At 45.6% G+C, this 72,089-nt stretch overlaps 2 protein-coding genes across 2 annotated transcripts; both read left to right on the top strand.

Moving 5' to 3' along the window:
* The first annotated feature begins 27,750 nt into the window (after positions 1-27,750).
* On the top strand, positions 27,751-50,842 carry KATNBL1 (katanin regulatory subunit B1 like 1). The gene is made up of 10 exons (XM_075283082.1): positions 27,751-27,915; positions 36,162-36,283; positions 38,035-38,075; positions 42,349-42,634; positions 42,966-43,084; positions 43,922-43,972; positions 45,057-45,146; positions 46,341-46,430; positions 47,847-47,940; positions 50,294-50,842. Exons 2-10 carry the CDS (start codon positions 36,176-36,178, stop codon positions 50,324-50,326), a joined length of 912 nt encoding a protein of 303 aa, XP_075139183.1. The 5' UTR covers positions 27,751-27,915; positions 36,162-36,175; the 3' UTR covers positions 50,327-50,842.
* A 3,905-nt stretch (positions 50,843-54,747) lies between these two features.
* EMC7 (ER membrane protein complex subunit 7) lies at positions 54,748-59,816 on the top strand. The gene is made up of 5 exons (XM_075283031.1): positions 54,748-55,008; positions 56,269-56,388; positions 56,994-57,132; positions 58,092-58,172; positions 58,289-59,816. The coding sequence occupies exons 1-5, from the start codon at positions 54,794-54,796 to the stop codon at positions 58,436-58,438; spliced, it is 705 nt and encodes a 234-aa protein (XP_075139132.1). The 5' UTR covers positions 54,748-54,793; the 3' UTR covers positions 58,439-59,816.
* The last annotated feature ends 12,273 nt before the right edge of the window (positions 59,817-72,089 follow it).

Below are 72,089 nucleotides of genomic sequence, written 5' to 3'. Positions count from 1 at the left end.
GTCACCTGACACCAGTGACCAATAGGATTGCAGGATATGACTGTGAAATGACAGTTGGCCGCCGTCAGTTACCAGTCAGGATGGAGGAGATGGACGGGGACGTGATCGGCTCTGCTCAGTGGCGACATCTACAGTGAGAAACTGGGATTTAGTGATAGGACTGAATACCTGAAGATATGTCTGATCATTCCAGCAAACATGTGGCAGGACCAGAGAAGGGGCAACTGGTAGTCCAGTATTAGCCCTGAATCACATGGTCAAAAACCCTGTTATTCAATGTTTTGCTTGTGAAATAGATTTACATCAGTTATAGTGATGGACTTTACATGGCGGAGAGATCTGGTTAGTAATACAAGGCATGGCTGTATATAGTTATTGGGCCGCTGCACTAGTATGGCAGAAATTCTGTTACTACAAATAACTGTCATGGCGGCCACCTACAGACACCACCTATTATATACAGGATTAGATTATTACACCCTATATAGTACAGTCTTATTTCTATAGCGGAAAATACCAAGGTGTGATATGTCTGTGTGTGATATATGTATAGAACATCCATGTCTGATATTGTTCTATGTATCTAATGTTCATGTTATCTCTTTATCTGTATCTATATTATAGATAAATATACTATATATACATACATAGCACTATATGCAGTATGTGTAAGGTGTGTGCATTCTGTACTTGTCCATATATACAGTAATATATATATATATATATATATATATATATATATAGATATATATATAGAAATATGTATGTATATATATCTGATAGTAAAGTTGTGGTACTGGACGAACTTACTACAGTCCACATTTTCTTCAATTAAAAAAATATAAAGAGGATGAGCGGCGTCCTCGCCATAATGTGCAGGTTGTGTAGATTGGGCTTCTCTATAGCACTGAGCTCTATGTATCTGCTTCTCATACTATAAGTACATGATAGAGCTGTCAGTGCCAGTGATGGGGGAGGGGAGCTCATGTAAGATATCTATATTATGGATGGGGAAAGTCACTGATGAATGAATGAATATATAAAGCAGTCTCTCCATTGTTATCATGAATCCAGGATAATAACATTATTGGCCGGGATCTGCAGGCATGTATAGATGAAGAGAGACATATACAATATAAATAGATATATTTTCATTATAATTTTTTGGAATTGTTTTATTTCTTTGCCAGAACTGTGTGTAAGTAGTTCCATGTAATAACTATCTCTATATACATGTACAGTATGTGTGGAGTGTACTGTATGTATAATACATATAATACATACACTCAGCGGCCACTTTATTAGGTACACCATGCTAGTAACGGGTTGGACCCCCTTTTGCCTTCAGAACTGCCTCAATTCTTCGTGGCATAGATACAACAAGGTGCTGGAAGCATTCCTCAGAGATTTTGGTCCATATTGACATGATGGCATCACACAGTTGCCGCAGATTTGTCGGCTGCACATCCATGATGCGAATCTCCCATTCCACCACATCCCAAAGATGCTCTATTGGATTGAGATCTGGTGACTGTGGAGGCCATTGGAGTACAGTGAACTCATTGTCATGTACAAGAAACCAGTCTGAGATGATTCCAGCTTTATGACATGGCGCATTATCCTGCTGAAAGTAGCCATCAGATGTTGGATACATTGTGGTCATAAAGGGATGGACATGGTCAGCAACAATACTCAGGTAGGCTTTGGCGTTGCAACGATGCTCAATTGGTACCAAGGGGCCCAAAGAGTGCCAAGAAAATATTCCCCACACCATGACACCACCACCACCAGCCTGAACCGTTGATACAAGGCAGGATGGATCCATGCTTTCATGTTGTTGACGCCAAATTCTGACCCTACCATCCGAATGTCGCAGCAGAAATCGAGACTCATCAGACCAGGCAACGTTTTTCCAATCTTCAATTGTCCAATTTCGATGAGCTTGTGCAAATTGTAGCCTCAGTTTCCTGTTCTTAGCTGAAAGGAGTGGCACCCGGTGTGGTCTTCTGCTGCTGTAGCCCATCTGCCTCAAAGTTGGACGTACTGTGCGTTCAGAGATGCTCTTCTGGCTACCTTGGTTGTAACGGGTGGCTATTTGAGTCACTGTTGCCTTTCTATCAGCTCGAACCAGTCTGGCCATTCTCCTCTGACCTCTGGCATCAACAACGCATTTCCGCCCACAGAACTGCCGCTCACTGGCTGTTTTTTCTTTTTTGGACCATTCTCTGTAAACCCTAGAGATGGTTGTGCGTGAAAATCCCAGTAGATCAGCAGTTTCTGAAATACTCAGACCAGCCCTTCTGGCACCAACAACCATGCCACGTTCAAAGGCACTCAAATCACCTTTCTTCCCCATACTGATGCTCGGTTTGAACTGCAGGAGATTGTCTTGACCATGTCTACATGCCTAAATGCACTGAGTTGCCGCCATGTGATTGGCTGATTAGAAATTAAGTGTTAACGAGCAGTTGGACAGGTGTACCTAATAAAGTGGCCGGTGAGTGTATATATGGTTAGGTATTTAGTTCTGTAAGTAGTTTCATCTTATATAGTAACAAATAATCAGCCAATATATACCAGTCATCAGATGTGTGTGTATATATATATATATATATATATATATATATATATACACACACACACAAATGTACATATTTAGGCATGTCTGTAAGTAGTATCCACATATCTAATATGTATCTCTATACACAGCATCTGTAAGGTTTGCCTCTCCCTCTATATATAGAATTAATGAATTAGATATTAATAAGTGCCACATATTCAATAAGTATTTGTAAGGTGTCTGTACTGTAAATGTATATATATAAGTACAGTGAAGCCTCTCCAAACCACCTTTTTGGGAAGATCACCCCCTTGCCCAGGCTACATGTGACGGGTTTTCAGTTTTCCATGTTAATCATTGTCTTTGAGAAATGATTGTACCCCTCTACAAGAACACTTTTTATGCAGTTTGGGTGGTTGTCTCAAAGAGGTTTCACGATAGATAGATAGATAGATAGATAGATAGATAGATAGGAGATCGATAGAAAGATAGATAGATAGATAGATAGATAGATAGATAGGAGATCGATAGAAAGATAGATAGATAGATAGATAGATAGATAGATAGATAGATAGATAGGAGATCGATAGATAGATAGATAGATAGATAGATAGATAGATAGATAGGAGATCGATAGAAAGATAGATAGATAGATAGATAGATAGATAGATAGATAGTAGATAGATAGATAGATAGATAGATAGATAGGAGATAGATAGATAGATAGATAGATAGATAGATAGATAGATAGGAGATAGATTGATAGATAGATAGATAGATAGATAGATAGATAGGAGATAGATAGATAGATAGATAGATAGATAGATAGATAGATAGATAGCAGATAGATAGAAGATAGATAGATAGATAGATAGATAGATAGATAGGAGATAGATAGATAGATAGATAGATAGATGATAGATAGATAGATAGATAGATAGATAGATAGATAGATAGGAGATGATAGATAGATAGATAGATAGATAGATAGATAGATAGATAGATAGATAGGAGATAGATAGATAGATAGATAGAAGATCGATAGATAAATAGATAGATAGATAGATAGACACCTTAAGACAACCATCCAAAACTGCATTGCAACAATGATCTTCAAGAAGGGTCGCTCTCTCCAACAAAATGGCCAGTATATATTGTACAGTATATGGAATTCTAGTCTAGATAATGGGGTGGTCTTCTCAATACAATGATCATGTGGGGAGGTGTTACAATATAAACATGTCATAACTATCTATATTCATGGTATATAGTCATGTCTGTAAGTACTGTCCTATGATGTATTAGAGGTATCTCTGTATACAGTATATGTAAGGCAATAGATAGATAAGAGATAGATAGATAGATAGATAGATAGATAGATAGATAGATAGATAGATTTAGATGTCTGAAAGAAGTTCCTCTTATATAATAAGTATCTCAGTACTTCCCTGACTTGATAGATAACACGTTACATAACATTCAATTCAATTGTGTGTAATGTGTTCAATGTCACATTAATTGTAAGTGACATATTTGATCCCATCGAGCACTTAGTGTTTGGATGGGTCCCTATACTAACACTTTATACAGGACAGGAGATCTTCTTCTTATATAGTCACTGTTACAGCGCAGTCTATAAGTACTCGCTCTCTGGGGTCTTCCCTATAGGGGGCAGTACAGCAGTTATTATAGAGATAGATTAGTCTTAGTGTAGGGACCCATCTGAATGAGGTCGCCGTGACGGGGCAGATGGGCTCGTACAATTCATAGAACTGTGCGCTAAGAACCTCACATCTATAACTGGAGTTAGTGACAGAGGAAACTGAAGACGAAGAATTTTCTCATCTAATTCTCTGTAGAAGAAGTATAACCTGACTTGTCAGACCTACCTGTAGCCTCTGGTCCATCTAATAAGTATTCTGGGTGTATCAGTCCTCACCAAATTTACTGAAAGTGTTATTTCCGCAAGAAACTTCTATGAACTGCCCCCTGGGCTATCCACAAGACTGCGACCCCCAACATTTTACACTCCAATTCTACACAATGCTGAATTTTTTTCCATCTTCCCAGTGCCGACACTTGGGAATAATTTAGTTTCATAAATAATGTCATACTCAATGTGTCCACTAGGCGGTAGCATTGCTATTCTCATGTTACTTTTGTTCCCAATAATGTCATTACAAAAATTTTCTCAAAAATTGTTTTGAACTAATTGCTAATCAAATATGTGTAAAAAAATTATTTTAAAAAATGAGAGTTTTTACCTGGCCAGCCCAATGTCTGTATTACCAGCACATGGGCAGAATAGGTTTATATCCTTTAAATAAAGATAAGATTTATATTAATTCGTTGACCACAAACATATAAGACTAGTATTATACAAGGATTGAGATGGACACAAAATGTGATGACGGGTGTGAGCAGGAAAAAGATCAGATGTGATAGAGACCAGGTCTGGGATGGAGATACCAGGAGCAGAGGCCAGGGACAGAGGAACCCAGTGTTCAGGGTCAATAAAGTTATTTGATTTAATGGTATGAGCCTTACCTGGATTCTGCAACCCCCCCCCCACACACACACACACACACACACACACACACACTAGCGGGGGCGTGGCCATTAATGGTACAGCCCGATGCCTTATACATGAGTCCCCCTTTGACAACAATAACAAAGGATTAAGTCCCGCCCTTCCTATTTCCGGTCGAAGATCTCTTTCCGGTTTTGAGAGTTTGCCATGTCTAGCAGGGGTATAGGCATACTGTTTTGTGGTTACGACGAGCCTGCTGCAGAACCTCATTTGCTAAATGCTATACAGTATATATATTCATTTGCCGAATGCTATATATATGTATAGCATTCGGCAAATGAACACTGATTCTGCAGCAGGCACGTCCTTGCTACGGGCAGGCAAGAGTTTTTCTCATTGGAATGAATAGTCCGATGTTAGACTCCGCCTCCTCAGACGAGCCTCTGGCAGAACCAGCGTTGATTGGCCAAATCACTGGCAACTGGCCAATCAACGCTGGTCTATTCATTTCAATGAGAAAAAGTCAACTGGTAACAGCATACTTACCTGCTCGTAGCAAGGACGAGCCTGCTACACAATCAGCCTTCATTTGCCGAATGCTATACACTGTATAGCATTCAGAAAATGAGGTTCTGCAGCAGGCTCGTCGTAACCCGAGGACCATACCCTGAAGTACATACCCAGCCCTGGTTAATTCACTAAGGAACAGGAAGTCTTCTTGCCGCCCTTCCATTGCGCATGTGCCAACCGGAAGTTCGCAGGGGGACTCATGTATAGGTTTATCTCTGGCAGCCATCTTTCTCTTCGTCTGCCATCGCTCAAGCGTTTCCCACCCGCCCTCCCCTTTGGTTATATAAAAAAAGAAAAGTGGACATTTTCTTTTGCAGGCTGATCTGTGTGTCGATTTGGTTTGTGTTCTCCTCTGCGGGCGAGCATTCGCTTAGGTTTGGTTTGGTTTTCACTGTCTTTCTCTTTTCCAGTGAATCCCTGTTTGTTTTTGGCCAGTCAAAAGTTCGCGAGCGTACTGCAAAAGCTCCAGCGCCATTTTTGTCGTAGTTCTACGTTCCCCTTAGAACTACGCGAGCGTACTGCACATTCGCAGTACTCTCCCGAAGTTCTTCATTCCAGAAGAAAAGAAGATGAAGGCGGGGAAGAGCGAGCCCAGGAGGACGTCGCTGGAAGAAGACACAGAGGAAGGCGTGCCAGCAAGATGGCGTCCACCAGTGCATGAGTAAGTCTGATTAGAATAAGATTAGCGGTTAGAATAAGATTAGCGGTGCCTGAATAGCCTTTCTAAAGGCTATTCAGACATATGTGGGGCTCATACGGCATAATTCTGCTGATAGCGCCCCTTTAATGCATAGACCCTTAGGATACATTTCCACAATGGAAGTGGGCGAGGAATCTGAGCCAGGCTTTGCCTTGAGTTCCTCTCCCATTTCTGCTCCTCTGGCTTCCCACTGTGGCTTTCACTTGCTGAATAGACTTGGGGACTGGTCACAGTAGATTATTTTTCAGCCTCCTGCTTCCATCTCTGCCTCCCATTGAAAATAAATGAAGGTAGACGGATTCTGAGGCAGAATGCACCTTAAACTCAACGTGAATTCCTGCTGTGTGAACACACCCTAAGGCTGAGGCCCCACATTATGGACACGCGGCTTTTTTGTTGCAGATTTTGCTGCAGTTTTTGAGCCAAAGCCAGGAGTGGATTGAGCAGAATGCTGTGTTCTGTGTATAGCGGCTCCTGGTTGCTGGTGATTGGCCGGGGTCCGGGATCCCGCACCGATCTGACATTGATGAGTTCTCCTAAGCTTAGGTCATTTATATCATTTCCCCATACAAACCCTTTTCAGGGATCCAGAGTTGTGCAAGTAAACAGCAGTTTTACCTAACCATGCTAGTATTGGTACTTAAAGGGTTAACTCCTCCGCTGCCTATGTCACCTGACACCAGCGACCAATAGGATTGCAGGATATGACTGTGAAATGACAGTTGGCCGCCGTCAGTTACCAGTCAGGATGGAGGAGATGGACGGGGACGTGATCGGCTCTGCTCAGTGGCGACATCTACAGTGAGAAACTGGGATTTAGTGATAGGACTGAACACCTGAAGATATGTCAGATAGATAGATAGATAGATAGATAGATAGATAGATAGATAGATAGATAGATAGATAGATAGATAGATAGATATGGAGAGATAGATAGGAGATAGATAGATAGATAGATAGATAGATAGATAGATAGATAGATAGATAGATAGATAGATATGGAGAGATAGATAGATAGATAGATAGGAGATAGATAGATAGATAGGATATAGATTAGATAGATAGATAGATAGATAGATAGATAGATAGATAGATTAGGAGATAGATAGATAGATAGATAGATAGATAGATAGATTAGGAGATAGATAGATAGATAGATAGATAGATAGATAGATAGATAGATAGGAGATAAGGAGATAGATAGATAGATAGATAGATAGATAGATAGATAGATAGATAGATAGATAGATAGGGAGATAGATAGATAGATAGATAGATAGATAGATAGGAGATAGATAGATAGATAGATAGATAGATAGATAGATAGATAGATAGATAGGGAGATAGATAGATAGATAGATAGATAGATAGATAGATAGATAGATAGATAGATAGATAGATAGGAGATAGATAGATAGATAGATAGATTAGGAGATAGATAGATAAGAGATAGAGAGATAGATAGATAGATAGATAGATAGATAGATAGATAGATTTAGATGTCTGAAAGAAGTTCCTCTTATATAATAAGTATCTCAGTACTTCCCTGACTTGATAGATAACACGTTACATAACATTCAATTCAATTGTGTGTAATGTGTTCAATGTCACATTAATTGTAAGTGACATATTTGATCCCATCGAGCACTTAGTGTTTGGATGGGTCCCTATACTAACACTTTATACAGGACAGGAGATCTTCTTCTTATATAGTCACTGTTACAGCGCAGTCTATAAGTACTCGCTCTCTGGGGTCTTCCCTATAGGGGGCAGTACAGCAGTTATTATAGAGATAGATTAGTCTTAGTGTAGGGACCCATCTGAATGAGGTCGCCGTGACGGGGCAGATGGGCTCGTACAATTCATAGAACTGTGCGCTAAGAACCTCACATCTATAACTGGAGTTAGTGACAGAGGAAACTGAAGACGAAGAATTTTCTCATCTAATTCTCTGTAGAAGAAGTATAACCTGACTTGTCAGACCTACCTGTAGCCTCTGGTCCATCTAATAAGTATTCTGGGTGTATCAGTCCTCACCAAATTTACTGAAAGTGTTATTTCCGCAAGAAACTTCTATGAACTGCCCCCTGGGCTATCCACAAGACTGCGACCCCCAACATTTTACACTCCAATTCTACACAATGCTGAATTTTTTTCCATCTTCCCAGTGCCGACACTTGGGAATAATTTAGTTTCATAAATAATGTCATACTCAATGTGTCCACTAGGCGGTAGCATTGCTATTCTCATGTTACTTTTGTTCCCAATAATGTCATTACAAAAATTTTCTCAAAAATAGTTTTGAACTAATTGCTAATCAAATATGTGTAAAAAAAAATTCAAAAAAATGAGAGTTTTTCCTTGGCCAGCCCTCTGTCTGTATTACCAGCACATGGGCAGAATAGGTTTTTAGCCTTTAAATAAAGATAAGATTTATATTAATTCGTTGACCACAAACATATAAGACTAGTATTATACAAGGATTGAGATGGACACAAAATGTGATGACGAGTGTGAGCAGGAAAAAGATCAGATGTGATAGAGACCAGGTCTGGGATGGAGATACCAGGAGCAGAGGCCAGGGACAGAGGAACCCAGTGTTCAGGGTCAATAAAGTTATTTGATTTAATGGTATGAGCCTTACCTGGATTCTGCAACCCCCCCCCCCCCCACACACACACACACACACACACACACACACTAGCGGGGGCGTGGCCATTAATGGTACAGCCCGATGCCTTATACATGAGTCCCCCTTTGACAACAATAACAAAGGATTAAGTCCCGCCCTTCCTATTTCCGGTCGAAGATCTCTTTCCGGTTTTGAGAGTTTGCCATGTCTAGCAGGGGTATAGGCATACTGTTTTGTGGTTACGACGAGCCTGCTGCAGAACCTCATTTGCTAAATGCTATACAGTATATATATTCATTTGCCGAATGCTATATATATGTATAGCATTCGGCAAATGAACACTGATTCTGCAGCAGGCACGTCCTTGCTACGGGCAGGCAAGAGTTTTTCTCATTGGAATGAATAGTCCGATGTTAGACTCCGCCTCCTCAGACGAGCCTCTGGCAGAACCAGCGTTGATTGGCCAAATCACTGGCAACTGGCCAATCAACGCTGGTCTATTCATTTCAATGAGAAAAAGTCAACTGGTAACAGCATACTTACCTGCTCGTAGCAAGGACGAGCCTGCTACACAATCAGCCTTCATTTGCCGAATGCTATACACTGTATAGCATTCAGAAAATGAGGTTCTGCAGCAGGCTCGTCGTAACCCGAGGACCATACCCTGAAGTACATACCCAGCCCTGGTTAATTCACTAAGGAACAGGAAGTCTTCTTGCCGCCCTTCCATTGCGCATGTGCCAACCGGAAGTTCGCAGGGGGACTCATGTATAGGTTTATCTCTGGCAGCCATCTTTCTCTTCGTCTGCCATCGCTCAAGCGTTTCCCACCCGCCCTCCCCTTTGGTTATATAAAAAAAGAAAAGTGGACATTTTCTTTTGCAGGCTGATCTGTGTGTCGATTTGGTTTGTGTTCTCCTCTGCGGGCGAGCATTCGCTTAGGTTTGGTTTGGTTTTCACTGTCTTTCTCTTTTCCAGTGAATCCCTGTTTGTTTTTGGCCAGTCAAAAGTTCGCGAGCGTACTGCAAAAGCTCCAGCGCCATTTTTGTCGTAGTTCTACGTTCCCCTTAGAACTACGCGAGCGTACTGCACATTCGCAGTACTCTCCCGAAGTTCTTCATTCCAGAAGAAAAGAAGATGAAGGCGGGGAAGAGCGAGCCCAGGAGGACGTCGCTGGAAGAAGACACAGAGGAAGGCGTGCCAGCAAGATGGCGTCCACCAGTGCATGAGTAAGTCTGATTAGAATAAGATTAGCGGTTAGAATAAGATTAGCGGTGCCTGAATAGCCTTTCTAAAGGCTATTCAGACATATGTGGGGCTCATACGGCATAATTCTGCTGATAGCGCCCCTTTAATGCATAGACCCTTAGGATACATTTCCACAATGGAAGTGGGCGAGGAATCTGAGCCAGGCTTTGCCTTGAGTTCCTCTCCCATTTCTGCTCCTCTGGCTTCCCACTGTGGCTTTCACTTGCTGAATAGACTTGGGGACTGGTCACAGTAGATTATTTTTCAGCCTCCTGCTTCCATCTCTGCCTCCCATTGAAAATAAATGAAGGTAGACGGATTCTGAGGCAGAATGCACCTTAAACTCAACGTGAATTCCTGCTGTGTGAACACACCCTAAGGCTGAGGCCCCACATTATGGACACGCGGCTTTTTTGTTGCAGATTTTGCTGCAGTTTTTGAGCCAAAGCCAGGAGTGGATTGAGCAGAATGCTGTGTTCTGTGTATAGCGGCTCCTGGTTGCTGGTGATTGGCCGGGGTCCGGGATCCCGCACCGATCTGACATTGATGAGTTCTCCTAAGCTTAGGTCATTTATATCATTTCCCCATACAAACCCTTTTCAGGGATCCAGAGTTGTGCAAGTAAACAGCAGTTTTACCTAACCATGCTAGTATTGGTACTTAAAGGGTTAACTCCTCCGCTGCCTATGTCACCTGACACCAGCGACCAATAGGATTGCAGGATATGACTGTGAAATGACAGTTGGCCGCCGTCAGTTACCAGTCAGGATGGAGGAGATGGACGGGGACGTGATCGGCTCTGCTCAGTGGCGACATCTACAGTGAGAAACTGGGATTTAGTGATAGGACTGAACACCTGAAGATATGTCAGATAGATAGATAGATAGATAGATAGATAGATAGATAGATAGATAGATAGATAGATAGATAGATATGGAGAGATAGATAGGAGATAGATAGATAGATAGATAGATAGATAGATAGATAGATAGATAGATAGATAGATAGATAGATATGGAGAGATAGATAGATAGATAGGAGATAGATAGATAGATAGATAGATATGGAGAGATAGATAGATAGATAGGAGATAGATAGATAGATAGGATATAGATTAGATAGATAGATAGATAGATAGATAGATAGATAGATAGATAGATAGATAGATTAGGAGATAGATAGATAGATAGATAGATAGATAGATAGATAGATAGATAGATAGATAGATAGATAGATAGATTAGGAGATAGATAGATAGATAGATAGATAGATAGATAGATAGATAGATAGATAGATAGGGAGATAGATAGATAGATAGATAGATAGATAGGAGATAGATAGATAGATAGATAGATAGATAGGAGATAGATAGATAGATAGATAGATAGATAGATAGATAGATAGATAGATTAGGAGATAGATAGATAAGAGATAGAGAGATAGATAGATAGATAGATAGATTTAGATGTCTGAAAGAAGTTCCTCTTATATAATAAGTATCTCAGTACTTCCCTGACTTGATAGATAACACGTTACATAACATTCAATTCAATTGTGTGTAATGTGTTCAATGTCACATTAATTGTAAGTGACATATTTGATCCCATCGAGCACTTAGTGTTTGGATGGGTCCCTATACTAACACTTTATACAGGACAGGAGATCTTCTTCTTATATAGTCAGTGTTACAGCGCAGTCTATAAGTACTCGCTCTCTGGGGTCTTCCCTATAGGGGGCAGTACAGCAGTTATTATAGAGATAGATTAGTCTTAGTGTAGGGACCCATCTGAATGAGGTCGCCGTGACGGGGCAGATGGGCTCGTACAATTCATAGAACTGTGCGCTAAGAACCTCACATCTATAACTGGAGTTAGTGACAGAGGAAACTGAAGACGAAGAATTTTCTCATCTAATTCTCTGTAGAAGAAGTATAACCTGACTTGTCAGACCTACCTGTAGCCTCTGGTCCATCTAATAAGTATTCTGGGTGTATCAGTCCTCACCAAATTTACTGAAAGTGTTATTTCCGCAAGAAACTTCTATGAACTGCCCCCTGGGCTATCCACAAGACTGCGACCCCCAACATTTTACACTCCAATTCTACACAATGCTGAATTTTTTTCCATCTTCCCAGTGCCGACACTTGGGAATAATTTAGTTTCATAAATAATGTCATACTCAATGTGTCCACTAGGCGGTAGCATTGCTATTCTCATGTTACTTTTGTTCCCAATAATGTCATTACAAAAATTTTCTCAAAAATAGTTTTGAACTAATTGCTAATCAAATATGTGTAAAAAAAAATTCAAAAAAATGAGAGTTTTTCCTTGGCCAGCCCTCTGTCTGTATTACCAGCACATGGGCAGAATAGGTTTTTAGCCTTTAAATAAAGATAAGATTTATATTAATTCGTTGACCACAAACATATAAGACTAGTATTATACAAGGATTGAGATGGACACAAAATGTGATGACGAGTGTGAGCAGGAAAAAGATCAGATGTGATAGAGACCAGGTCTGGGATGGAGATACCAGGAGCAGAGGCCAGGGACAGATGGACCTTGGAACCAGGAGATACCAAGAACAATGTCCAGGAACATACCAGAAGTCAACAGGGGCACGAGTGTGGTCACAAGAGTATCAGGTCTGATTGACATGACTGACGCTAGGTTCACACCTGCCTTCAGGTTTTCGTTTATTGGGTCTGCTTGAGGACCCCCCAAACAGAAACCCGGAGACCCCCCATGGACTATAATGGGGCCCGCCGGGATTCCTCACGAAAAAGTGGGCTTGGGGACAGAAACCCCGAACGTAGATCAGGTGCAGGTGTGACCCTAGCCTTAGTGTCCAAAGCTCTGATGTTATGGAACAGAAACCCCCATTGTACAGTGGGGGACGGGTGGCACTCAGATGTCACCCAAGTATAATCCCCTATAAAATCAGCCTCCCCTTGGCATGCACACTTGGTTGGGTGCTTGAGGCCTTAGGATATGGTCGCAGGAACAGGACTGAAGCATGGTCTAAAACAAAGCATGCAACAACATGCTGGGGTGCGGAAGTATGTGAGCATACTAGTACAACAAGTCATATAAGCTCCTATAGGGGTGAAGAAGGGGAGCGGAGAAGAGAATGGGAATCTACAACTAAAGCGTAAGCCCCAGGGGATTAACTATAGGGGTGCAAAGGTAGCATTCGCTACTGGGCCCCAGAGCATCAGTGGGTTCAAAGGCCTCTCTACAACATAAAAAGCATCAATATTACACAGTCCAGTCCTATTACTGTAACCACCGCCTACTTTTGATGTCAACGTTCAATAACCAATGGCAGAAGGCGCGTGTCATCAGCCATCTGGGTGCACTCATCATTGTGGAAGGCACGATGGATCAGCACAAGTATACATCTATCCTTGCGGACCATGATCACCCCTACAGGTGAAATGTTTTTCCTCAGGATGATGGCATCTACCAGCAGGACAATGTGACATGTCATAAAGCTTGCAGTGTACGTGTGTGGTTGCAATGTCCCCAGTTCCTTTCCTCCCCTTCTTCCCTTTTCCTTTCCGTATCCTTTTAGGTCATTGGTAAAGACTTCAACAAAATTAGGGACAGATGGCTGTTGATGGACGTCAGCAGAGGTGGCCGAGCACAGGAACAGGGATAGGTAAGTGAAAATAAGCCGTTACTTGCTGGAGTATTCCAGAGGCTCTGTGGGGGCCTGTATGGGAGGCCACTATATTCTATGGGGTGTATAACGGGGGCATTTATAGTATAGGGCCTGTAATTTGGCTATTTACTGTATTGGGGCCAGTAATGGGGTAAGTAAACTGCATGGGAGTCTGCAATAAGTACAATCTACTGTATGAGGACAGTATACTGTATGGGAGCCTATAATGGGGACAATATACTGTTTGGGGGCCTGTGATAGGGAAAGTATACTGTATGGGGGGGCAATAAAGGAGGCAATTTATTGTAGGGGGCCGATAAAGGAGGCAATGTACTGCATGGAGGCCAATAAAGGGGCAATACATTGTAAGGGGGGCCAGTAAAGGGAGCATTATACTGTGTGGGGTAGCTCAGTGAACGGTTTGCTACGGCGCCCCGTCTTTCCTAGTTTACTGCATGTTATATGATGCTGTAACCGGGGACAAGATCCCTATAAAAAGTTTGCCCAGGGACCTCTCTTGAGTCAGCTCTGAATGTGCATTTGGATTATTAATCATTAGAGATGAGCGAGTAGCAGGCTCGGACTGGCCCACCGGTGTACCGGGGAATCCCCCGGTGGGCCCCCGAGCCCTGACTTAAAGTTTTGATTTTTACCAATGCAGATGCATTGGTCGGGGCCCGATCGGGATGGCCAGGGGCCCCAACCGGGCACCTGGCCAATGCATCTGCCTCCACACACAGGGGCCCCCATTAGCTGATGCTGAAGAAGTACACATCGGAGGACAACGTGTCTTTCTTCAGCATCAGCTAATGGCTTCTCCCTTCACTTACCTGCAGCTGCTGTCCTGTGAGGTCTCCCCTGCTGCCCGCAATGCACGCACTTCCTCCCCCTCCCCCCTCCTCCTCACACTGAGTCCTGTTACATCGCAGCGTGTGGGGAGGACAGGGAGCCGACTGCTGCTGGAATAGGTGAGTAAACTCTTTGTAAAATCTGTATGTTTAATATGTATATATGTACATTTGTGTAAAGTATGTGACTTGTATACTGTGTGAGTACTGTATGTTTGTATACAGGTATGTGTGAGTATATACTGTATGCTATAATAATGTGTATGTATATATGTATGTGTGTGTATATATAGTATTCATACAAGTATATATATGACTTATATGGTATATGAATGTATATAAATGTATATGTGCCATAGTATTGTATATGTATATTGTATTGTATATGTGTGAGTATATATGGTATATGTTTAAGGCCTGGTTCACATCTGCATTCGGTGATCTGTTTGGGGAGTCTGCATGGGAACCCCCTCCCCCTTCCCCCCGAACGGATTACCAAACGCATTAGCAAGCGGTGTGCAGTGAAAGTACGCGGACCACATAGACTATAATGGGGTCCATGTGCTTTCCACGCGGTGTCCGCATGAGTCATGTGGACAGGAAAGTAGATTGTAAAGTACTTTTCTGTCCGCATGTTGTATGCGGACACCGCACGGAAAGCACATGGACCCCATTATAGTCTATGTGTGCTTTCACTGCATACCACTTGCTAATGCGTTTGGTAGTCTGTTTGGGAGGGTCCCCATGCGGACTCCCCGAATGGATTACTGAACGCAGATGTGAACCAGGCCTGAGTGTGTAGGTATATAGTGAGTGCAATCCCATCCACACATTGCAGAAAAACGCACACGGCGGACACACTGCAATTTCCAAAACTGTTGCGGTTTTGGAAATTGCAGCATGTCACTTATATCTACAGAAACACCTGCAGTTTCACTATAGGTATAAGGCTAAGTTCACACGGGGTTTTTTGGTCCGGAACCTGAGGCAGAGGCCGCCTCAGGTTCCGGACCAAAAATCGGGCAGCCGCGACTGGATGCACCGGCTTCCAGTCACGCACTCTGCTCCAGATTAGGCCCAATAAATGGGCCTAGATGGGAGGAGGGAGTGTCTTCAGGCTGAATCGCGAGGCGAAACGACCTGAAGAATGAGCACCACGCTTCTTTTTCTGGGAGCTGGAACAAACCGGCTCCCGGAAAAAAAAGAACTGACCGGCTCCCATTGATTTCAATGGGAGCCATCTTTTTGGTCAGGATTTTGAGGCAGATACGGCCTCAAAATCCTGACCAAAAGTCCCCGCTTGAACTTATCCTAAAGGAAACAAAGTCCTCAGAGGAAATCTCTGCGGAGTTTCTGCAATAAGCGCTGCAGGAAAAACTGATGTGTTGCCGCCGGGGTTTTTCCCGCAGCGCTTTTTGCTTTGTCTTGCTACATGGGGCTTTAGGCTGACGCTAGGTTCACACTAGCATTCGGCAGTCCGTTCTCAGCTTTCCGTCTTCTGCATGTAGAAGACAGAAAGCTGTCAGACCGGGTGCGGCGGTGTGCGTTTTATGCTCTCCGCTGCAAAACCGTTTAACCGCTAAGGACAGATGAGTATTCTTTTTTTATTTATTTGTTTTTTATTTTACACCTCCCTCCCACCACATGATTTGCTCCAATTCCTGGACAACCACTTTAAAGGATTTATCCATCTTTCTAATATTGATGGTCTGTCCTTAGGATAGGCCATCAATATTACATCTGCGATGATACAACAGCCAGGACCTCTGCAGATCAGCTTTTCCAGGACACTTCAGCTACGGGTAATGGTAACATTTCTAGGAGCCATGCTGTTCACTTGCCATACAGGCTGTAGCAGTAGGTATATGTAGTGCGCATGGTATAGTGCGTGAGTAGCATGGCTCCCAACATGTTATTACCTTTAACCGCCCTGTCTCGGTACCGCTGATCTGCAGGGTCCTGGCGGTGGGCCCCTAGAAACAATTCCACTGGTGGGCCCTAGACATCCCAGTCCGACCCTGGCGAGTAGTGTTCAATCGAGTAGGTGTTCGATCGAATACTACGGTATTCGAAATACTCGTACTTGATCGAACACTACTAGCTGTTTGAAGTTTAAAGTTCGATGCAGAACCAGCGTTGATTGGCAGAATGCTATACATTGCCAATCAACGCTGGTTCTTCTCTTACCTTTAGAAGTCTCCATGCAGCGTCCCCGCGGCGTCTTCCGGCTGGAATTCACTCTGCCTAGGCATCCGGCCTAGGCAGAGACGACTGCGCATGCGCGGGCATGCCCTCGCATGCGTAGTCAGCTCTGCTCAGGCGTCGGGATGGGCAGAGCCGACTGCGCATGTCCGCGCATGGCCACGCATGCGCAGTCGGCTCTGCCTAGGCCCCAATGCCTAGGCAGAGTGAATTCCAGCCGGAAGAAGACGTGGGGACGCTGCGCTGGGAGAAGACTTCAAGGAGAATCCAGCCCAACCGTCACTCGTGGACTTGGTAAGTATAATGTTATCGAATTTTGCATCCCCCTGAAACAAGCATTTCACCCCATATACTATAATGGGGTTCGAAATCCGTTCGAACAGTCGAACAGTGAGCGGCTGTTCAAATCGGATTTCGAACCTTGGACATTTTAGTGTTTGCTCATCTCTATTAATCATCAATATAAATCAACTAGGAAAACTAGAATCTAACCAAAATATCAGTGAAAAGTTTATCTGCAGGTTCAGAACGAAGTATGTCTACAAAGTACATCAATGTCACAGAAACGAAATGATCTTTGCACCAACACAAATTGCTTCATACTTCAAAACAGAACATCAAAGGTTTCGTATTTTACTAGGAAAAGACTTAGAAGAGCAGCAAAGCTGTCAGACGGGTAGAGCGAAGCCTAATATACAATTACAGAGACGTGCAGCGACATTGTAAAGGGACAGTCCTCAATGTGGGGCGTGAGAGTCCTCCTGTATAAAAGTAACAAGGGTACAATGTACTCTCATGGTTACACTAGGTTCATACTAGCGCCATTGGTGGGGTCCAAGGAGGCGGACCACTAAAATAGCAGTTCCCATTGACTATAATGGGGTCCATTGTTTTAAAACTGAACCCTGCAGAGGAGAAAGCCCCCCGAGCAGGAATTCTTCCTCTGCCGATTCTCAGCAGACACTGCGACTGGGTCTCCAATGGAAATTCTGGCACAGATGTGAACGTAACCTGGAGTAGAGACTTAATGCTCCACCACTGCACCATTCAAATGGGGGGCAAGTGGTGGTCCCAGCAGTCAGACCCTCAGCGATCAGATACATATAATCCTGGGAAATTAATTAATTTGCTTCCTGATGACTAGAAATAGAAAAGTGGAAGTACCGGCAGTGTTTACTAGTCTTGTAGTACAGGACTGGAAGAGCGTAGCGTCATACAGAACAGGATGGAGCATGTGACTAAATTCCAGCGTAGGCAGATGCTTGCCAAACCTGTCTTCCAAACACAGCATCATGTATGTACTATGAGCGAATGATCCGATAATGGTGCCCATAAACAAGAGAGAACAGGTGACTGCCTCTTACATCAATGCTCCGGGACATGTCCATACACCTTAGTATAATCTAAGGCGCTCCAAGCCTCCAGACTTCTGTATTACTATTCATCTCCAGATACAGATATGTGCGCTCTATACAATAACTGCTAATAAACCATACATGGAATGTAATAACACGGTATATACGGTGTATGTTCATACCTTTACAAAACATGTCATACCTTCCCGTGTCCGCACAATGTGGGTCCCTCATCTGACAGTACTTTGTCAAATTGTGTCTAAAAAACACACAACTAAGGCCCCTCGAATTCCTGAGGAACTCAATGAACACCAGTATCAGAGAAAACCGTCAGACGTGACTGAGCAAAGATGATATCCAAGGCACCGCTGCAATGGTCAAGCTTTGAGTTTCAACCAAGTTTTTCTGATCTTTGAGATATGATCACAAAATCATCCACTCAGCAATTTGAGTGGCAGACGCCCACCAGCCTGGAGCCCTGTCAGGTCTGACATATCACACCCCATAAGCAAATAAACAGATTTTTAGAACTGCACAAGTAATAAAGTTTATTAACAGCTGTATAAGCCACGTGAGTGAGAAAAAAACGGGCTTTACCGGTGATAAGAGATGTGTCGGGAAGAATTAGACTGCACTATGTGACTACAGGGGTGTCCTAGATATATTGTTCAACCCCCTGTAGGTATGGGCCATAACCCAAAATGTATTCTGATGTATATCCATGTGTTATAACATCGAGGGCGAAACAACAGACAATTCCCAAAACAAAATAAATTAAAAGTAAAGCTTGTCCCGCAAAAAGGAAGCCTAATGGTAAGTTCACTCGGGGTTTTTTGGACCGGAACCAGTTCTGGTCCAAAATACGGGTAGCTGCGACTGGATGTTGGTTTAGTGCACCGGCATCCAGTCGCGCACTGCGTTCCGGATTAGGGCCAAGTTGGGAGTGTCTTCAGGCGGATGTCACGAGGTGAATCCGCCTGAAAGAATGAGCACGTCGTTTCTTTTTCCGGGAGCCCAAACAAACGGCTCCCAGAAAAAAGAGCTGACCGGCTCCCATTGATTTCAATGGAAACCGTCTTTTTGGTCAGGATTTTGAGGTGGATACGGCTTCAAAATCCTGACCAAAAAACCCCGTGTGAACTTACCTCTAAGCATCCCCAAAGCACGTAAGAAAGTCACACAAACGCAGTCTTTCTGTAATTCCACCCCATTCTGAATTTTTTTTCCAGCTTTCCACTACATGTTATGGGATAGTAAATGGAATGAATAAAAGTAAAATTTGTCCTGCAAAAATTAAGTCCACCTACGGCTCTCTGAATGGAAAAATAAGAAAAGTTAAGGCAGCAGGAAGGGGTTAAAGCTGCAGAAGACCAACAGGGATTCCAGCAGGGTGCAGCAGCAAGTCACCCAAATTTCGGCAGCTTTTAGAGGTGCAGCCTGATGTTATATGTGCTACATCCCAGTGTGGACTACTGTCAATCAAGCTCCCATACAAACCTGGTCATACCTTCAGATATATGAGTATATGTCTAAGTATTTGTCATAACTCTAAATGTATGTACTTAAGTAATGTATGTCAAATAAAAATGCCAAATAAAAATGTGTCCAACTGTACCTTCAAATAAATATATGTACATACTGTACCTCCAAATGTTTGTATGTGTATGTATATACCTTCAAGAGGAATCTATGACACCACCCTAATGTACTACTATATTGTCCTATTGTACCATTAAAGGGATTATCCAGTTTGTAATATCAATGGCCTATCCTTAGGACCAGTCATCACAGCTGAGACCCCGGTATTGCTTATATGCAGAGATCTGCGCTTCTCACTCCCCATATGATTTCTAGCAGTAGGTTTGGGTATTGCAGCAATGTCCTACTGAAGTCTATAGGGCAGGTCTGCAACACCAAACACTCGTTGCTGCAGTTTGTATGGCAAGTGAGCAGCACAGTTCCCGACATATTAACATTACTAGCAGGGCCGGCTCAAGGTTTTTATGGGCCCTTGGGCGACAGAGCCTCAGTGGGGCCCCTTGTGGAGGAGGCGGGAGTCGGGACACTGCACGTCGCTGCAGCGGACGAAGCGAGTGATGTCACACAGGAGCGCAGCGTCACCTACGCCATACTTCCCAACTTTTGAAGAGTAGAAAGAGGGACAATACGCGCCACAGCAAATTTAGCTCCACCCACGTTTATGTTGACTCTGCCCATTCTCATTTTTCATGTGTCCCCACACAGTATAATCCTCCTACAGTCACCCGTAAATTATATGCCCCCACCATCTCTCCCCCAGTTTCATATACACCCTTCCTCTGCCCCCAGTTTCATGTCCCCCCTCCATCTCTGTCCCCAGTTTCATGTCCCCCCTCCATCTCTGTCCCCAGTTTCATGCCGTTTCCCCCCCCTTCATCTGCCCCAGTGTCATGCCGTTCTCCCCCCCTTCATCTTCCCCAGTGTCATGCCATTCCTCCCCTTTATGTGCCCCAGTGTCATGCCGTTCTCCCCCCCTTCATCTGCCCCAGTGTCATGCTGTTCTCCACCCCCCTTCATCTGCCCCAGTGTCATGCCGTTCTCCCCCCCTTCATCTGCTCCAGTGTCATGCCGTTCCACCCCCCTTCATCTGCCCCAGTATCATGCCGTTCCCCTCCTTCATCTGTCCCAGTGTCATGCCGTTCCACCCCCCTTCATCTGCCCCAGTGTCATGCCGTTCTCCCCCCCCTTCATTTGCCCCCAGTTTCATGAGCCCCCTTCATTATGTTCCACCTTAATGTTTAACACAAAACAAACACTTACACTCACCTTCCAACACTCCCCCGCAGCTCTCTCTCCACTCACATAGTTGTAGGCCTGCTGTGACATCATCACATCGCGCCTACAAATGCAGAAGCCGGACTGCAGCGTTAAAGCAGGAGCTGAGCTGTGACAGCTGAGCTGTGCTTTAATCGCCTATGTATTCAGCTCATCGGTGTCCAACGGACGATGATGAGCTGAAATCGGGACAGGCAAGTGAGTGCCGGGGGGCCCACAGAGGCTCTGTGGGCCCTGGCACTTGCCCGACTATGCCGTGTGCTGACACCGGCCCTGATTACCAGAAGCCACACTGTTCTGGCAAAGTAAATCTGTGGGGTCTTAGGTGGGAACCCTGCATATCTAATACTGAAGGCCATCAATATTAGAGACTGGATAACCCCCTTAGAAGAATTGTTAGTTAAGACTAATGGCAAGGAGCAGGGAAAGTGTAAGACCACGTCACCCTGCCATACAGTATTACCCTGTACACAGAAGCATTGTGTGAATAGGCTTTATACTAAAAGCCAAAACACAATAAAAGCTGTACATACTGTAAAGTCTTTAGGTTACATGTCATAGTGATCCCTTGCCTCCAGTCCTATCCTTACATAACATGGAGAAAGAACATTCCTATCCGTCTCCTTACTCCACAGTCATCATGTTCCTCTGTTATCATAACTGGTAGCGTAAATTTATGAGCACATCTAGAACGTGTACAGTAACTGTGTATTACATCACCTATACTGTACATATCACACTTACCTCAGTCCCATTGTATGCCTTGGCTGTTTTAAAGGGAATGTAGTATTGCAGCACTTAAGCTGGGTTCATACTAGTGTCGGTGTCCGATAGCTAGTGTGCAATGTTAATGTCCGTGCAAGATTTTAGCATTGGACACTGGCTGTTTCCGTTACAATTTGCATTATTTTAAATGGGACATCATGTAGTGTCCTTAAAGAGGACCTTTCATCAGATCGGGCACATGCAATTTTATATACTGCTGGAAAGCTGCAATTACAGCTGCACCGTGCCTGTGATTGTTCCGGCATCTCAGCAGCTCGCTGGGACGCCATATAATGAGCATGTTGTTAGTGTTGATGATCCGCATGCTCCGGCGTTTGGACAGCTGTAAAGCAGGCCAGCTGCTGAACTCGTTGTGCCCGTGATTGTTCCGGTATCTCAGCAGCTCCCTGGGATGCCATATAATAAGTGTGTTGTTGGCGTCGATGATCCCCCTCAGCTCCGTTTGAGGAGAACTCTGAGTGACTTATAGCTACCTTCATAACTCTTGTTGTTTGTGACAAATTAGATTTTCTTTTTCCAGGCATGTTGAAAATTGGCAAACTGCCAATTTGGATTAAAGGTGTTTGCCCATGTCAGTGTGTCAGCACTGCCTGGAGCAGATCAGATAATATGCAAATGCACTATACTGAAGGTTTGTGTGTGTTTACACAGAGAGATAAGATAAGCTGAGATAAGAGCAGTGTAATATAGTATGTGAACATAATTTCATAACAGTCGTGAAGCCATGTCATTTACTGGGATAAAAGTAGCCTATGCGTTAATCGAGGTTACAATCTATCTATGTGCTTGCGTGATTGATGAAGAAACACACAAACATCCAAACACAAACTTTCACATTTATAATATTAGTAGGATAGGATAGGATGTATACAGGCAGTGACAGGTTCCTATACACATGTATACAGGCAGTGACCGGCACACATATACACATGTATACAGGCAGGGACCGGCACATATACACATGTATACAGGAAGTGACCGGCACACATATACACATGTATACAGGCAGTGACTGGCACACATATACACATGTATACAGGCAGTGACTGGCACACATATACACATGTATACAGGCAGTGACTGGCACACATATACACATGTATACAGGCAGTGACTGGCACACATATACACATGTATACAGGCAGTGACTGGCACACATATACACATGTATACAGGCAGTGACTGGCACACATATACACATGTATACAGGCAGTGACTGGCACACATATACACATGTATACAGGCAGTGACTGGCACACATATACACATGTATACAGGCAGTGACCGGCACACATATACACAAGTACACATGTATACAGGCAGTGACTGGTTCCTATACACATGTATACAGCCAGTGACTGGCACATATACACATGTATACAGGCAGTGACCGGCACATATACACATGTATACAGGCAGTGACCGGCACACATATACACATGTATACAGGCAGTGACCGGCACATATACACATGTATACAGGCAGTGACCGGCACACATATACACATGTATACAGGCAGTGACCGGCACACATATACACATGTATACAGGCAGTGACCGGCACACATATACACATGTATACAGGCAGTGACCGGCACACATATACACATGTATACAGGCAGTGACCGGCACACATATACACATGTATACAGGCAGTGACCGGCACATATACACATGTATACAGGCAGTGACCGGCACATATACACATGTATACAGGCAGTGACCGGCACACATATACACATGTATACAGGCAGTGACCGGCACACATATACACATGTATACAGGCAGTGACCGGCACACATATACACATGTATACAGGCAGTGACCGGCACACATATACACATGTATACAGGCAGTGACCGGCACACATATACACATGTATACAGGCAGTGACCGGCACACATATACACATGTATACAGGCAGTGACCGGCACATATACACATGTATACAGGCAGTGACTGACACATATACACATGTATACAGGCAGTGACCGGCACACATATACACATGTATACAGGCAGTGACCGGCACACATATACACATGTATACAGGCAGTGACCGGCACACATATACACATGTATACAGGCAGTGACCGGCACACATATACACATGTATACAGGCAGTGACCGGCACACATATACACATGTATACAGGCAGTGACCGGCACACATATACACATGTATACAGGCAGTGACCGGCACACATATACACATGTATACAGGCAGTGACCGGCACACATATACACATGTATACAGGCAGTGACCGGCACATATACACATGTATACAGGCAGTGACCGGCACACATATACACATGTATACAGGCAGTGACCGGCACATATACAAATGTATACAGGCAGTGACCGGCACACATATACACATGTATACAGGCAGTGACTGGTTCCTATACAAATCAAATCAAATCAAAAAATGCTTTATTGGCACGTCCGAATAGGTATTTGGCATTGCCAAAGCTAGTAAAGTGGGCGGGGGGGGGGGGGGGGGGAATTGGGTTGGGTGGGTGGTGGGTATGGGGGGGGTGGTTTGGGTTATAACAGTCCATGGAGTCTCATCTTCCTCTTCGTTGGTGACCGCTATATGGGGGGGTGGAAGTTGAAGGTGGGGTGGGTGTATTGGGATAAATATAACAGTCCATGGAGTCTCATCTTCCTCTTCGTTGGTGACTGCTATATGGGGGGGTTGGAGGTGGGGGTGGGGCGGGTGTATTGGGATAAATATAACAGTCCGTGGAGTCTCATCTTCCTCTGGTTTGGTGACAGCTGGACACATATTGGGCAGCGATCTCCACAGTGGCCTCTTCTTCTCCCAGTAGGATGTAGAGTTTCCTCTTCTCGTCTGCAGATATGAAGTCTGGGATGTGGGCAGAGAGTCTTTGGTAGTAGACGGCCCTCACAGCTGAGTATTTGGTGCAGTGTAGCAGGTAGTGGGTCTCGTCTTCTAGGGCCCCCTGGTCACAGTGCTGGCACAGTCTCTTCTCCCGTGGCTTGTACGTCTGCCTGTATCACCCCGTCTCTATCTCTAGGTTGTGGGCGCTCAGTCTGTACCGGCTCAGGGTCTGTCTGTGCTTGGGGTGGCGTATTCTCTCCAGGTAGGTGGCCATGGTGTAGTCCGTTTGTAGGGATTGGTACACGGTGAGTTTCTTGGAGTTATTTATTTCGTTTCTCCATTCTTCAATGTACCGCTCTCTGTTTGCCTCTGTGGTCGCCTTTATTTCGGCCTTGGTTATCATCTGTTGGTGTTTTTGGTTTGGTGGTTGGCTGTTGTTTGGTTGGTGAATGTCTGGTTTGCTCAGGTGGCTTAGCCAGGCTTGGTGGTGGTAGGAGTCGGGCTTGCTCCCCTGGATGTGTGCCTGGAAAGCTAGCGCCCTCTTCTGTATGGTGAGCCATAGGGGGAGTCTGCCTAGCTCTGCCCTGCAGGCCATGTTGGTGGTGTTGCGATGGACATGGAGCAGGTATTTGCAGAACTCCAGGTGGAAGTTCTCTGTTGGGCTGGAATCCCACTTTGACTGGTCTGGGTAGGTGGCTGGGCCCCAAACCTCACTGCCATAGAGAAGGATCGGGGAGATGACAGCGTCAAATATCTTCATCCAGACCCTCACCTGTGGTTTGAGGTGGTACAGTTGTCTTCTGATGGCGTAGAAGGTTCTGCAGGCTTTTGCTTTCAGGGTTTCTATTGCTGCTTTGAAGCTTCCTGATTGGCTGAGCTCCAGCCCCAGGTAGGTGTAGCTGTTGGTTTTCTCCAGTGTGGAGCCGTTCAGTGTGAATTGTGGGGTGGTGGAGGCTTTATTGTGGCCCTTCTTCTGAAATACCATGACTTTGGTCTTCTTCTGGTTGATAGGTAGGGCCCATGTGGTGCTGAATTTTTCCAGCACTGACAGGCTTTCTTGGAGGTCTTTCTCGGTGGGGGCCAGGAGTAGGAGGTCATCGGCGTATAGCAGGAACTTCACCTCTCGGTTGTTCAGGGTGAGGCCTGGGGTTGGTGAGGCCTCCAGGGCTGTAGCCAGTTCATTGATATAGATGTTGAAGAGTGTTGGGCTCAGGCTACAGCCTTGTCTGACCCCTCGGGCCTGTTGGAAGTATTCTGTCCTTTTCCCATTCACCTTCACACTGCACTGGTTTCCGGTGTAGGAGCTCTTGATGACGTCGTACGTTCTTCCTCCTATTCCACTCTCTAGGAGTTTGAGGAGTAGGCCTGGGTGCCATACTGAATCAAACGCCTTCTTAAAGTCCACAAAGCAGGCGAATATCTTGCCTCTTCTGGTGTTGTGGACGTGCGTCTTGATGAGGCGGTGCAGGGTGTAGATATGGTCTGTGGTGCGGTGGTTTGGTATGAACCCTGCTTGGCTCTTGCTGAGGACCCCGTGTTGTGTGAGGAAGGTGAGGATTCTGTTATTGATGATGCTGTTGAACAGTTTCCCCAGCGTGCTGCTGACGCAGATCCCTCTGTAGTTGTTGGGGTCATATTGGTCCCCATTCTTGTAGATGGGGGTTATGAGGCCTTTGTTCCAATCTTCGGGGAAGTGTCCAGCATTGAGCACGAGGGTGAATAGCTTTGCCAGTGCCGCGTGTATTGCTGGAGAGCTGTATTTGATCATCTCTGGTAGGATGCCGTCAGGGCCACTGGCCTTTTTGCCTTTCAGCAGGACAATTCTTTCCTGTATATCTTTTATGGTGATTGTCGAGTCCAGAGGGTTCTGGAAGTCTTTGATGGCTTTCTCCATGTCCCTCAGTTTGGTGATTATCTGTTGCTGTTCTGGAGTTAGTTCTTCTTCTGGGATGTTTTTGTAGAGACCTCTGAAGTAGTTGAGCCAGATATTGCCATTTTGGATGTGGAGAGAGTTTTTCTTGGGCTTTGTGCCCATGTGGTGCCAGGTCTCCCAGAATGAGCTGTCCTGGAGGGAGTCCTCTAGTTGCTCTATTTTGTGGGAGAGGTACCTCTGTTTCTTCTCTCTGAGGGTGCCCTTGTATTGCTTGCATAGATTGTTGTAGGCTTCCCTCACCTCCTTGTTGTTGGGGTCCCTGTGTTTTTGGTTGGAGGCTGTTCTTAGGGTATGGCGTAGTGCTCTGCAGTCGCTGTCGAACCATTTGTGGGACTGTTTGTTGGTTTGTCTTATTGGTTTGGTTGGTTTCAGACCTGCTAGTTCTGCTGTGGTCTGTAGGATGTACTTGAGATCCTTCACAGCTCTGGTGACTCCCTGTTGGTCTGGCTGATAGGTGTTTGTATGGAAGTTTGTGAGCAGTGTCTTGATTTCGTCGGTTGGTTGCGTTGGTTTATTCTATGGCCGGGTGGTTGGCCCATTTGAAATGTCTTGGTAGGTTGTAGAGGCCGGACTGTTGGGGCTCATGTGTGGGTGTTTTGTTCATGGTATACACATGTATGTGTACATACATACATACATACATACATGTGCTACAGTATATGTCCAATCTGCTCTTATCTAGTGGGGTCAGAGGTCAGATCACCACCAAACTGCACGTTACCCCCTGTTCTCTGGATGGTACGGGTAACTTGTTGTGGTTGGGATACCTCTTTAATGTAACCTATACACATGTATAGAGGCAGTGAATGGCACATATACACAAGTACACATGTATACAGGCAGTGACCGGCACACATATACACATGTATACAGGCTGCGCACACGTCACGTCCTGGAACGTTCTGCCACCACACACCAGGACTGGACGTGCAGAGCCGCCAGGTCACATGACTCTAGTAAACTTTACGCCTGCTCCCTTACGTAACCCTTGCGGTAGACGCTGGCCCCGCCCCTCAGCCCCTGTCAGCCAATGGCAGCGGGGTGAGGCCAGGGTGTGATTGACAGCGGTTGCTGCTTACCCACAATGCCCTGCGGGGCAGTTTGAATGGCGCAGCGTCCTGTCAGGAAGAATCGCCCGGGTGTTGTATAGGAAACTTGTGTGGTAGTGAGCGGAGCAGGAGGGGAGTGTGAGCGGACACCGTCAGTGACCCCCCGGCAGGGCCATGAGCCGGTAAGTGAGGGCTGAGGGGGGTGAATGAGTGAGTGAGCGAGCGCTGCGGGGTGAGGCTAGTGAGGTAGGCCGTGCACAGTGCCGGGATGTGCTGCGCTCACACCTGTCTATGGATGGTGGGAGTCCGCTAATACACATCTATAGCACTGCTCAGGCTTGTCACAGGGGACAAGGGACAGGTTTGGGGGTACTTTGATCTATATTGGGGAGTGCTGTTATACATATGGGTGCCATGTGACGTCATTGTGTGCCCCCCCCCTCCCCCGCATACTGAGTGCTGATGGCCTGAGATACTTGGGGGAGGTTATTAGTATGAGCCCTGGTGGTCTAGGGTAGTGATTTGGTGCTCTGTAGTGTCCTGGGTGGTCTGTGCTACAGTATATGTCCAATCTGCAGCTCTTATATCTAGTGGGGTCAGAGGTCAGATCACCACCAAACTGCACGTTACCCCCTGTTCTCTGGGTGGTACGGGTAACTTGTTGTGATTGGGATACCTCTTTAATGGGTTAATGCTACTATGAGTGGTGATACCGTAGTGTCAGGTGGTCTAGGCCAGTAAAGGGGTCTGACAATGAGTTTCTGTAGCAGGTAATGAGCAGAGGATTTGTCTTAAAGGGGATGTCCCATTACAGACACTAATTCCCCATCTTCTGCATAGGAGATAAGTGTCACATGACTTTGGCGTCTGACCGGGGGGCAGTCGGGGGGCTGTGGATGACGTGTTGCTGCACATACATGACTTGCGCTCCATTCACTGTTATGGAGTGGCCAGTTAACAGCCTTACAAGTGCACAAGCCCTTCACTTTTAGTCTCCTGAATTTCAGGGAACCCTGCGGTAAGCCCCTCAGCGATGGGACCCTCCTCTGAATAGGGAGAAGGTCTCTGTAATGGGGGGTTATGTTTTATTTTTTATTTTTTTTGCAACTTTGTGCTGTAAGCCTGGGCCATGAATCTGCATGCCGTGGATCAACAACCCATGCAGCAGTCACTTTACATTGTAATGTATGGGTGAGATTTAAAGGGGCACACTAGTTTTTATTTTTTTACCGCATAGTTAAGGTTAAAATACAAATCCCTGTATATTTACCTGTCTATCTGACCAGGGGTCCAGCACAGGGTGTCTTTACATTTTGCTTGTGCATAAATGTATCACCCAATTCTCCACTGACACACTCCTGTTCGGGCCAAAGGTCAGGACCCAAATGGAGACTTTGTGCTGGATCCCCAGAGAGGTAAGTATAGAGTATTTAAGACAGTAAAATTACAAACTCAAACACCCCTTTAAAGGGGTTGTCCAAGCAAAAATGGCCGATACTTTTAATTCAGCCGGGGGCATTGAAAAAAAAAAAAAAAAGTGTCCTCCCCTGTCCCTGGTGTCCTCCCGCACGTCCCTGTTTTTCCGCTCCTGCAGCTGCTCCTGGGTCTCTTCTAGAGCTCCGCCGATTGGCCTTAGCGGTCACATGATCACTGAGGCCAATCAGCCTCAGGAAGAGGACCCATGATGTCACAGGCCCTTCCCTGATTGACCTCGGCAATCACTCTGCCAGAGCAGAAGAAACGGGATGTGTGGGAGGACGGCGGAGCATCGGGGACAGGTATGCGTTTAAAAAAAAAAAATTAAAAAATTTTCTGCACTGGCTGATTTAAAAGTTAAAAGGATTGTCCATTTTTGCCTAGACAGCCTCTTTAATAATAATGACCAGTCCGCCACCCAGGATCCCTGCTGATCAGCTGTCTGAAGAGGTTGCCCTATTCCAGTGAGTGCTGCAGCCTGCTTACTACTTACAAATCACATGTGTATGATGGCCGTGCCTGGTATCGCTGCTCCGCTCATTCACTTGAATAGGACTGAGCTACAAGCAGTCCCTGTGACCGATGAATGTAACGTCACGTGGCCTGTGAAGTACAGCTCTAGTGTAGCTTTAAACAGCTGATCCACTGGGGTCCCCGGTGTTGTTGTTGATCTATCATAAGGCTTTACATCTCCTCCTCCTTGCTATTGCTGTACTACACAGTGGGATTCTGCCCGCAGGTCCTTTCCTTACAATGTAGCACTCAGCTGCTGTGGAGCATGACCACAATACACACAGCTTTCTGTGTATCCCATCACTTTAGTACAATGTAACACTGATTGTTATGAAGCTAGATCGTGTCATGTAGGGAAAAAGAAAGCTGGACTGGATAAGCTTTATTACTAATATATAAGCATTATGTTTGCAGGGTGCAGTGGGGGGGGGGGGGGGTCAGAGGTCTATGCACGCTGTTTCCCCCTATTACTCCTCAGGTTCTCCTCACAGACTCCCGTATACCCCTGTTGCAGTTCCGTACAGTGGAGTTGGTCACGTGGCCAAGAGTCAGATCAGCAGTAGAGGAGGCCTTGTAATAAGACCCCCAGCCCCCCCGCCGTGCTCTGCCAAACTAATAAGCGCAGCTTATATAATAGTAATAAAGCTTATCCAGCTCAGGGAACGCACGGGTAGGCTTTATTGTTTCCTGCCATTGGTTGTAAAGTTACAGCCGACATCCCACTGCAGCGACTGGAATTAGGCCCAGATCATATCTGCCTTCTGGTTTCTGTTCATGGAGTCCACTTGGTGACCCCCCCCCCCCCCCGGAATGGAAACCTATACGCATAAAAAAGCAGTTGGAAACCCGCGGACCCCATAGACTATAATTAACATTCTAAAAACCAGAGGTGGTGAAAGGTCCTCTTCAGGGGCACATGTAAAAGTGTATGATACTGAGTAGAGATGAGCGCGAGTACTGTTCGGATCAGCCGATCCGAACAGCACGCTCCATAGAAATGAATGGAAGCACCTGGTACTTCCGCTTTGACGCCGGCCGGCCGCTTAACCCCCCGCGTGCCGGCTACGTCCATTCATTTCTATGCGAGCGTGCTCTTCGGATCGGCTGATCCGAACAATACTCACTCATCTCTAATACTGAGTTTTCACAATAAAATCTGAACCAAACCCGCATTTGGATTTTGTTACTCCTATCGCTACTCTCATCACAATAGTTGAAATCTCCACCGAAATTCCAGGCAAAGAATTGACATATTGTTGATTTTAAAATCCGCACCGTAAGTTAGGTTCTGAAAGAAATCTGCATTGTGTCCATGACCTATGAAATTGTCATTGACTTGGATAATGCTCTATTACACTCCGGACTATCCACATGGTAACGCCACACCGTTTGTATGTATCCTAAGGGTATGTTCACATGGCGGAATCTGCCTCCTATTATTTGTAATGGGAGACAGAGATGGCAGCAGGATGGGAAAAAAATAATAAGTAAAGTAATGATTCAGCTACAGAATCCGCGCACAAGACTCCCTGACAATTAGGCCCATTCATTGGGGGCTTGGTCAGCAGAGAGCTGTGACTGACCGCCAATACCCTGTGGCTAGACCACTGTCTAATATACGGCGGGGGCAAATGAACAATTATTCCTCTTCATTTTCCGCCATGTGAACATACCCTTACAGAGGCAGATTCTGTCTCAAAAATCTGCTTGCAAAAAAAAAAAACTCTGTGTAAACTTACTCTAAGCCAGGGGTAGGGAACCTTCGGCACTCCAGCTGCTGTGAAACTACAACTCCCAACATGGTCCATTCACTTCCATGGGAGTTCCAAGAGCAGTAGAGTAAGTATGCATGCTGGGAGTTGTAGTTCTGCAACAGCTGGAGAGCCGTACGTTCCCTACCCCTGCTCTAAGCTCTGTAGGAGACTCTGTTACAGAATCCGCTTAAAATCAGAATAGAGCAAAGTCCTGCAAGGACCGGGCGGAAATCTAGCGGACCCCATTATATTCTATGGTTTCCGCTGCTTTTTAAGTGGACAGGCTCTCCGTCTTACCAGGGACTGCGATCCCAGGGGTAAGACCTCTGCTTATCGTAACAGTTAACATCTTTGGTAATGCTGATCCATTGGATAGGTCCTCTATCGTCTAAGCCTGGAAGATGGGTCTGGTCCTAAAGCTGTTAAAGGGATCCTATCATTGGATACCTTTTTTTCTGACTAACACGTAGGAATAGCCTTAAGAAAGGTTATTCTTCTCCTACCTTTAGATGTCTTCTCCGCGCCGCCGTTCGGTAGAAATCCGGGTTTTCTTCGGTATGTAATTGAGTTCTCTCGCAGCACTGGGGGCGGTTCTCAGGGCTCAAACAGCACTGGGGGCGTCCACAATGCTGCAAGAGAACTCTCAAGTGCCGCCTCCATCTTCTTCTGGTACGGCCTCTCCCTGTGTCTTCATCTGTACTGTGTTTCAATCTTCTAGGCCTCGGGCAGAGCCGAGTGCCCACGGCCACGAGAAAATGGCTGCTTACACCAGCTTACTGTGTAAGCGGCCATTTTTTTTTTTTTTTTGCAATCTCGACACACTTTAGGTCGTACTGCGATTCCTTTCACTTATCTTAGTGAAGGAGCCATGGGCTGATATAAAGCCATGTTGAAGCCCGAGCCTAAAAGTGATGTGAACAGACGCCTAAACATCACCTTACATATGTTCTTGTTTAAAGGGTTTTCCAGCCCATTTTTAGTGATGATCTATCTTCAGGATAGGTCAGAAGTAAAAGATCAGTAGGGGACTGATAGCCAGGACCGCCACTGATCAGCTGTTTGAAAAGGTAGTGGTACGTCAATATTGAGAGACCAATGAAATTTGGTTTGTTTGTGCTATTTCCCAATATACTTTCTGTATCAGTTCCTCCTGGTTTTCTAGATCTCTGCTTGCTGTCATTCATTCTGCTTACTACCATTACTGAGCAAGCCCTGCACCTATGTGTTAGTCACATGACCACGGACTGATTTTTATCCATTGGTAGTAAGCGGAATGAATGACAGAAAGAAGAGATCTAGAAAACCGGAAAGAATTGATGCAGAAAGTACCGTATATACTCGAGTATAAGCCGAATTTTTCAGCCCAGTTTTGTGTTGAAAAAGCCCCCCTCGGCTTATACTCGAGTCAGCAAAAAAAAAAAAAAAAATTTTTTTTTTTTTTTTTTTTTTTTTAGGAGGGGGGGGGGGGTCTATGACCAGCCACAATATTAATGTATAGAATCTCCCATAAAATAGTGCAAAAAAAATAAATAAATAAATAAAAGTTCTAAATCCCTCCTTTCCCTAGAATACATACAAAAGTAAAAAAATGACTGTAACACACATACACATTAGGTCTCCCTGTGTCTGACAGTGCCCGGTCTACTGAATATAGGGGATCTGCAGTGCTCCTGTTCCATCGGGAAGGGGTTAATAGGAGCACTGCAGATCCCCTATAGTCAGCCAGACTGAATTCCAAGTGGGGGAAGAAAAAAAAACCCAGTCCTCAAGCTCAGGGAAGGGGCAGACAGACAACCAAAACACCCCCTCCCCTTCCCCAGCACCTACTGCACCCAAAAACACCGACCAATTTAATTTTTGAAATTTTCCAGTAGCTGCTGCATTTCCCCCCCCTCGGCTTATACTCGAGTCAATAAGTTTTCCCAGTATTTTTGTGGTAAAATTAGAGGGGTCGGCTTATATTCGGGTCGGCTTATACTCGAGTATATACGGTATATTGAGAAATAGCACAACTTTTTATTATACAAATAATAACATTGGTCTCTCAATATTGGCCTGAAAGTGGACAATCCCTTTAAACATAAACAAGCAGTGACTGTCTGACTCCTGTGTGCATGGTCACTTGTGTCTGTCTCTCTCCAGTAACAGGGGTCTGCTTGTCACTGAGGTTACGTGTTATGTGTGTGAGGACACGTTCACACCTGGGCCCGAACTCCGTTTTAAGGTTTCCGTCTTGTGCTGACAGAACACGTGTCCATCCATGAGCGCCGGTGAGTGTTTTGTGCTCTCCGCGGCGAAACCGTTTTTTTTTTAACCGGACACAAACTGCTGCATGTCCGACTTTGTGTCCAGTTAAAAAAAAAAACAAAAAAAAAACTGTTTCGCCACGGAGACCACAAAACGCTGACGGCCGGTCACTTTCCAAACCCAGTCAAGTGAATGGCTTTGAAAAATGCCGGCCGGTTTCAGTCTCCTGTCCAGTTTCTCGAGCAGAAAACTGAAACCTGCAAAACGGAGACCCGGGGCGCAGATGTGAACCCGCCCTAACATGGTTTTTCTAACATTTGTGACAGATTTCCATGGTTGTACTTGTATTACAGGTTGTACTTGCCATCCATGAATTTCACATCCGGAATACTCTACTATAGGGATCATTACTATAGGGATTGTGACATGGATAGGAATGAGTCTTGGCACATATGGGGGTACATACTTGTATTCCTTATAGTGTGCACTTTAATGTGCTGTCTTATACTCTATGCGGTTGTGTTTTTGTTATTTTTTTGGGTGCATCCAGCTAAGCTTATCTTCACACAGATTTGTTGATAGGATTTTGGTTAATTTTCCATGATGAAATCCATGTCAAGCACAGGCTTAGAGAACCCTTCAGCACCTCCACCAATTCTAACTCCTTTTACATCGATCTGATTCTGGCACAGTTGGGATTATTTCTCTAGCCCTCACCGTTCCTGAGCAAGCAATATAGTTAGTTTTGGTGCTAGATATGCTATTTAGTCTCTGTGCTGTCAGGAGGGCGATGTTGGGCAAGGGGTGTGATTCTGAGATCTGACACTGGCTGCCTCTGACACCGCACTTCTAACTTAATGGGATGCTGTCAGGTCAATGTGGGACACTAAACCCCCGGTCTGTAAGGATCTGTGGGTGGTTTAGTGTCCTAAATGGACTTGGCAGGTTCTCTTTAAATAGCACATCAGGCACCATTCCTACTTGTTGCTCAGGAATGGTGGGGGCCAGAGAGAAGATCCCAACTGTGCTGGGATCAGTAGAGCGGCGCCTATAAACAGACGCTAAGAGCTGGTGGAGGTGGTGAGAGGACATCTTCAAGTCCCATTGTTGGTTTTCAATGGAAGACCTTGGCTTGTCAAGTGCACTGAAAAAGAAGTGCCTTGAGGTATGTTGCCGAGTGGATGAGGACGTATGGATTAGCCCTATACCATGTGGCTATATAGTGTGCTGCAGGGCTCCTTCAGAGGGTTGGGTGACCACTGAGACCAGTCACTGCTGATACATCATAGTACTCTGCTTGTGACCGCTGAGGCCAGTGATTGGCCACAGCAGTCACCTGACCCCTAGGCTTTGACCTGTGGCGTAGCGGCAGTGGTTTGTGATGTCCTATGGCTCTACCTATGGCTCCTTAGTCTGAGCTAAAATAGAGGCCAGATTATATATTTGGCCACATGTTACCGTTTTAGTCTCCATTTTGAGCTGTGTATAAATATTTGATAGGGAAATAACGGGCGGCTCTGTACATGTGAGGTCACTTGTATCCAAGGTAGTAAAGGATTGGGCTGGGCCTTATTGTCACAGTCCATGAGATCAGCTGACAGATCTGCAATGTGTGCGGACGGCTTTACATGCGTGACACAGGCTGCTATGAGTCAGGACAAGACTACTCTGCATGGCCATTTGGCACCATGTAATAAGTAGTATTCTAGATGTGATAATACAGACTATATTGGATCCCCTTATGTTACAGGCATACGGCTTTGTTTTCCTGGAGAAATGCAGAAGTGACCTCAGTCTGTTTGTTCTCGGGGTCAGTGCGGGCCCCGTGGTTGGACCTCTAGTTCTCCAGTCGTACCCTACAGATCTGCCCTTTAAGAAGGGTGTGGCAGATCCACGCGAGCATGTATAATATATAGAGGTCATACTACTATGAACCAGAGCCGCGGTCTAATGTTACAGCTGCACTCCATATCCTATGGAAATGACATGTATGATGGATAAACCTGATCCGTGTGCTTCCTGTGTGACACATGAATTGCTGACCCCTCACTACTATCCCCATTCTCCTTATTTCGTGTCCCCGGCCATGATGACCACCTAAAGCCAATGACTGGCTGAGCACTCACATTACCACATCAACAGGAACTAGGAATGGCCTGAAAACAATGGGGAATATGTAAAGTGGCTTTTATTATTTTAAAGCTTTGAGCCCTTTTCTTTGTTTCCCGTGACCAGAGCGTTCCTATAAGTAAGCGTCAGTGACCCTCTGGTTTTCCAAAGCAGCCTAACCTCACATGACGCTGGCGGCCACCATGTGTTACCCACCACGGCCATTACAGATGCCTCTACATGATAGAGAAGAGCTTTACTGTCAATGCTATAACTTAGACATATTTGCAGTCTTGTGTCTTACATTGTTTTGTGGCTTCTTATTGTAGGCTATCTGGAGATTATGGCATTTGAAGCCTGTGATGCCAAGAAGCGGGACCTAGATGAGGGTTGTACCAATGACCGCCCCAGGAAAAGGGTCTCTGCTGCAGCCAAGCAGAACATGAAGGAGGTAAGTACAGGCTCACGCTGTCCGCTACGGGTCATTATTCTGGGATGTAGCTAAAGACTCAGCCTCAGTGCAAATGTCCCCATACAGCTTCTTATGTCCATCAGCCACGGCCCATGTATACATCACAGCAGTGGGTCCAATCGATGCCGCCCTAGCAGCCAGGCTTGTAATAGACTACGGGCATAAGCTCCAAGGCATAGGTCCCTCCTTATTCGCTTTAGATTTTTTTTTCTAGCATGGCAGCCTGGACTCAGTCCTCTCTGCTCGGTGTGGTAGTATACCTCTACAATGTACCGTAGTCGGAATATCTCACTTCCAGTACAGTTATATCCGGACACAGCTGGGAATGGCGAGAATACTGTAACCATTGCAGTCTCACAGCCTCCCTTGCTTGACTGTGCACTGACCTACATCTACCTTTGCCATTAAAGTCTTAATGGTCCCGTGATAAGGTAGGGGGCATGTCAGACTGCCCAGATATCACAAGTCTCAGTACAGAGAACAGGGGAGAAGGGTTTATGGTCCATAGACTGCCAGACATCAATAGAGATAAGTGTTGGCAGAGGGTCCTACAGCCCCTCAGTGTATGGGCCTGCTCACAGCTGTGACCATTACAACCACTATAGTAAGTCCACTGGTCATTTGTTAAAAAATCTAGGCTAAAAATATATAATCGATATGGGGACCCCCGAACAGAATACCGAACGCAACTGCAAGCGGTGTGCAAGTGAAAGCGCACGGACCCCATAGACTATAATGGAGTCCATGTGCTGCCTGCACGAATCATGCGGACAGGAAAGTAGATTGCGAACTACTTTCCTGTCCGCATGACCCCTCGGAGATCTGGCAGCAAGCACACGGACCCCATTATTGTCTATGGGGTCTGTGCGCTTTCACTGGCACACCGCTTGCAGTTGCGTTTGGTATTCCATTCGGGGGATGTCCTCATGCGGACTCCCCTGGATGTGAACGATTGTTGACCTATCTTCAGGTTAGGCCATGAAGAAAAGATCTGAGACTCCAACGCTCAAAAGACCCCCTGTTCAGCTGTGTGAAGGGGCCACAGCACTCGTACAGCCTGGACCCCCCCACCAATCTTCCTGGGGATAGGTCATCAATAACAGTTAGTTGAATAACTACCTTTAAATGGCGAAAGAGAATCGTACAGTATGGGTCTTGTGATGGGGATGAAAACAAATATTGGTTGAGTCCTTTAAGGGAACCTGTCGCAATGGGCAGAGCTGAGCAGATTGGCGTATACGTTTGTGGGGAAAGTTTTGATATAGTTTAGCTTAGTATTTTATTCCCTTCATACCCTGCACAGTCTGTGTGATTTGCTTTAAGGGGTTAAAGACATTCCAAAAGCATTACATAAAATTGCCAGATTGACAATCTAAAGGCCGTGTCCTCTGTGTACGCTGGTTTTCATTTCCGTCTTCATACAGCCATAGTTCATGTTCGGGTCCCCCAGACAGGCTTTACGATGGGCACCTGTAACATGAGCCCTGCCCAAAGGAAACCTCTTAAAATCCTGGATGGGTGGATTAAAGGCCAAATCCAGACAAACCTGAAGATTTGGATTTGAGTTAAGTAAAGCAGAATCTTCCACGTTTCCTCCTCCAGGTTGTGTATACAGGGGTCTCAGATCTATAATAGAGGGATGTGTTTGCTTTTTGATGACCTTTTACATTTTTCGTATCATTTTTAGTGAGATAACTTGCTATGTACTAATGTTCTTCTTTATTATACAGGGTAACATTTCACAGGAAGAGCTGGTATCTGTCGTAAACAGGTGAGGCTTCAGTACTGCTGCAGTTTGCCTGCGGCGACCCTCCCCGTTGTGTCCACACACAGGCTGCATGCCCGCTACTGGCCCGACTTTGCTTTACACTGCATTTGCCGTAGGTGGAACCACCCGCTGTGGTAGAACAGGCAGAATTGATGTTAGGTGTAATTAGGCACAGTTCTCCTGGCCCCCCCTGCTAAGGTACAACACTAAATTCCACCGTCGTACTTACAGGGAAAGTGCAGTCGATAAACGAAACATGGCCCCACAGTAACGCTGCCTGTGCGCTTTACTTGCGAGAGTCGAGTGGTTGCCATTTTTTTCACCTTCCACACTGCTCAGTCTGTGTATGTTACTCCGCCCACACTCTCGCACGAGCGTATCAGAGAACGGCTGAAGGACCTGTGATGATGTCATCTCAGGTCCTTTTGCCGCCGGTGAACATAAATTAGTTGTTAGTGGTCGCGTAGTCCGGTAATTTACCGGGATAATAAGTAGCCTATGTTTCCTTCCAGGCTACAATCTATGCATGTGCCAAATGTCATGCAAATCCGTTTTTGCATGATTGAGGACCAAACACACAAACATTTATAATATTAGTAGGAGATATATTAGTAGGAGATATATATATATATATATATATATATATATATATATATATATATATATATATATAATATAAAAAAAATCACAAAAACTACAACCGGATCACTCACAGCGTAAAAATTCTAGGCATGCTGCGACCTTGGCTGGGCATACATTGTTATTTCTATGGGGACAGAGTAATACGACCCTGCCGGACACCCCCTGGAGCCACTGATCTCCCACAATAACAGGGTCAGGAAAGCATGGTGATTTCTAACATATTGATCCCTCCTCCTCTGCCTGTTCTGAGGGGCAGTTAGGAAACCCCCTCCCCCTTACACATGAGATGATGAGCCCATTCTGCCTGTAGTATATATAGATAGCACAGTGCGCAACGGACCGCATGTTGGGGTAAGCTCACACAGTTTTTCGCAGGTCCACCTTGAAGTGGAATCAGCCACAAATTCTGCCACAAAAAAACTGCCTTAGGGTGCATTCAGACTACGTAACGCCGGGCGTGTATGAGAGCCGTACACGCCGGCATTACGGCAGACTGCCGAACACTTCCCATTCACTTCAATGGGAGCGCTCGTAACAGCGGCGTTTACGAGCGCTCCCATTGAAGTGAATGGGAAGTGTTCGGCAGTCTGCCGTAATGCCGGCGTGTACGGCTCTCATACACGCCCGGCGTTACGTAGTCTGAATGCACCCTTAGGCTAAGGCCCCATGGGTGTAATCGCAGCACTAAAGCACTGCTGAAAGAACCGCGGCATGAATGTACTGCGTTTCTTTCTGCAGCGCTTTCAACAGAAAGTTTGCAGAGTTTTTCTCTGCGGACTTTCTGGTACAATTATATCTACGGGAAAGCTGCCGACATTTCCGTAGATATAATTGACATGCTACAATTTGCAAAGCCGCGACGGCTCTGCAAATCGTAGCGTGTCCGCACTGCGTTTTTTTCCGCAAAATGGGCATGGGATTCGCATGAATCCCATCCCTTTTGCTTGCACTGTAAAACGCTGCGATTTTTTCCGCTGCGGGCCAATCGCGGTGTTTACGTCCTATGGGGCCCCAGCCTTAGGATAAGTTCACACAGGGTTTTGTTTTGGTCTGGAACCTGAGGCAGAGGCCACTTCAGGTTCCAGACCAAAATACGGGTAGCTGCAACTGAATGCCGTTGCACTGCACCAGCATCCAGTCACTCACTCCGCTCCAGATTAGACCCAATGAATGGGTCTAGTCGGGAGGGAGTGTCTTCAGGCAGATGTCGTGAGGCGAATCCGCCTGAAGAATGAGCATCTCGCTTCTTTTTTCCGGTGTCCGGAAAAAACTCTTGAGCGGCTCCCATTGATTTCAATACGGCTTCAAAATCCTTACCAAAAACCCCATGTGAACTTACCCGTACAACTCTCGCCGTGAATGGACGCCTCAATATCTGACTGTTAAAAAAAATAAATTTTGAAAAAATGCAAGTTTTCGCTCACAGGTCTGTCTGTTGAGCTTTACTATAGAAAAAGATGCAGAAAACATGTAAAGGCTATATTTAATTTCAGCAAGACTAAATTTACAGGGTAATACCCCCCTATTTTTTCGCTGTTGTCGGGGTGTGTTTGGTGACCACTTTTGTAATAAACCTTATTGCACTACATTGCTTTGTATTATAAAACAGGATGTAAGGTTCTCCTTATTAACCCTCTAATTGAGCTGTTACTAAGGAAAGTCCGTACATAGTTATATTGTAGATATGCAGAGCTGAAGCATTTACCAAAGGAGGATGGTCACTTCATATGGCTGTATTTCTGGTTTTATACCACCTAGAAAAATGTTTCTGGTGTCCTAATAAAGATGAGATTCTCAGTATTTTTAACTATTGATATCTCAGACTATGTTTCTGCTAGTACTTATATTTTGGCATCATCTTTGAGACTCCTAGCTTTCTTGTGATAGTAGAACCATTTTTCTAGGTGGTATAAAACCAGAGATACAGCCATCCCCAACCCTTTGGTAAAAAGTGTCCGTGAAATGAGTTACACTTTAAATCATCCTTTAGGATGCCCCCAAACTTGTTGACTGTTTCCAGTAGCATGCAGCAGGATTATAGGTTGTCATAGACTCGGATAATTGGAGAATAAATATTCTTTTGCTACAGGTTCAGCTATAAAGGGATCCTATCATTGGATACCCTTTTTTATGACTAACACAGAGGAATAGCCTTAAGAAAGGCTATTCTTCTCCTACCTTTAGATGTCTTCTCCGCGCCACCGTTTGGTAGAAATCCCGGTTTTCTTCGGTATGCAAATGAGTTCTCTCATAGCACTGGGGGCGTCCCCAATGCTGCGAGAGAACTGTCCAGCACCACCTCTATCTTCGCCTGGATCAGCCTCTCCCTGCTTCTTCTGCCGGTGCTGGTTCCAAACTTCTGGGCATGCGCAGTCAGCTTCGCGACGTTGGGCCTTACTGTGTAAGCGACCACAAGAAAATGGCCAGTTACACCAGCTTACTGTGTAAGCAGCCATTTTCTTGTGGCCCGGGCATGCGCAGTCAGCTCTGCCCGAGGACTAGAAGATTGAAACCCAGGACGGAAGAAGATGCGTGAAGAGGTCGTTCCAGAAGAAGATGGAGGCGGCGCTGGAGAGTTCTCTCGGAGCACTGGAGACACCACCATTGCTGTTTGAGCGCTAGGGACCACCCCCAGTGCTGCTAGAGAACTCAGTTGCATACCGAAGAAAACCGGGATTTCTACCGAACGGCGGCGCGGAGAAGACATCTAAAGATAGGAGAAGAATAGCCTTTCTTAATGCTATTACTACGTGTTAGGGGGGAAAAAAGGGTATCCAATGATAGGATCCCTTTAAAGGGGTATTCCCACCTCACATACTCAGCAGTCTTCACTCTTGTAAAATCTTCTTTCTTCCTGGTTTCTTGCATCATTTGGTGGGCGGGGTTTCACAGGCAACCTGCCATTTAGCTCCGCCCCCAAATTTGCATGTAGCTCCGCCCGCCCACATTGGACTATGAAGTACAGGCAGCAGCAACTCCATTCTGTGTTACATACAGAGACTGTCTGTCTCTGTCATAATGAACACAATTGTATTAGCTAGCCTGATAACTGGGAGAACAGAAGACGAGTTCAGAAATGAAAGCAGCTCCTCTCCCCTATCTGAGAGCAGGAAGCTAGGTCACATGGTGTAGACACAGGATTAGCTAGATACACAGGCTGGCTCCTGTGCACTTAGCCCCTCCTCCCTCCCCCCTGAGAGCAGCAGATGCATCATTTGACTCAGGAGCAGCTAGGTCAGGGCTGTGGCCACAAAAAATTGAATAAAGTAAGATAGTGGACAAACAAAGCAGTTTTGCTGAAGCAGTGTATTTAGGAAAAGTCTTACATCCACATTATCAAGAAGTATAGATAGGATCCTTGTGATGGGACAACCCCTTTAAGGTGGCAATTCATACACGTTAGATGAATATCGCCAACCATCTTGGGGGGGTGGGGGGTGGGATGCCCAGAAAGGCGCAGGGCATATACATAATGTTTCTGGCAGAGGTGTATTCCATCTTGCCTATAGAAATACATGCATACCAGGTAAAGTGTGCATTTATGTGAAGGGATTTGTCAGCTATCCGATGTGTATGGCCGGTCACGGCAGGTGATGGGGTCATCCATATAAACTTACTTTCCTCTTTCCTGCAGAACTCTGGGTCGGCAACCTCCAAGCAGCGAGCAGCAGCAGCAGCGATATAAAGTGGTGCTGTGTAAGAGAAAAGCCCCGCACCAGGCACTGAGCCCCGCTTACAGGAGGAAGCAGCATCACAAAGGCTGGGGCTGTGACATGGCAAATAAGGAAAATGAGATTGCGGCAGGAAACTTGCACGAGAAGCTCCAGAACGACCGGCACACCTTTGTGCTGAACTCCGGGGATTCCAGCTCCTCGCAGACTGAAGGAGCCTCCTCAAAGTACAGCACTTTCTTTGCAGAGGTACGACTGTGTCCTGTCTATTTACACCAATCCGTCCTGGTTCTTTCCTAGACTTCATTGTTGTTTTATCGCCAATTTATTGGGATAGGGGAGGGGGTCCAATATTTGATATATTCATTGGATAGGAGGTAGTCTTACATTTGGCGCTCTAACCCATCAAGGGAACAAGAGTCTCCTGATCTTCATTCTCTGTGTCAGATCCATCCCCCAGAAGACTAATGGCGAACCCCTAGAAGTCTATGGACACGTTACGTTTTTGTCTATGACATGGATAGATTTAGACTAATTGAATTGCTCCAACACTCCTTTGACATGAAATGTTTGTTTCTAGGTGTCCAAGGATCACGACACAATGGCACAGGTCCTCTTCAGCCGAAACCTCAGGCTAAATGTAGCCCTTACTTTCTGGAGAAAGCGCAGTGTGAATGAACTTGTAGCCTATCTAGTCAGGTATTTCTCCCAATTCGCTTCTTGCTTGAATATGGACTGTCTTCTAGTACATTACATAAGTGCGCTCCCCTTTCTATGTTGTATTGACTCTCTTCACACTTCCAGATGATACTTTGTCTGGAGCTCATTTGTAGGTTTATTGCGAGAATATTGCAGCGTGCAGGACTATTCCTGCTGTCACAAGGGTGGACGTACTTGAGATCTACTGTATGAAACGCCTTTCAATGTAAAGTCCAATTTCACGTATGGTACAGAGTGGATCACTGTACGTCATTCCTCCTGACAGATGACCCGTCGGTGCAGAGATTCTCCTCCGCACACCCTGTGCTGTCATTCTAGCATGTCATTGTTCTTCCATGATTTGCAGATCTCGGGCTGCTTTTTCGACCTTCGACTTGTTTCTCTTGGTGTTGCAGTTTCAATGTTGAGGATTGTGTACAAAGCCTTGCCTGCATCCTACAGAAAATAGAAGGATTTGCAGGCTAAGGCCTCGAGCACATGACTATATGCATTGTCAGTGTGCCATTATGTTCTATGGCCCCATATAGATCACTGTGTATTATATATGGGGCCACACTTAGGACTGGTCCTATTCCTGTCTGTTTTGTCCTCCTGTGTAGGTATAGGCAGTACGCGGACATCATCCATGTGCTGTCTGTGCCGTTCGACCACGGATCCAGCTCGTGCACATTGTCGCGTGCATCAGGCCTGAGAGATTTCTAGTAGTAGGAAGAAACCTCTGACTGTAGGTGTTGGGGAGAGCTGACTCTGTATTACTAGGGTAATGGAAGAAACTCTAATGCTGTCGTCTATATAACTTTTCTTTTTCTTTTGCAGGATGCAAGATTTAGGGGTAATAGCAGATTGTCTTCCAGTTCTCACAAATAGGTAACGTCTACTTCTTATTGCATTTATAATGGTTTAGTCTGGGGCAGATATTAAGCAAAAGCTGTGACCTGTTCATAAATTGTGAGAACAGAACCAATCATTACATGCCACACTAGAGCAAGGTGTACACAGAACCACTTGTTACATGCCACGTCAGAGCACGGTGTACACAGAACCACTTGTAACATGCCACGCCAGAGCAAGGTGTACACAGAACCACTTGTAACATGCCACGCCAGAGCAAGGTGTACACAGAACCACTTGTTACATGCCACGCTAGAGTAAGGTGTACACAAAACCACTCGTAACATGCCACGCCAGAGCAAGGTGTACACAGAACCACTCGTTACATGCCAGGCTGCTGCAGGTGTAAACAGAAGTACTCCTCATACTGCCGACTGCGCATGCGCCAGTGGGCAGAGTACATGGCCAGGCAAGCAGCCAATCATAGTACAGCGGGCAGTAGCTCTCTGGAGCACCAGCGATGCCCTCACTGCTCCAGGCTGCTCATTTGCTTAATCATTTAGAAATTTATCTCTGCTACAGAGGCCCAGGAGTGGAAATTAAAAAAAAAAAAAAAAAGTCATTACAGCAACATCCCCTTCCCCACCCAGCAATCAGAAGAATGGGGGCGCTCAGGAGCAGTAGTGTACATATGTGCAACACTCCAGTCACTTCTATGGGACAGACAGTGCTGTATCCTTCAGCCCCCTGCTTCACTAACACTGGAGATTCAGGGACCCCCATTCTCGTGTTCACTGAAGGTGCAGGTTGGACCCCTTGCGATCACCTACCTGTGCCTTATAGTGTAATTAAGGGTAAGTATTGGTGGGATAAACCCTTTTAATGGGTTATTCGCTTATCAAAGTGATGTTCTATAGGTAACTGCCATTGGGATTGGACCTAAAGACTGAGGGGACCTGAGTACAAGGGTACTGCTTAGTCCTGCTTTAAGATTTCCTTGCCAGCAGGTTTTGCTGGGATCTGTAGTGCGGCTCCCTTTATACTTCCAGTCCAGTATTACATTGGTTCCGCTGCCTGCTGAGATACCGCTTGGTAACTTTATATGACGCTTGTCTTTCAGCCTTCAAGAAGACAAGGCCTCGGTCTCCGTCGGCTGCTGCGTCGATCTTCTACCACTGGTTAAATCCCTGCTTAAAAGTAAATTTGAAGAGTGAGTTTCCGCGTCTCCTTTGTTGCCCGTCATCCTGTTACAAAGGCTCATTGTTCAGACCCTGCTTTGCAAGTGCAGACATATTGCGTGTCCTAGGTAGCTTGTCCTAGTCCGATGCAGCTATTTATAGCTCAGGAGCTGCAGACTTTCTGCCATGTAGATCTGTAAGATAATATTCGGAGTCCCGGCTGTGTCTGTATATGTGGTTTATGCTGTTCAATATTTACCATGGGTGGGGGAAGCTTACTGCAGCACATTATCATGTTCACTATTGGTGTCAAGCGTAGCATCCTGCTGTACTGACTGTCCAATACCAACAGACTGGAGGGGTAGCCATCTTTATCTAAAACTTAAATATGTCGTCCAGGGGGCAGAGATCCCCTGCCTGGCACTTTTGTCCTCATCTAGGTTAGAGCGCCATCTATGTTTTGCTATCACACTTGGAGCAGTCAGTAAAACCGTCCCTAGTACTTGCTGACAGCGCAGCTTCTGTTATAACCAATTTTACTTTTGCATTGAATCAATAGGGGTCCATCATTTTCTCAGGTTCCCTTGAGGTGTGTGTCATTTTGACAGTATCTGCTTTCTAGGTCTGAGGTTATTTATGAGACTGGTATCTCAAATGCTTGACCTTATATCTGTGGTCCCGGGGGGGGGAGAAGGCCCCCATTATAGATGAGGCACACGCGTCCTCCTAAATAAACTGCACCCTGGACGGAGATGTCCATCAGATCATAGTTCACACAGATCTCCAGCATCATTTAGTGTAAATGATGATATACCTGGTGGGAAGGCTGATGGCCGCCCCTCTCACCCCTTGTCATACTCCACAGAGGTTCACAATCTGGGACCAATACTATTCATTACGACCCCAAACTATCTGACTGGGGGACTCTGCAGGATAAGCAATCCGTACCTAGCACTCCCTGGAATCTCTATGCGGACCCTGCCATAGGGTATAACCTGCTTTACCTTTACCATGTTTTCTGGTTTCATTCTAATGTCTACACATACATACGATAAGTAAGCGGCACACCTATGGTCGGGGGGCCCTTTATAAAGCTTGTGGGGCTGCACATGTTACTCCCATGTAAGGGAATGAAATGATCTACATCATACAAACTCCTCCTAAGATTGACGGGATTTCTATGTATTTTATAGGATCGTATCTAATTTCTTCCCTTTAACGTGCAGATATGTGATTGTTGGTCTGAACTGGCTGCAGGCGATTGTGAAGAAATGGTGGCCGCAGTTATCTACGTGTACAGAAGACTCTTCAGATGAGTAAGTGCTAGGACTGCTCCAGATCTACATTATTGGACTACATTGCCTACCATTGGAAGTTTGCCGATGTATATCTGATCTACGCCACTAGGCCTATACAATAGTGGCTTTTGTTGCCCATAGTTAAAGGGGCTCTATCATTGGGAAAAGTCATTTTTCACTAATCACATCCTTGAATAGCCTTTAGAAAGGCTATTCCACACCTACCTTTAGTATGTAAATCGCCTCAGTGGTTTCTGAATGAGCCCGTTTTTATTTATATGCTAATTAGCCTCTCAGTGCACCCCGGAGGTCTTATCGTGCACCCTCTGCCTATTCTTTCCTATGTAGCCTGTGCTGCTGATGACTTCCTGTTTGCACACACAGGAAAGAATAGGAGAGAGGAAGTGCTGCTGGGAACTTCCTGTGCTGGCTGGAAGCTCATTAGCATATCAATCAAAATGGGCTCATTCAAAAGCTACTGAGGCAGTTTACATACTAAAGGTAGGTGTGGAATAGCCTTTCTAAAGCCTATGCATGTGCTTAGTGAAAAATTACTTTTCCCAATGATAGAGCCCCTTTATAATCTGATATAAAACCTAATATAAAATACAATCCTGTGGGGTTTAGTTTTTTTTTCTGGATGTCATTGTATAAAATGGCATAGTTCACTGCAGTGTATATACAGAAGAAGAAAGATACCAGCCCAGCAGAGGTTAACAGGACACTCTTGGCTTCTGTAAGGTGAATAAGGGCCTATGGATAGGTTTGATGTACGTGCCAGGAGCTTAAGCCGTCGTCTTGTGTTACGTTCCTGAATAATTCACACTTTCCTATATTTCACATAAGTACATGAGCGCTAATGCCTGATATACAATCTATCGGCCTGTCTACTGTGTCATTTGAGAGGTTGTGCCCAGCCCTTATTCTTCTGCAGGTCTGAAACTTTGTTTGTAAGGCAACGTACACACCTTAAGGAGAATCCATGAGCAGAATAGGGCAGCATTGGAGATGAGCGAACACTATTCGATACAGCCGTTTCAAATAGCACGCTCCCATAGAAATGAATGGAAGCGACCGGCACGCAGACTTTGCCGGCGGCTTAACCCCCCCCATGCACATACTAGTGTGTGCTCCATTCTGATCCCATAACTATAGAGCTGGTCCTATACGGTTACATGGTATCGGAACAGAAACAGAACCCACACACACACACACACACAGACATAGAAAACATGTTACATAGAAGGCACTGTGTCATTAAAAAATAAATCTGCACCACACGGTTTTGTGCATGAGGCCTTAGTGAAGGTTCACCACCACTGACTTTTTGTTAACTTTGTAAAAATTTTGTACAAAAATTTGTTCATTGAATCCATGTTCATTGCGTTCCTTATACATAGATCTCGACTAATATAATGACTTCTTTGTTTCCAGAAATATTCTGATATTAAAACGACAACTCAGTGTAATGTGGCAACAAGAAAGTCACCTGGCGTCAGTACCAGGTTATACTGGCAACATAGCCAAGGTAAGTGACTTATCTACAAACATGGTGGGTGCCTCGGGTGTATCAGAGAATGGGATTACCAGGGGGTCCGTGAGCTGAGAGAAGGAGCAAGGAGATTTCGGTATCACTGAGCTATGATGGTGGCGGCTCTTATAAGCTGTTGGTCACTAATGGCAGGGTTTCCACCACAAGTCAAGCAATTCTTTAAAGGGGTAACCAGACAAACTGATCGCACGGTATCTTAGGAGCATTTAAGGAGATCAAGTTAGTGAGGGTGATGGCCAGGGCTACATAACGTTGTGGGTGCAGTGGGTATTACCCACAATATTGTATAGCCACTCGTCCACCATACGTGGATTGTGATCTAGCCACAGGCGATTACTGCTGTGAGAGATCATGTTAAGAACTTGTTATCCTTGTGAGCAGAGGGTATAGGGGGATGGGGCATGTAGGTATCTTACTAATATATGGTCATTAGACGTTCTTTACAGAGTTATAAAGACTGGAATTACTCACACCAGACTTGTTAGCCCTGCGGCTGGCAGACAATGTGCACCCTCCGCCAGGCTGAAAACTGATATACAACACTTAAAGGGGTATTCCCATAACTCTTGTTCTGCATCCTGAAGGCTCTGTGCTCTCTTCACTTCCTGGATTTCTCGCACATTGGTGGGCGGGGTTTCACTTGCTCTGCTATCTGCTATGATCCACAGTATGACACTGATGGGGAAAGTGATGTAGCAGAGCTGGATTTGAGTCAGTTTGCATTACATACAGAGTTAACTGACTCCCTATCTCAGCCCTTATCAGCCAAATTCAAGTAAACCGGCTGATAAGTGGAAAAGCTGAAGATAGTCAGCACAGTGATCCTGGAGCTCTCACCTCCCAAGCCCCCCCCCCCCCCCCCCCCGAGCTCCGTTGCTTGTAAGCCACCCCCTTCCCCCCCCCTTAGAGCAGGCAGCTACCTCACTTGACAAATGAGCAGATAATCCCAAGGGCCAGTGTCAACAATGAAGTGAATAAATTAAGATAGCGGCTAAACAAAGCCATTTTGATAAAGCAATGTATTTAGAAAAAGTCTTAAATCCACATAAACTAGCAGTATAGATAGGATCCTTGTTATGGGACAACCCCTTTAAGAAATCTGCCCCTTTGTGCCTATGATGGTTTCCTGTTTGTCAATGAAGGAAGTGGCACTTTAATGGGAGCTGATATTTGTAGGATGGGGCTGTCACAGAGAAGGCACTTAGATGGCAGGGGGGCAAGACTTCAGAAAGAAAATGCTGCAGAACTGTAGACTATATATTAGTTTCCCCATAAGGCGGCAGTCCTGCTTCACTCCATTCTAGGCACACTAGGGGGACATATTGTGACCACTACTGATTATTAGAGACCCTTGACCTGGAATGGAGAGTTCCTTGTGCAGTTCTAAGAGTTGTTCAACCGTTAGAGGGGTTTTGCCATGAACATAACATAGTTAAAAGTGGTTGTCCAGGCTAAAGCCATTTATGGACAATTTTCACGATGGGCTATGAAGACCTTAGAGACAGCCCCCAGACTGACCAGCTGCATGGAGCAGTTTCCGGTGCCCATCCAATACAGGGCTGGATGGGAACTGAGCTGCAGTGACGGCCCTTGGGTGCTAAACAGGGGACTGAGTGTTCTGTGTTGTCAGACAAGCAGCTCCATACATCTGCTCAGTCCATAGAATGACTTTCTTAGTGATGGCAGACTTTTTGTCTGATCAGATGCCGCTAGAGAAGACCATCAATGCAGGGACCTTCTATGGTCTGGCATTTGTCAGAAACCCAGCCATGATTTCCTTATCTATTAGGCTGGGACACTACATGTATAAGAATATCCCAGCAAGAAAGAAATCATGGCGAGTTTCTGTCAAGAGCCAGACTCTAGAAAGTTCCTGCGTTCATGGCCGTATCATTGACAACTGATCCAGACTTGAGATGTCACCACTAAGATGGTTAGAGGAAATCTTTAAGCATTTAGCAGAGTCTCAGTTATTTATATTTGCAAAAATGTTTAATTTTTATCTACAAAGCTAAATCTGGTTATGTTTATGGGCAAAACGTCTACTTAGTATGGTGCCACCTGGTGTTCACAGTATATAGCAATACTCGCTTCCAGCTAATGACACCTCACCCACTCCAGCCAAATGTATAGGGATCCTCTATTCCTACCCAGCACGAGAGGGGGCACAGAACCTCCACAGCAGCATGGCAGTCTAGGTGAGAAGACCCCCTTGTGTAGGGGATGGGGTTGTACTTTCTGCTGCCAGAAGGGAAAGGAGACTGATTCTGTACATGTAGGTCCCAAAAGGAAGTCCCTGTGCTAATTCTGTGGCTTTGATTCGTTCTAGGACTTGGATGGCTACTTATCACAGCTCCGTTGATGAGACTTTACCAAATATCCTGCATATGTTTTGGGACTTCATGAGACAGCAGAACTTTTAAGGATCTTTCCGAACCCTGGACTACTGCTGCACGAAGACACTAGTAAAACCACTAACTTACCGAAGAGGGCTTTGTCTCCCAAACACGCACTCATTATGCCACCGCAGACAAGGTGGCGTCCGCCTGCTTCATATTGAAGTAGTCTTCTTTCCAGATGGTGGTTTTTAACTGACTGAGGTAATGTTTACCTAGCACTCCTACGTGACGGACTTTGCAAGAGTCACTTCTCCCCCACGATGGAGGGGCCAAGCAAAAAAAAAACTTGAGTTTTCCGAACTATTGCATCATCACTGGGGTCAAGATCTACAAGGAACTGGCATATTGAAGAAATGCACTGAACGTGTCTACAAATTGGTGCAAAACGCCGTGCCTAAAACTGCTACATTTTAACCCGGGACACTGGATATTGCAGCCGTTTTTGTTTATTTTGTTATATTATTTGAAACCCTAATATTAAAGACGTTTTTGCAATAGAATTAAATTTGGGGTGTGTGAAATGTGTGGTTTCTGGGGTACTCGAGCTGTGCTAAACCTGGCCAGTCCATAAGGTAAACCTTCCTGGAAAATAGGAGTAGGATCATGCATAGTGAAGATGCTAGTATGATGAATGCATGCCACGTACCCTATTGAAATAAATGGGGTCAGTCAATTCAGTTCTATCTCCTGTACAGATCAGAAAATCCAGGAACGCACCCCTATGCCTGACAGTACAAGCCTATGGAAGAGTACTGTTAGAGGGGTGGGATTCGCATGAAATGTAGATTGTGAGCCCCATATAGGGATCACAATGTACATTTTTTTTCCCTATCAGTATGTCTTTGTAGAATGGGAGGAAATCTATGCAAACACGAGGAGAACATACAAACTCCTTGCAGATGTTGTTCCTGGTGGGATTCGAACCCAGGACTCCAGTGCTGCAGTGCTAACCACTGAGACACCATGTTGCCCCCTTTCAAAGGATTTTGCTTGCAGACTGCCCCTATTCAAGTAATAGGAGCCACACAACATTTGCCCAGGACCCTCTTCCCCCTGCTTTTGGCTACTGCATTCAAGTGCCTTAGGCCACCGTCATGGTGTACATTGAGTAGTCTGAGAAGCCACTGATTATTTTACAGAAATGCAGAAGTGACCATGGACACTCTCCAGAAAGAGTCAAAAAGGGGGTGACCTAGTATATTATCAACACATTATGGATTTATTGTGAACTTATTTTCGCTTTAAATCTGCAGTCCAACTGGTTAATACATCCAACGTGTATTTGCACTGGAATCTGCTGTAAACGTCCACAATTAAAGGGATTCTACCATTTAAAATCACATTTTTTTTGTAATCTTAAGACATTTTAATATTTACCGTATTTTCCGGCGTATAAGATGACTTTTTAACCTCCAAAACATTTCTGAAAAGTTGGGGGTTGTCTTATATGCCGGGTATATGGTGGAGGAGTAGGATCACAACGCTCCTGCCGCCGCTGGCTTCCTGCAGTGGCAGGAGTGGAGCGATGCTGCAGCCCCGGCCTCCACTGTGCTAATACAGTGGATGCCGGGTATGTAAAGCTAATGGCAACTGGGTCTCTGCTATACATGGAGGCCCGAAGCTAAAGCCTGCAATCAGAATGCAATCTGATTCCGGGCATTATAACTTAACACCACCCACCCCCCCAAAGTGTAAAAACAACCCCAGGGCCAGTTCCCTTGGCCCCATACCTTTAAAATTGCAGGCCGGCTCCTGCGCGACGATATCGCAGGAGCCGACCTGTTCTGGTGAAGCCTCCCAGGCCGGTCATAGCTATATTACTATTGCGGTTGGTCTATGACCTGCCACAATAGTAATGTACAGAATCTCCCATAGATGGAAAACGCCCGCTCTACAAATCTATAAAACTATTTTTCCTGTACAGTAAACGCCATATCTGGGGGAAAAAAAAAGTTGTCTAACTGCCCATTCCCTGAGACTGTTTTTTTTTTTTTTTTTGTTTTTTGTTTTTTTTTTTTCCCCCCACTTGGAATTCAGTCGGACTATAGCCAGGCTGAATATAAGGGATCTGCAGTGCTCCTGTTCCATCGGGAAGGGGTTAATAGCAGCACTGCAGATCCCCTATATTCAGCCAGGCTGAATTCCAAGTGGGGGGAAAAAAACTCAGTCCTCAAGCTCAGGGAAGGGGCAGACAGACAACCAAAACACCCCCTCCCCTTCCCCAGCACCCAGCAACTACTGCACCCAAAAACTCCGGCCATTTTAATTTTTGAAATTTTCCAGTAGCTGCTGCATTTCCCCCCCTCGGCTTATACTCGAGTCAATAAGTTTTCCCAGTTTTTTGGGGTAAAATTAGGGGGTATATACGGTATATCCCAAACTCTATATTTTGGAGGTCGTCTTATATGCCAGAAAATACGGTATATAATATAAAATTGTACACTTTTCTAAGATTCTTTCTATATCAATTCCTGACAATTTTCTAGATCTCTGCTTGCTGTCATTCATTCTACTTATTCCCAGTAGATCAAAATCCGTCTATGTGATGGACATAGAGGTCCACAGACATAAGCCTGTGTCCAGTGGTGTAACTACAGGAGTAGCTGCTGTCACAGGACCCGGGACATTAGTGTGCAGGAATGTGGTTTGTGCGGGGGCTCAGCCATTCCTAGTTACACCACTGCCTGTGTCCACATGACCACAGACTGATTTCACTGGAACGAAACAGAATGAATGACCACAAGCAGAGATCTAGAAAAGCTGTGAGGATTTGATGCTGAAAGTATATTGGAAAATTGTACAACTTTTTAATACGCAAACAATAGCACTTATCTTTCACTATTGGTCTGAAAGTGGCCAACACCTTTAAGATCATTTTCTTAGTTTCTACAGATCAGCTGTTTCAGCGTCAAAATGCTAGGAGCTGTGCCCTTACATTGTATGCCCACTTTATTATTACAAGAATGAGATGTCCTTTCCCAGTTGACACTTCTCTATATGGGCATTGGACATGTGACCCTGATGTGCTGCATAATATAAAGTCAACCAATTTTCCATGTATCAGGGGATATGAACTGTCCATCAAAGGGTCAGAGAAGGACGATGTCAAGAATCATATAGGGATCACAATGTTTTGTTTTTTTTTCCTATCAGTATGTCTTTGTAGAATGGTAGGAAATCCACACAAACACAGAGAGAACATACAAACTCCTTGCAGATGTTGTCCTTGGCAGGATTTGAACCCACGACTCCAACGTTGCAGTGCTACCCACTGAGCCATCATGTTGCCCCGTTAAGACTCATTTTGACAAACAGACAGAGGTTGTGGCTGAATGCTAATGCTCCATCTAATATACCCAAATGTACAACTTGTCGACTGTCAGCACAGACTGGCTATAACGCCAGACCAGCTCAAGGGCCACTGCTATGGGAAACAGAAAGACTGAGCAGACAAACATCTCCTGGTCAGATGGATCCCGATTTCAGCTGCACCATGCTGGTGGGAGGATCAGAATTTGGTACAAGCAGCAGAAATCGATAAAACCTTTGTGTCAGGTGTGAACGTATTGACAAGCAATGAAGGCAAATGGACCCCATAGACCATAATGGGGTCCATGTGCTTTCTGCGCCTTGTCCGCACAAATCATGCAGAGATTTAGGGGGCATTCACACGGAGTAAAATGGCGCCGGTTCTGGCACGATAACTCGCGGCAGAATCAGGGCTGATAAAGACTCAATGGGTTCCGGGAAACTGAACCCATTGAAGTCAATGGGAGTTTTTATCAGCGCTGATTCTGCCGCGAGTTATCGTGCCAGAACCGGCGCCATTTTACTCCGTGTGAATGCCCTCTAAAGTAGATCATGAAGTACTTTTCTGTCTGCATGTTCCGTGCGGAAAGCACACGGACCCCATTATAGTCTATGGGGTCCGTGTGCTCTCATAAGCTCACTGCTTGTCAATGCATTTGGTATTCCGTTTGGGGAAAGGGGGGTCCCCATGTGGACTCCCTGAACAGATTACCGGATGCAGACGTGAACCCACGGGTAACTGAAAGACGTCCATTTCGGCAATTTAAGAGAAGCAAAATGTCATGGCTAACACTGTCAGACCAGGTCAATAGACTGACTTGTGTCAGGATCTAGCCTCTGGCCTCCATTGTGCTCAGAATATATAATATAATCATATATCTGTCCACAGTGTGTGTATATGAGGTCAGTGAGCTGCATGCCCAGCATGTCACCTCAGAAATCCCCAACATTAACTGGTGGCAATTTCCAATTAACGTGGCGGCCATTTTGTGGGCGATTCTGACATTGAGCTCTAAGAAAATGGCTCCTGCTCTGGAGACATGTAGCGCTGCCCCATAGACTAGCAGCAGAGCCCGGAAGGGGAAGCACAGGAGGGGTGAAGCTCAGTTCCTGTGTCAGTCATGTCGGATTCGTGGGTCCTTCCTCTTCTTTCCAGATGGAGCCTCTTTCTCCTGCCCCTCCTGGCTCTGTGCAGGGCGGACACCGAGGTGTTGGGTTCGGGCTATGAGAAGTTTAAGGTGGAGGGTCGGGCGGTGGTGCCCGGGGTCAGACCTCAGGACTGGGTGAGCGGGGCCCGGGTCCTGGTGGACGGAGAGGAGCACGTCGGCTTCCTGAGGTAAATAAAGGACATTAACTATTTACTGACCAGAACGCACTGCTTGTCCGTGTCATAGGCCTGAGGACAGGACTGGCCCTGTAAGTGAGCCTAGATGTCTTCTATACAGTAGAATGGAGTCTTATCCCTTACTGTCCTTCCTCCTCAGTCTGAAGATCTCTGCAGTCCACCTTATTTACACTAGTCCTCTCACACAGCTGAAGGGTTAATCCCTGCCGAGTATTGTAAGGCCATGTTCAGACCTGTTAGATTTCATACAGATTCCACTAGCTTAGACTATATTCACACTAACAACAGCTTAGTAGTGTGAATATAGCCTTAAAGGCAATGTGGCAGAACATGATATTTTTATTTTGGTTTGCTCTGCCTTTTATAACTCGGAGTCTGCAGCGACCCCACAATATAGTAGCGGCTTCGGTTTGGTCTGGATGAAACCACCTTGAACTCGTATTGTAACAGCCATTGTATAAATAGGGCATGACCTGTATAATCACCATAGGGCGGGTTCACATCTGCGCCCGGTCTCTGCTTTCGGGTTTCCGTCTTCTGCCCGAGAAACTGGACAGGAGACGGAAACCCAGCGGTCAGTTTTCAAACCCATTCACTTGAATGTGACCGCCCGTGAGCGTCTTCTGCCTCTCCGCGGCTAAACCGCTTTTTTTTTTTCTATAGTCGGATATGCAGGCCTTCGTGTCCGGTTAAAAAAAAAAAAAAAAAAACTGTTTCGCCGCAGAGAGGCAGAAGACGCTCACGGGCGGTCACATTCAAGTGAATGGGTTTGAAAACTGACCGCTGGGTTTCTGTCTCCTGTCCAGTTTCTGTCAGCAGAAGACGGAAACCCGAAAGCGGAGACCAGGCGCAGGTGTGAACCCACCCTAATTTAGATCATCATCACCCAACCCTACTGCAGATTGTTGTCCATAATAGAGACGTGGTCATGTGAGCACAGAGTATAGTCCATAGTATAGTCAGGTGATCATGTGACTGCAGGTTATAGTCCATAGTATAGTAGGGTGATCATGTGACTGCAGGTTATAGTCCATAGTATAGTAGGGTGATCATGTGACTGCAGGTTATAGTCCATAGTGTGACCACAGTATAGTCCATAGTATAGTCAGGTGATCATGTGACCTGGATGTATTATTGTGTGTTTGTCACTTATTTCTACTTTGCATCATAAAGCGGTAAATTAAAGCAACTGCAAAACCATTGTATGTGAATTAACCCCTTTAATCTCGTCCTATCGCCTCCTTTCTGCAGGACTGACGGCAGCTTTATTGTCCATGATGTGCCTTCTGGCTCCTACGTGGTAGAAGTTATATCTCCAGCTTACCGCTTCGAACCCGTCCGTGTGGACATCACCTCCAAGGGGAAAATGAGGTAATGTGATGGTATTGTATGTGCCTCAGAGGGGGTGTTATTACTAGAGATGAGCGAACACTGTTCTGATCAGCCGATCCGAACAGCACGCTCCATAGAAATGAATGGAAGCACCTGGTACTTCCGCTTGGACGTAGCCGGCGCGCTTAACCCCCCACGTGCCGGCTATGTCCATTCATTTCTATGCGAGCGTGCTGTTCGGATCGGCTGATCCGAACAGTGTTCGCTCATCTCTCGTTATTAACCTCCTAGGGCAGGCAGGGGACGATCTGCTTTAGAGACATTGTGGTCACTGCACCATATAGGACAATCTGAATTCCAGAGTACCTGGAGGAAACCGTCACATACCCTACAGTCAGTCTACAGATTATGTATTCCTTTAATCACCCGTCCAACCTAATATTTGGCCATGGAGAGAGGTTCCTGCACAGTGACCATGGCAGCCGTAGCACTCAGGATAGGCCATCAATATGACCCCGTGACGCTTCACTCGGACAGATGGATCTCATTGATCCATCACTTTTCATGGGCAAACCAGGATCTCATCTCAGCTGCAAGTATCACATTGAATTCCTTCAACTTTATTGACTCTTCTCTTTCTCAAGGGCAAGATATGTAAATCACATCAAAACCTCAGAAGTTGTCCGCCTACCATATCCTCTTCAGATGAAATCTTCCGGGCCGCCCTCTTACTTCATCAAACGAGAGACCTGGGGGTGGACTGACTTCCTTATGAATCCCATGGTAGGTGCTCAGCATATTTTTGTGTGTATAAGTCAGCCAAGCTATTAAAGGGATCCTATCATTGGAATCCCTTTTTTCCTCCCTAACACGTAGGAATAGCCTTAAGAAAGGCTATTCTTCTCCTACCTTTAGATGTCTTCTCCACACCGCTGGGTTTTCTTCTGTATGCACATGAGTTCTCTCGCAGCACTGGTGTAAGCGGCCATTTTCTTGTGACCTGGGCATGTGCAGTCGGCTCGGCCTGAGGCCTACAAGATTGAAACTCAGGACAGAAGAAGACACAGGGAGAGGCCGTACCAGAACAAGATGGAGGTGGTGCTGGAGAGTTCTCTCGCAACATTGGGGATGCCCCCAGTGCTATATGAGTGCTGAGGACCGCCCCCAGTGCTGCGAGAGAACTCATTTGCATACTGAAGAAAACCGGGATTTCTACTTGATGGCGGCGCAGAGAAGACATCTATAGGTAGGAGAAGAATAGCCTTTCTTAATGCTATTACTACGTGTTAGGGAGGAAAAAAGGGTATCCAATGATAAGATCCCTTTAATATCTGGTGGAGGTCTGACCAGTGGTTAAGTAAGATGGGTCATGGATCCAGTAGACGCCTCTTCTCTAGGAGTGTCATAACACACCCGGAACATTAACGTTTTTGGGTGTTGCATGGTTGAAGTAGAGACTAACTATGCCTCTCCTATGTGCAACCCTAACCCGCCTGGATTGATGTGAATACAGCAGGTGGTGCCTCATACTAACAGTCACAGGAGGCAGCGCCACCTACTGGATCCACAGTATAGCAGGCAGCACCTGATATTACCCACTCTATTCTAGCATCTCCTTCTTTCAGGGGGTTGGTCTAGATGACAGTGGCCTAACGCTCCCTGCAGGTCTTACTCTCTATAGCCACCTATTGATCCCTATTGCTTGCTGTTTGTAACCATGGCTTCTCCTCCACTTTGTACAGGTGATGATGATGGTCCTGCCGCTGCTGATCTTCGTGCTGCTTCCTAAAGTGGTGAACACGAGTGACCCAGAAATGAGACGGGTGAGTAAGATTGAGTGTCACTAAGGGGTTACGTGTGTCATGTCAGGTGATAGTGTGTTATAGTATCAAGACCCCGAACCTCCACCATTAACTTAATCTTCTGTTCTTTTCTTAAGGAAATGGAGCAGTCCATGAACATGTTGAACTCTAACCCCGAGCTGCCGGACGTTTCCGAATTCATGACCAGGCTTTTTACATCCAAATCCTCCAGTAAATCCAGCAGCGGCAGCAAGTCAGGAAAGAGCGGAGTTGGGAAGAGGAGGTAGTGATATAGGAGGCCATGAATATCCCCAAATTGCCCCATGGAAGACTCCCCCCACCCTCTCGGACAAGTTGTTGGTCGTATTTTGCCTTGTTTCTTCTTAGGAGGCTCATCTATGTTTTGTCCTTTACTTTGTGTGCGGCTCCTGGGAAGGGGAATGCATTAAACATCGCAATGTACGGCGACGTGTATACTGCTGTAGAGGCCTGTAGATGTCTGTATACACCTAGATACCTGCATGTACACTTAGCATAGCCCCCTGCCAGGGTAATGGGCTCAGAACTATTCACATAAACCATTTTTTCTCTTAATTTTACACATCACAAGGTATGTATGAAGCTTGAAACACGGCATTCTCTATACCTCTGTATAGTCACTGAATACAACAGGTATCTTTAAGGGTTTCATCGAGAGTGGGCAAACATGGCTGCTTAATTCCAGAGACAGTGCCACTCTGTTGCATAGGTTGCACCTGGTATTGCAACTCTATCAAATTCACTTGAATGTGCAGCCTGTAGACATCAGCGGTGCTTCCTCCAGACAAATGGCCTCCTTTCTATAAGTTCTAAAATTCCTTTACTGCGCCCATGAGGCAGCTGGTATATACAGTGATAGCAAATGGCCGATTTTTATTAATGGTCTTGTGGTTAGGCAGTACGGTAATATGACGGTCATCACACGGATACCAAAAACGGTGCAGCTCTCTATATTGGCATGTTTTCAGCCAGCGTTGAAGGTGAATGTGGACATGCTCTCTGTTTATATCTTAAAGCGTACCTCCAATTAGAAAATTACTTATTATAAATGAATAATACAGGTGAATATAAGAAACTTTGTAATATAGCGTATTAAAGGAAAAATGCTCCTTTCTCCATTTATCTGGTGCTTTCCATCTTAAGGGTATGTGCACCTGGTGGAATTGGATGCAATTTTCTACCTCAAAATCCTCTGAAAATAATCTGGCCCGTGGAACATGAAAGAAAATCAAGGCCAAGTGACTAGACTGGTACAGAATGGGGCTAGTGAAGCGTGAGGCTACAGACATGATGATAACACAATCATCATGGAAACCGCAGTGCGTGGCCTCACGCTTGACTAGCCCCATTGTGTACGAGTCTAGTCACTAGGCCTTGGTTTTTTGATGCGTGTTCACCAAAGACAGTTGTTTGTTTTTTGGCTAAGGCCCCACGTTGCGGAAACGCAGCTTTTTTTGTTGCTCTTATACTTCCACTTTCTGCTCAATCCATTCCTGGCTTTGTCTCAAAAAAGTGCAACAGAAAAAAGCTGTGTTTCCGCAAGGTGGGGCCTTAGCCTTAAAGGGATTCTACCATTAAAACTTTTTTTTTTTGTGAATAAGACGTCGGAATAGCCTTTAGAAAGGCTATTCATCTCTTACCTTTAGACGTGGTCTCTGCCGCACCGTTCCTTAGAAATACCGTTTTTTACCAGTATGCAAATGAGTTCTCTCGCAGCGATGGGGGCAGGCCCCAACGCTCAAACAGCGATGAGGGCGTCCCCACTGCTGCCAGAGAAGTGTCTCCAAGCGCTGCCTCCTACTTTGTCCGCCGCGTCATCTTCAATGTCTTCTTCTGGCGCAGGCTCGTAACTTCTAGCAGAGCAGACTGTGCAGGCGCACAGGTCACGGGAAAATGGCCGCTTGCACAGTATTGTTAGGAGCCATTTTTCCGTGGCCTGTGCGCTTGCGCAGTCTGCTCTGCTAGGTTACGAGCCTGCGCCGGAAAAAGACATTGAACATGATGCGGCGGATGAAGAAGGAGGCGGTGCGTGGAGACACTTCTCTGGCAGCGGTGGGGACGCCCTCATCACTGTTTGAGCGCTGGGGCCCGCCCCATCGCTGCCAGAGAACTCATTTGCATACCGGTAAAAACCGGTATTTCTAAGGAACGGCACGGCGGAGACCACGTCTAAAGGTAAGAGACAAATAGCCTTTCTAAAGGCTATTCCGACGTCTTATCCACAAAAAAAAAAAGTTTTAATGGTAGAATCCCTTTAAGAGGATTTTGATGTAGTAAATTGCTTCCAATTCCACCAGGTGAGCATACCTTTAAGATGGAAAGCACCAGATAAATGGAGAAAGGAGCATTTTTCTTTAATAAGCTATATTACAAAGTTTCTTAAATTCATCTGTACTGTTCATTTCTCTTAAGTTATTTTATACACGAGGTGTATGTTACTTCTCCTGATAATTTAGGCTCACCTGGAGTATTGCCTGATCCATCCCCTTTTACAGGGGTCTGTCACTTGGGACCCTATATTTGATTGTGTTGCCCCCTCCATCACTTATATCATAGCAGGCACCACTGCTCTCTGCACTCCTTGTAGTCTATGCGTGTTGTCATTGCTCTACTTCTCTGGAGCGGACTGCTGGTAATAGAATGTAACCGAGGCCTAGTAATTTATATATTTATGATGTATGTCTGTAGAACAAGATGTTGCTCATGGGTACAGCTGGTAAGGAGAACTGATCGTCCAATAAACTGTGAAGCGATTCTTAAACCTGAGAAGGCTGTCGTGATTTCTGTGTGTGAGCGCGGTCATTGTACTGTATGTCAATGCTGTCGGATTTTGCTGCAAGTTTCAGCCATGACTTTGCCGTGCAAAAGCATTGATTGCACGTGAATGGTGGGGGCTAGAGAAAAAAAATCCAACTGTGTCAGGAATCAGCGGAGCAGCAGTTATTAAAGGATACAAAAAACTGGACTTGGACGTGGTTAAAGGGGTTGTCCCATTACAGACCTTTATCCCCTATCCACAGAATAGGGAATACATCACTTTTTCACATTTTGTTATGTTGCAAGCTTGCGCTAAAATAAAGCAAATTCAAGTTTTTCCCCCGTCGTTCCGCACTCAATACCCCCATATTAATGTGAAAACAGTACATTGGTCAATTTATTGAAAAGATACAACATGAGATCTTGCATTGCTTTCAATATCGAGACCCTTTACTCAGTCTTTGTTGGAAGCAGAACCCCCCGCCCCACGTTAGCCAGATGGATTAATAGCATGGATCGTGATGTCGGCACGTCAGACAGGTGAAATCAAATATAATGGTGCTGCGGCGGCGCTCTTTTCGGACGTCTCTGCAGCTCTTCAGAAGACCAGAGCGATCTTTGTGGCCGTCGAAAGGAGGCTACGAGAACGGACCATACGGTATTCTATGGCCTACCCCGCCAGGCTTCGGGTCATTCATGAGGAGAGATCTCTGTTTTTCACATCCCCAAAAGATGTTGAGGACTGGCTGTCTTCATTACCTCGCTACAAGACGATGGCTGTTGCTGTGGGCGCTGAGGGGTTCATTTGATCTGTACTTTTGATTTTGGGTTCTTCGGTTTCTGTATAGCTTTTTCTAATTATAATAAGTCTCAATTTCAGGTTGCTAATAATTCTGATGTAGGCTTATATTGTCCCTGCTGATGCCTAGGCAAGGGGTCTTTACTTTTTGGACACTAGTACCCTTCCTCTTACTTGGACACTGGCTCTGACATTGATAAGTCTACTGCTTTACTGACTGCTGATAACTTAAGATAGCGCCCTGTTACCAACTATTTGTGGTGCACATCTTCCCCCCCTATTATTTGTAGCCACGGTGATTACATATTCCTTGTGTTCTTATGGTGATACTCTATTTCACACCCCTTAAGGGTGTTGAGTTGTGTCTACTATGTGCTAGGACAGGCCGGGGCCTCCACTCCACTGTGCTACGAGGAGGCGCCCGACCCGATCCCTGTCCAGCACTGGGAGAGCTGCTTGTTCCGGCGCTGGGGTAGGCCAGAGGCCTTCGCTTGAGTGTGCGCAGGTTCCGGTTCCCCCCCCCCCCCCGGAACTTCCGGGTTCAAGGGGGGTCAGCGGCGGGCCGAAACCAAAATGAGGCCTTAATAGCCTCAGGCCCGCTGGTTATTCATTTTCCCTACAGTATCAGCTCCCCTAGCGACGAGCTTCTCCAGTTCCCTGTCTCCTGTCTTGCTACCTCCCTCCCTCTTGTCCTGCACCTGGATTTCCTTGGATGTGTATGACCCAGCTTGCTTTACAGACCTCTCCTCCATGATCCTGATTTTGGCACCTTCCTGACCTCCTGTGTATGACCTTTGGATTCCACTTGACCTTGCGTTTGGATCCTGATTTGTCTACTCCATTGACCTCCTGTGTATGTCCCGGCTTTCCTGACTTCGCTTCTGCCTTCTGCTACCACGTGACCTCCAGTTATCGACTTGGCTTGTTTGACCATGTATTTGCTTCTGGTATCTGCGTGACTTCCCTAGATTACCCTCCTGCTCATCTGCACTCCGACCCATCCTGCTCTCTTGGACTTCACTCTCAGGTTAGTGTCTGGGTACTTCTAGATCCTCTTCCTTGGGGTTCGCTGAGTGTGTGTCGCTCTCTGGGCAGTTGCGGATCTGGGCCTCGGACTGTTACCAAGTCCAACTCCACCATCAGGAGCTCTGGTGAACAACTCCAGGGCCTGGTTCCGCTCCGGTTAGGAGAGCGTAGCACACTCATTCATTTGGGCCTACTCCGGAGCGGGAAGCCGTGACTGTCAGACTCCGTGTCACCATCAGGACCTAGTGTGAACTAGCCCTAATGGGTTCCGTCCAGTCACTGTTGAAGTGGGAGCTCCAGTTCTTTACTATATCACAGAAGATAGTGAATAGATCTCCGCCGGACACCTCTGATGGCTACTTATGGAACTATGAAAAAGTTTTAGGCAGGTGTGGAAAAAATTCTTTTCCACACCTGCTGTCCCCTGTCCATTTTTGCCGGGGTTTAGGACGGAAACCCCGGGGCAGACAGCGGTGGTAGTGTGAACGCCGCCATGTCTGTACTACTGGGAGCTGTAGTCACCCAACTACAGAAGTTAGCGAACCTGCGAGTACACATTGTATCTTATAAAAAGTAAGAAGATATTCCGATCTTTAGAAATTGGTGATTTATTGGTTCTGTAAGGTGACAGCTCGTATATCCATAGACATTCTGTACATTATGTAACTGTTGTAAAAAGTGCTCATGGGAAATTATCATTTCCAGGGAAGACAGGGAGATAGTCATCAGGTCCAAAGTTATTGGGATCAAATGGGGGGAACCACATTGGAGGATATTGAGGCCGAAAGTCGGGTAGGGGGTCAGGTGGAGAGTAATCCTTATATGGATTGTATGGGTATGGGAAGTACGGTTTAGCTGGAGGAGTGATGGGTTTAAATGGAGGAATGAAAGGTTTAACTGGAGGAATGATGGGTTTAATGGTAGGAATGAAAGGTTTAAATGGAGGAATGAAAGGATCCAAGTCAGGTTTCTCAGGAGGATGTTTTGGATGAACAGGGAAGCCTGCAAAGAAATATAGAAGAATTGTATTAGTATAATACATATACATTGTCACAAGCTGACTCTAGGTTCACACTAGCGCTGGGCTCTCGGACGGAGACGGACACAGAGCCAGACAGACCCCATTCACTATAATGGGGTCTGCCAGGTTGTTCACCATTTCGAAACGGTAGGTGGCAGAGAAAGAGAAAAATTTTCTCTGCTAATTTTTAACAGTCTCCAACTGAGACTCCCAAGCAGATGTGAACCCAGCCTCAGAGAGGATATGGAAATTGTTTCATATTAGGGTAGGGAGGCTTGCTATCCCTTCTATGCCAGAAAACTGGCACAGACGGGAGTAGTCGTGGCACATCTTTAGTGCAGGGGCCTTTTTGTGCCACTTTGATCTTTCTCCTCCCTGCTCGCCAATTTTTAGGAAGCTGGTCGGAGACCCATCAATTTTTCTACAACCCACACCAGCAAACTACAACAGGTCCTGATTCTGATTTCCTTCCATGCTGCACATGAATATATATATATATATATATATATATATATATATATATTTATTTTTTTCATGTGCAGTGTGGAAGGCACTGTGTGGCAGAAATTAGGATCTGGTGTAGTTTGCTGGTGTGGGTTATAGTAAATAAATATATATATATATATACAGTATATATAGTGTCTTGTACTGAGGGGTTCACTGAACACTTACATCTAAAATATAGCCAAAAATTAAAGCCTGTTGCCATCTATGAGCTCTTACCTGTTGAGACCTTCAAGCATGTTTTTCCACATCCAATATCGCAGCACATCTCATCCCATTTGCAATCCTCCTTACTATGACACGGAATCAAAGCTCTAGATAGACAGCGCGCTTTTAGATCATATGTAGGACATTTCCCTACAAAAAACGGATTGTATTTTGAGCGATTCCACAATAATTTGGCAAATATGTACAGATATGTTACTGTCTATGTAGTGCCTAGAAAAGTATCCCACCGACAAGCTGCTGGCGCTCCTGCACGTATACAGATGGGAGACGTAGGATTAGATATACAATTAGTTTTATCATTGAGATGTAGTGGAATGAGGAAACCCACTGCCAGGGACGCGCCGCTCTAACGTTTTGGGTGCAGGTTTCAGAGACATCAAATGAGGGGCAGAAATTGTGTCGAAACCTTCACTATTGTTGGGTTAAGGCTAGGTTTCTGTTCGGGGAGTCCATTTAGGAACCCCGAACGAAAACCTAATCCGCATAAAAAGTGGTTATCTAATCCGGAACGGAGTGCGCGACTGGATCCAGTCGCAGCTACCCGTATATTGGACCGGAACCTGAGGCGGCCTCCGCCTCAGTTTGCGGACCAAAAAACCTCGTGTGAACCCGGCCTAAGGAAACCTGCTGACCCCATTGACTAAATTAGATCAATGTGATTTCCGCACGAAAAACGCGGAGAGAAAGCGCTGCTTACAGGACTTTTCTCTCTGCATTTTTTTATGCGGAGAGGGGAACGGAATGGCCTGAGCCTAACAAAGGCTTTGATCTAGTGCCTTCTCCTGTTTTGTGTGCTTTGGAGGTTTTAAGTATTTTGAGGGGCTTCCTTGGAAGGATTTCCCCCTGTATACATTATAAGTCCATTCTATAGATGAACATTTTTTTGTTAAAAAATTAAACAGCCATTCCGATATATTGAAAGCCGTGATACGGACACACACATGGACTGTATTTTTTTACATGGGCAACTGATCCATAGAGACAAAATTTATGATACCCTCTCTTACCCCGCCTAATAATCTATAAAACGAGATGTATAACCTATATCACCTTGCTCGCACCTATATAAAGATTGCATTCATATATATCCCCACCCATTGGGCCTTGGCACATGTAATTGTGGGCCATGCCCAAGTCATTGGTTATGTTCCAGATGAGTCACAACGGCACATAATGCAAGGTCTTGTGGAACCAGTGATGATTCAGGTATAAGCTATAATATGACAATGAGTGACAATGACAATTCATCAGTGACAACCCCTTTAAGCATATCAATACAGAAAACCCTATCCCCATGATCACTATGTTTTCTTGTAGCCATGTTAGATAGTGGCATAGACAGAGTTTAGTTACTATAGTATTAGTAGTAGTACAGACTCTACGTTTTCAGGGTCAGCACAGTGGCTCAGTGGTTAACATTGCAGCGCTGGAGTCCTGGGTTTGAATCCCGCCAGGAACAACATCTGCAAGGAGTTTGTATGTTCTCCCCGTGTTTGTGTGGATTTCCCCCCATTCTACAAAGACATACTCATAGATTAAAAAACAAATGTACATTGTGATCCCTATATGGGGCTCACAATACATAAAAAAAAAAAAAAAAACATTAAATCTACATTTCCATTCCACCATCTTGTGTTGTGCAAATATGTATTGTCCTCCTCCCTGGGTGACCACCAGTTCAGTACGATTGCAAAAGATACAGGTACCACCTCAGTACCAATTTATTTTAGTTTCCTCGCAGTCTGGAGTATTGTGATGTTAGATCTATGTCAGAAGCAGCAGCACAGCCAGCTATATTTATGTACAGGACTTTACACAGACTCTACAACAAAAAATAGTGGGAAATTTTTAATGAAGATGATTTAATACAGAAACAAAACTCACCCACCCCCACTCCTCTTTCAGGCATTAGGTCCCCCGTACCATCCCATGCGGCCGGAAGTGAAGCAGCTCAGGTGCCCACTGCGGCCCATTGCTGGCCTCCTCAGCAGTCACATGTTGGGTACTTCTGGTGTATTAGCAGTGACGTCACTGGTGGCCAGCATGTGACCACTAAGGACAATGACTGGCCACAGTGTTCACTGGAGCTACTTCATTTCTGGTGTGACCAGGGACTACACAGGATCCAATGGGGAACCTGATCCAGAAGTGATGACCACAACCCCAACTCCACTCTCCAACCCCCAAAATTTTCCAGTTTGCCTGGAAATTCTCTTTCATTTACAAAAAAAAGTTTAGGATGGATGGGTCCTCCACAATCTCTAGAGATCTCTATAACTAGAGATGAGCAAATTGATTCAGATCTAACCAGATTTTACACAAATTTTCCAAAAGTTTCACGTTCATACCAAACCCAAAACTAATGAGGGTTTGTCACTGTGAACTGATTGAAAGAATATTATACACTGGGGTCTCTTCAGACTGCAGAGTATAATAGGTAGAGGCCCAGGGTGGGGGTAACAAAATAACAAACAGATATTCTCACCTTCTCTTAACATATTTGGGCATCCTCACAGAATCCAACGCTTCCTCAGGGTCCTCTTCGGACCTTCTGGATGACGACATACACTCCGGGGTCACTACTGAGGCCTGTGATTGACCTGGGAACGTCTTTGGCACCTTGACATGCCCCATTTGACCTCTGAGGTCCAATCACGGGCCAGAGTGGTGATTCCGGAGTGCATGATGTCACCCAGGAGGGCAGAAGGGGACCCTGAGGGAGCCCTGGATTCTGTGAGGATGACCAAAAATGGTGAGAAAAGGTGAAGGTTTTTTTTCTCCTCTGCTGCGTTTTTCATTTTTGCCTTTCCCCCATATGAGTGTGTGAACTTCATTTACAAATTGGTGAAAAGGAGGTACTGCTTAAGACATAGATAGTCCTGTATCAAAGTACCCTGCCAAGGCTGGCTGACTTGTGCTCCCCCTTCCCTAGCACCCAGAGCACATGCTTTGCTAGCTCCCCCTTGCTACATATCATCCACCACACCCCCTACATATTCCCCATCCACAGGACAAGTGTCAGATCATTGCGGGCCCCCTTCTGGGTGGTCCAATCCACGCTCCATTCACTTAGGGCTGCCAGAAGTTGTGAATGGACCACCCAGTGTCGTACTGGGACTCTTTGGGCCCACCAGAGACAATAGGTTTGAGCCCACCCTAGAACTATACAGGACATCTGCACGATTTTCCGACTCTGGAAGAACTGAATAGGTAAGCGCACTGGTACTTTATTTATGGGACCCCAGCGACCTGACACTTATCCTCTATCATGTGAATAAAGCCAAAGTGTCTGGAATGACAAAAACCCCTTTAACAGTGAATGTACTAGATTACATATTCACAAGGATATTGATAGGAAAAGCACAAATGCAATAAAGGCAGCAAACAACATAAAGCAATGATCAGGTTGTACGTGCTGGGCTGTTATCATGTTTCACAATCTTCATAGTAACTTAGTTTATGTGTTGCATTTCCAATACTACATGAATAGCATAGCCACGTTCACACAAGCCCGCCACCTAACCCCGTGCTATAGTGTGTGTCGTCTGACAGTATTGTCTAATGCTCACCCTCTGGTCTTCTAAGAGCCAGTCCCGAGGTCAGGTCTGTCCCTGTTAGGATGGCACATAGTGTCAGCAGGACAATCCGACTTGGTGTCATCTTGCTGCTGATGTCTGCTAACTTCATGCCCTTATATACGCTCATACTTAGGATGGCAGGGAGTTGTCTGAACATCACAAACATGTTAATTCTTAGTAAAGCTACTCCCTATGTGGATTAGGTAACAGAAGACAGGGAAACCTGATAATCTAGAATATTTGGAGAGGCGACTTCTTCATGTAGATGAAGTTGCTGATACCGGTGTTTGGCTTTGTAAAATTATATGTCTGAGCCCTATTAAATACTCCCTATTTTCCTGTTCATGTAAGGTAGATGGCAGCTATTACTAAATATACCTGTTTGCTCCTATGGACACACCCTTTAGGTACCAGGAAGTTTACATGGTTTGATTTCTAAATGTGTGGCCTCTCTCTCCATACATTGTATAGTCGCTGGTCCGATCCATTCCCTGGAGATTTCAAGGCTCCCTATGGAGATGGCTCAGCTTTGTGCTAGATTCTATGTATCTGAAAACAGGGCCGCTGTCACCATAGACCCTATGGCAGTGGGACCCCTCTCAGCCATCCAGGACTCAGCGGGACAGTCCTGCATTTCAGGTGTTGTCCCGCTGCTCTGGTCAGCAGCTCTTGCTTACAATGGCTATTAACTTCGTGCTCACTATTCAGGCTTTGACTAGTGTTTAGATATGGAGGTATGATGAGCCCGGTGCCGCATACAGAACTAGAGCCGGAACCTGCTAGCAGCACCCGGGGAACAGGACTAGGGGAATATACTGATCTTCTTTAATATATTGTGCGATGGACAACTTGGTTAAATCTTAATGTGGGATGACTACTGGGCCAGGAGCTTAAAGTATGATGGGTCACAGAGAGGTCATCTTAATGTTTGAACGGACATCTGGGGGACATGTTACTGTATGATTGCCACAGGGGGATATATTAATGTGTGGATTGGCCACTGAGGGAATATCAATCTTATATTATATGGGGCTACTCAGTGGCGTAAGTAGGAACAGCGAACTTTTGACAATGCTTCCCCCAAAGACCCTGACCGATTCCCCCACCCCCCGCATTCCTGCACATAGTATGATGCCCCATCGTGGCCCCTGCACACAGTATTATACCCCATAGTGGCCCCTGCACACAGTATTTGTTAGGAGTATTTAGGTTCTTTAATTTCTATTTTTCTTACCTGGGGAGTTTTTGGCTGCGCAGGGTCTGGGGTGGCATCCTGGCGCTGCGTGGTTGTCCTGTCGTGGGTATTGGTGCACACCTTCTGACTTGCACGTGCGCACTGATGGTAGGCAGCTTTATCTCCTGGTTGATTAGTCTGTCCTCCCATTTGCACCTGGGAGGAGTGGTCTCTACTCTGTATTTAAACCCATGCCTCCCATGGTTCTGTGCTGAGTGTCGCTTTTACAGAGCTAGGCCTTAGCAGGAGGAGTAGGTGGTGTTCTGGGATAGAGGAAGTTCCGTGGTTGATTTTTGGGAGGTTTGGGTGAACGAGTTGGTTTGTGTGTTTTCCCTTCTGTGTTCACCAATCCTCCCTCTGTGTATAATTGACTGTGTGAGTGAATTGCCTTATCCTTTGATTTCTACTCAGTTTCCCTGTGTTTGTTTCCTAGTGTAAGGTTCCTTCCCATATTGGTTTGGGGGAATCCTTTCCCACATGTTTCCTGTGTGCTGCTTGTGTTGTTAGTCAGCGCACACCCTTGTCAGTCCCTGTCAGTAGCAGCTTCACTTGTTCGTTAGGGGTGACCCCCTTTAGTCTCCAGTCCCTAGAGATCTTATAGGGCATTCCTTCTCCCACTTCCCTCTAGGCCTACGGAATCAGTGAGAGAGGAGCTGTCGGGGTCAGGCTTAGCCTGAGTACAGCCGACCCACACCCGTGAGGCAGGGACCAGGATAGCTAGTGGGAGTAGTGCAGGGCGAGATTCCCTACTGCTATCCCTTAGCCCCGTTGCAGCTACCTGGACTGACATAACAGTACACTCAGCCGGTAAAAAAAAAAAAAAAAAAAAAAGGTTCGTTTGCATTATGACGGACCTGAAACAGTTGTACCAGGCGGTGCAGCAGATTTCCACTGAGATGGAGGGGATCAAGCTACGAATGGATGCCATCCAAGCTTCTGGCGTATCTCAAGTACAGCAGTTGGCTCAACACACAGCCTCTCAGGTGGAGGGCATACAGAGGCAGGTGAGTAGCGCCCCTGTGGGTCGGCCTCTGGAGCCAAAAGTCAGCTTACCTGAACCCTTCCGAGGTAAGAGGTCAGATTTTTTCCGATTTCAAAAGGACTGTCTTTTGTATTTCCGGCTACGGCCGTTTTCCTCCGGTTCTGAGGTACAGAGAGTTGGGATTATTATTACTTTATTGAGAGATGATCCCCTCATCTGGGCACATTTGTTACCAGCCGACTCAGCTTGCTTACTAACTGTAGAGGCGTTTTTCTCCACAATGGGGTTACTGTATGACGACCCAGACAGGGTACGCACGGCTGAGTATAACCTACGACGTGTGGTGCAAGGGGATCACGCTATAGAGAAATATTGCACAGAGTTTCGTAGGTGGGCAGCAGAAGTACATTGGAATGACCCCGCTCTACTTAGTCAGTTTGAGACAGGGCTCTCGGATCAGGTTAAAGACCATCTAGTTTCTCACCCTGTTCCGGGAGATCTAGATGAGGCCATGCAGCTGGCAATTAGAGTTGGACGGCGCCTCCGGGAGCGTGGAGACAAGAGTCCTGGGGGGCTTAGCCCTCCTCAATTCTCTGTTTTTAGAGAGGACCCGGGGGACCAACCCATGCAGATTGGGGCCACTGTGCGAAGTGCAAGACCCAAGAGTGAAGGGTCCCGCACAGTACGCTGTTTTGTGTGTGGAGGGATGGGACATGTAGCAAGGGTATGCCCCTCCAGAGAATGGTTCGCCAAGGAGAGTAATAACCCCAGGTCTAATGAGGGTAAAGGGAGAAAACCTACTAAGGAGGGAGGTGTGCATATTTCCTGTACTCAGACTGCCGGGTTGACCCTTGAAGGATGGGTAAATGGGCAGAAGTGCCGGATTTTGGTTGATTGTGGTTCGGCAGTCAACCTTATTGACTCAGAGTTTTGTGAGCAATTAAGGGTGAGTCCTTTGGTCTTGGAGTCTCAGATACCGGTGTGGGCTATTGATAAGACCCCTGTACAGCAAGCTGTCATCTCCAAACAGGTGGAGGGTTTGGAGTTTATTGTGGGTGGCCACAGGGAAGAGATTGACTTGTTCTTGTTGTCTAAATTACCAGCACAAGTAGTGTTGGGGTGGCCCTGGCTGAAGCAGCATAACCCTATTATCAACTGGGAGACCGTCAGTAGTTTCTTGGGGGCAGGGGTGTAATGGTCGATGTCTGCCCATATCCGTTATGTCTTTGTCTATAGACAATTTGCCTCAAGAAATATGTGAGTTCAGGGAGGTCTTTGAGGAAAGGGCAGCCAAGACATTACCACCACATCGCACCTATGATTGCTCGATTAAATTTATACCTAATGCAGTGTTACCCAAGACAAGGTTGTACAATCTCACTATTCCGGAGAGGGAGGCGCTCAAAGAGTATATTGAGGGGAGTCTAGAGGTGGGGCATATTCGCCCATCTAAGTCCCCAGTAGCAGTGGGGTTTTTCTTTGTAAAGAAGAAAGATGGAGGGTTGCGCCCTTGTTTGGATTTTTGGGAGATTAACAAAATCACGGTGCGGAATCCCTATCCCATTCCGTTGATCTCGGATCTATTCAGCCAGATTACGGGAGCCTGCTGGTTTAGTAAAATAGATTTACGTGGGGCGTATAACTTGCTGAGAATCAAGAAGGGGGATGAGTGGAAAACAGCGTTTAACACACCCCTAGGACACTTTGAGAATCTTGTGATGCCTTTCGGTCTAACCAATGCGCCTGCGTTTTTTCAGAATTTTATTAATG

Source organism: Leptodactylus fuscus, chromosome 7 (assembly GCF_031893055.1).
Source record: "Leptodactylus fuscus isolate aLepFus1 chromosome 7, aLepFus1.hap2, whole genome shotgun sequence".
Lineage (NCBI taxonomy): Eukaryota > Metazoa > Chordata > Amphibia > Anura > Leptodactylidae > Leptodactylus > Leptodactylus fuscus.
This window is presented reverse-complemented; position numbering and strand designations above follow the sequence as displayed.

Coding starts and splice junctions, on each gene's coding strand:
- KATNBL1 (XM_075283082.1), top strand. CDS start 36,176: ATGGCATTTGAAGCCTGTGATGCCAAGAAGCGGGACCTAGATGAGGGT. Junction 42,635..42,965: donor ACAGCACTTTCTTTGCAGAG/GTACGACTGTGT, acceptor GTTTGTTTCTAG/GTGTCCAAGGATCACGACAC. Junction 43,085..43,921: donor CTTGTAGCCTATCTAGTCAG/GTATTTCTCCCA, acceptor TTTCTTTTGCAG/GATGCAAGATTTAGGGGTAA.
- EMC7 (XM_075283031.1), top strand. CDS start 54,794: ATGTCGGATTCGTGGGTCCTTCCTCTTCTTTCCAGATGGAGCCTCTTT. Junction 55,009..56,268: donor GAGCACGTCGGCTTCCTGAG/GTAAATAAAGGA, acceptor TCCTTTCTGCAG/GACTGACGGCAGCTTTATTG. Junction 58,173..58,288: donor GTGACCCAGAAATGAGACGG/GTGAGTAAGATT, acceptor TCTTTTCTTAAG/GAAATGGAGCAGTCCATGAA.